The 72,089-nt window shown below is 32.2% G+C and overlaps 2 protein-coding genes, 2 long non-coding RNA genes and 1 pseudogene across 4 annotated transcripts in view; 1 reads left to right on the forward strand and 4 right to left on the reverse strand.

Moving 5' to 3' along the window:
• Nucleotides 1–12,151: 12,151 nt before the first annotated feature.
• LOC142628309 (TMV resistance protein N-like) lies at nt 12,152–25,063 on the reverse strand. The gene is made up of 13 exons (XM_075802410.1): nt 24,462–25,063; nt 19,888–21,016; nt 19,463–19,729; nt 18,592–19,341; nt 18,402–18,506; nt 17,973–18,224; nt 17,087–17,809; nt 16,023–16,974; nt 15,052–15,247; nt 14,803–14,898; nt 14,496–14,597; nt 13,581–13,811; nt 12,152–12,906 (listed from the first exon to the last, which is right to left on the reverse strand). The coding sequence occupies exons 1-8, from the start codon at nt 24,956–24,958 to the stop codon at nt 16,258–16,260; spliced, it is 4,440 nt and encodes a 1,479-aa protein (XP_075658525.1). The 5' UTR covers nt 24,959–25,063; the 3' UTR covers nt 12,152–12,906; nt 13,581–13,811; nt 14,496–14,597; nt 14,803–14,898; nt 15,052–15,247; nt 16,023–16,257.
• LOC142628314 (uncharacterized) lies at nt 22,184–24,326 on the forward strand. Its single transcript, XR_012843016.1, has 2 exons — nt 22,184–23,903; nt 24,107–24,326. It is a non-coding gene; the product is annotated as an uncharacterized LOC142628314 (long non-coding RNA).
• A 12,989-nt stretch (nt 25,064–38,052) lies between the features above and the next one.
• Nucleotides 38,053–38,491, reverse strand: LOC142626674 (uncharacterized). The gene is made up of 2 exons (XR_012842591.1): nt 38,241–38,491; nt 38,053–38,126 (listed from the first exon to the last, which is right to left on the reverse strand). It is a non-coding gene; the product is annotated as an uncharacterized LOC142626674 (long non-coding RNA).
• A 14,184-nt stretch (nt 38,492–52,675) lies between these two features.
• Nucleotides 52,676–59,331, reverse strand: LOC142628310 (TMV resistance protein N-like; annotated as a pseudogene).
• A 5,637-nt stretch (nt 59,332–64,968) lies between these two features.
• LOC142628312 (disease resistance protein RUN1-like) overlaps nt 64,969–72,089 on the reverse strand; it is a 10,742-nt gene continuing 3,621 nt past the window's right edge. Inside the window, exons 2-6 of the mRNA XM_075802411.1 lie at nt 67,832–68,936; nt 67,381–67,656; nt 66,551–67,273; nt 65,408–66,440; nt 64,969–65,100 (exon numbers count right to left, since the gene is read on the reverse strand). Coding sequence (XP_075658526.1) covers nt 65,892–66,440; nt 66,551–67,273; nt 67,381–67,656; nt 67,832–68,936 — 2,653 coding nt within the window. The 3' untranslated portion in view covers nt 64,969–65,100; nt 65,408–65,891. The remainder of the gene's footprint in view (nt 65,101–65,407; nt 66,441–66,550; nt 67,274–67,380; nt 67,657–67,831; nt 68,937–72,089) is intronic.

The raw sequence follows: 72,089 nt of genomic DNA on the forward strand, positions 1-72,089 counted from the left end.
ACCAAATTGATTGCAAGTTAAAAATAACTAGGACCAAATTGACTGTTACTAAAATGTAAGGACCAAATTGACTTTAACCCCAAAATGTAAGGACTAAAATGGTGTTTTCGCCAAAAAAAAAATTTTAACTCCTATAAACCTTCCCATAAAAAAAAAATCGTAAAAACCCTATATAGTATCTACTTTTAAAATATTAAAAAGAAAAGAAAAAAAAAAAAAGAACTGAAGCAATGTTGCGGTAACCGATTAATAGATGCATGTGAGAGATTTGGGATTCAATCCTCGCCTACACAAAAAACTGATGGGTGTCTTGATTTGATAATAAATAACTATTATTGGGAGTGTATGTCATATGTTGAAACTATGTAAAAAAAAAAGTTAAAAAAAAAAAGTTATTGTGAGTTATTTTTATATTTTGTTCTGTGTTTTGTTTTCCATCTCTATTTTATGGTAAAAGACTCTGAGAAACTTTGGCAATTCTGAGTCTAAGATTAGTTATCATGGGATGTGATATTCTAGGCAAAGATGACATCTTTCAATCCGTTAGGAATTGAAACGAGGTGGTTTGTGTTTCCTTTCACAATTTTATTTGGTGTGAGTTTGTCATAAGCTTTTTAAAGTAACATTACCTTTTCAATTACAAGTACATTAACCCATTTTCAACAAAGAAAAAGACAAATATAATGATTCCAAATAGACACTATACATAGCATTTAGGTGGGCTTGGTGGAATTTGTTCAATGGTTTACTTGATTTTGTTTAGAATTAATGAATTCAGTAAATTTCTTTCCAGTGGGTGCATAGTATCTGGATTAGTTTAGTTGAATTTTTCTTTTCCTTTAATTATTTGTCAATTTTTCTTAGTTTATTTAGAAATTTAATATTACTTGAATTTTGCAAATATAAGTGCAAAGCAAGGAAGAATTTGAAATAATCTCATACTGTGATGATATAATAGAAGGCTTAGTATATATTAAGTAGGGAATAATAGAATTTCAAAATGATGTAGACTTGTTTTAGAATGGTTTATAATAAACTTTCAACATGTCTTGGTATGATATTTGATGATTTAGAAGAGAAATGTGTATATGTTATAATGTATATGCATATGATTTAGTAGGGGTGATAGTTCATGTTGAAGGGTATTTTACTATATGGGTGAATGTTCAATAAGTGTGTAAAACACCTATGAATGTTTAGACCTCCAATTTACAAATTACCAACATAAGCTTATTATCAAACAATGTATGTGCGGAATATGAAAATAAGCTGAATCAGAATTGGTAAAATAATCTAAACCATGATTAATCACAACCACAACAGCAATTAAAAGGTAAAGATTAAGGGAATAGAGATGCAAACATAAGAACAACACAGTGATGTGTTATCGAAGAGGAAACCGAAGTCCTCGGCATAAAATCTCTCCGCTGCCCTCCAAGCGGTCAATAATCCACTAGAGAATGAAGTTGGGATACATGAATAGCAGAAGACCCTCCAAGCTTAATCTACCCAGTGTACCTAAGCCCTCCAAGCTCCTACTCCAACGTGGTTACGCCGAACCTTTGTCTTCTCTAGCTTACCAGAGTTCGCTATAGCCCAGAGTTCGCTTAATGGAGTGTGTTTGGAATGCGAAGAGTCAGTTTTAGCCAAACAGGGCATTCTGACGACTCAGGCTCGCGATTGGAACAAGTCGCGAGCTAACTGCTTGGCCAGCTGGAGATTTTGTCCTGTAGTGCGATAGCTAGCGTGACCCTTCAGCTCCCCCTGCATGCTTCACACGCGTGCTTGTTTGGCGACTCTCCAGTCGTGAGCTAGCCATGAGGTCCAGTCGCGAGTCTCGGCTTATGTACACACTCTTGAGCTTTTCTTCACACTCTCTCACACACTACCCTTACATGATTCCCACCTAAATACAAAGGTTTCTAAATGCTGAATTACAAGCAAATTGGCACGGAATAAAGCCAACAAAATTATTGAACAAATTCAATCTTACAATCTCCTCCTTTGGCTATTTCGTGACAAAACCCTAAAACAAACTCTAGACTTAACATGTGAGTTGAGAATAGTTGAACAAAACTTACTCACACCTAACTCTAGAATCTGTGAAACTCTTGAATCATACGGACAAGTATTTCCTAAAAACAATAACACAATAAGATCATTATAAGCAGAAGACTTGAAATGCATATGGAGCAAGCACAATGAGATCAAGCAATAATGGATAGCAACAGTAAAGCATAGCATGACCAAAAACAAGCAATCACTATAAATAGTGACTACAATGATCATTCTCACAAGGAATGAACATCCAGACATGCAAGCAAATAAGCTTAATGCAAAGTATCATTTGCATGTTCAACACTCAACCAATACAACAATACAATGTAATTGCATAAAGGATATAAAATCCAACAAAGGCACAAGAGGGATATACTAAAAGAAATGCATAACATTAACTAAAAGTATTGAGCTACAAAGCTAAGGTACAAAAATAAAGTACTGTTTTAAATAGCTAAGCATTATCATGAAGTATGAGCAAAGCAAAAACATAGTTAATATAACACAAAGCTCTTTCTCTCTTTCTCCCCCTATCATATCACTCCCCCTATCATGAATCATAGGAGCTGTGATGAACTTGGAACATATATACTTGTAACTTGTAACACTTGCACAAAACACATTAGACCCTCAAGGTAAAGCAAGTAATAAAAAGACAAGAATAATGTAACAAGTAAATTGCGATCAAGTAAACATGATGTAAAACATGTGAGCAACTTGATCATACACCAAAAAAGTCATATAGAAATGACTACAATGATCACATAGCAAAATAAATGATCATCCGAACATACATTCAATGAAGCACAATAGCATAAGGATGTATGCATGTTCAACACACAAACACGATGCAATGAGAACAACAAAGCATAGATACTAAACATAACTTAAAGCACCATAAAGCAATCAAGAAAACAAACATAAAGAAACATAATCAAAACAAAGTTTTCTTATTAACACAATGCCTTCTCCCCTTGATATATGCATCTCCCTTATGGAAATCTCTCCCCCTACAAATGTGCATGGAAATAGAATTTCTCCCCCTAAGAATGTGCACAAATGTCATATAAAAATGACAAAACTCTCCGGTATACTCTCTAGAGTATACTCTCCCTCTTTTTGTCACGAATAGACAAAGGGTTAAAGAGAAACGAGAGCAAGAGATGAAGGAATGAACAAGGATAAAGATGCATGAGGGTGCGAGATGAATGAGAAAATGAAGTTCAAACTTAAAACAAAGCAAAAGGTAAACATGAAATGCTAGGATGAAGAAATAAGGTATAGACCAATGCATGACAGGAGTAGCAAAAGTGTGTGCAAGAGGTGGCTATGTGCAATGCATGACCAAAGCATGAAAGATGAACATATGGGGCAAGGTGTTTTAAGTATACAACCATTGAACCAAACATGTTCCTAATGAGGAAACATGAGAAACCCTAACGTTTGGTACTCATGAGAGTCCAAACAAGCGAGAAAATGCCTAAGAGGCATTTTATCAGACACCTAGCGTGCACACTATGAACTACAATGTGAAACAATGCATGAACAACATGAAATCCACCCTTAATACATGTTCTTTTTGCCACAAGGGGCTAACAACCAAAGAAAATCATCAAAAAAAACCAATCCCGTACAAAAATTTGACCCAAGAAAAAAGTTTTCCCAACCCCTATGATGAAAATCCCAACCAAGAGCACAAACTCTCCAAAACATAATCTAAGGATCTAAAACAATGAAAAGAGTTTAAAATTACCTTAAAGATGTTAATGTAATGAAAAACCATTCAAATTGATTGAGTTTTGATGTAAAAATATTGAAAGAGGGGTTTTAGAGAGAATGAGAGAGGTTTAAAACAAGTTTCCCACGAAAAGCTCTTTAAAAAATTGTTTCTAGGCGTTTCGTGACTGGCGAGTCGCAAGCTGAGTCGCGAGTGAGTCACAAACCATTCTGTGTAAACTCGCTACTGGATCTCGCGACTGGGCGAGTCGCTAAAACGAGTAGCCAAAACTCGCTACTCGTGAGAGTAGCTACAATGAGTAGTCAAAAATTTTGACACTTGTTTTTCAAAATAGAACATGTTTAAACAGTAAAAAACAAAGAAAGCACTAAACATGAACACAAAGAGTGATAAAAATCACTTCCAAAAACATATAAAATGATCAAAAATCTTTTTGGTTTAATCCATATATAGTTGAGCACACACACATCACATTTAAACAAGTACAATCAAACAAATAAATAAGACATTCATTGAACATTAGGCATGAGTGTCGTGTGTGTGTATCAAACGTGGAATAGTCCTTAGTCTAGAGTGAAGTTTTAATAATCAATTCAATCAAGTCATACACAACTAGTACTAAGTCAAGTGGTCTATCTCATTTATAGAAATGAACATATATGACCTCCTACAAGAAAATGATTACATATTTTTGAAAATTTTCATTTGATTTCTTTACAAATCATAACATTTGATCATTTTTTATCTTTACATCTCTTTTTGAGATCGAAGCCTAAAATTTTTGATATTTTAATTTGATGAGCAAGCCTTTAACTTTTTGGGCATCATACATTTTCATAAAAGTCGCTTTCCCTTTATCCTAGTCAAATACTAGTATGTGCGACGGTTTTTGCAGCTCATTATCTTTTTTTATTTTGAGATTTACATTTGTTGAGCTCTTTAAGCAAAAAATAAAAGAGTGAGAAAAGATATAGGCACAAGTCTATACATGTATCAAAACTAATATGACTATTGACTAACCATTCATGATATGCTTGAAGATCGATTTACGACAATTACACATAGATGTCAAGATTTTTTCCACAAAGATAGATATGCATACATAACAAGCTAAGCTCTTAAATGCACTATGCCATTAGTACGAAGGTACTAGGCCAAACTCACATGAGATATGTGCTCAAACATATACGATCAAACTTTTTGAATTTTTCACTTTTTATGTGGTTTTGGATTTTTTACTCACACAAAACTAAAACATAAAAGTAAGATAAAAAATAAAATAAAAAACAATGCATGTAAAGAAATGCAAGATGCACAAAATGCATGAAGATATGACATTCAATGCAGAAAGGGTCCTACAAAAATCGAAAGAATTAGATCAAGGACTAAAAGAGCATATGCTCAACCATGGGAACCCTTTCTCATCTAAACGGAACGATTGTTTGGAATGAGTGTCTCAAGAAAAGTGAGACGAGGGTTGGAAGAATGAGAACCGAAGATGCACATAGTCAAGGAGTTAAGAGCATTAAACACTTTCTTTAACAGCATGTTATTGTCACTCAAATCCGGTTTAGCTTTCATAGCACAACTTCCAAAAAGCTCAAGTTTCTCTTTTCTTTTGATTCTTTTAAGAGTATGAAACTTAGGGTAATGAGGTCTTAGATAACCAAAAGCACCACAATGGTGACAAACAATGTGTTTAGGTTCACTCGGCTTTTTGGGAAGGGATATAGTCATATGATTTTGTTCTCTCTTCAACTTACAACATTGAGGTCTTATATGACCAATCACACCACAAATTTAAATCCATTCAAAACTTTAGTTTGAGACCTAAATTGAAGTTTTGACTTAATAGCCTTTCTCTCCACCTTTTGATTTCTTTTATGTGGAGGAATGTACACCGATTTGTCGTTTGAGGTAGAACACACAATAGACACAAAATCGGGTACCACAACATGATTGCAACAAATATTTTCATCGTTTTTAGAAATAGGTTCAGCAATCAAACACTTGGCATGCATCTTAAGAGATTCATTTTCACATTTTAGCTCATCAACAAGTTTGTTAGACAAAACAAGTTTAGCATCCAAGTCCATATTCAAACATTCAAACTCTTTCAACTTTTCAAGAGAATTTTCAGCAAGTTTTTTATATTTTTCAACCAATTTGTTGGATTCATTGAGCTTAGCAATCAAATCATTATTTTCACAAAATAACTTGCTCAAATCCTTATTAAACTTCTTAGCCTTTTTCTTCAAGAGTTTGATATTAGGAATATCAATAACATCCAAAGATTCATGTAATATAGCATCACAATCATGAGGATTATCGCTCATAAAGGCATTTTCACAAATACGTGGCATGTTACATTCATTAACATCCAAAATATGCATAGAGACATACAAAACACTATCCATGGCAAACAACACAAGGGGTCAAGGATCACACTTAGGTATTTAAACCACAACAAGTGTACCTGTTTTGATACCAATTGAATATTCAATAAGTGTGTAAAACACCTATGAATATTTAGACCCCCAATTTACAAATTACCAACACAAGCTTATTATCAAATAATGTATAAGTGGAATATGAAAACAAGTTGAATCAGAATTGGTAAAACAATCTAAACCATGATTAATCACAACTATAACAGCAATTAAAAGGTAAAGATTAAGGGAAGAGATATGCAAACACAAAAACAACACAGCGATGTGTTATTGAAAAGGAAACCGAAGTCCTCGGCGTAAAACCTCTCCACCACCCTCCAAGCAGTCAATAATCCACTAGAGAATGAAGTTGTGATACATGAACAGCAGAAGACCCTCCAAGCCTAATCTACCCATTGTACCTAAGCCCTCCAAGCTCCTACTCCAACGAGGTTTCACTGAACCTTTGTCTTCTCTAGCTTACCGGATTCCGCTATAGCTCATAGCATCAACCAATATCAATTGGTCCCTTCCTAACTGCTTCACAAACACCAGATAACTTTCTCACAAATATGAGTATGGTGAGAAAAGGATTTAGGTAAATGTACCTCTCAAGGATGTAACAATGGAGAGGGTGAGAGTAGAGGAATTTGGAGAATCAAAGGATGAAGATTGTGGATGAGTCAATCTTGTTTTTCTCTAAGGTTTCTCTCTCAAAATTATCCTTGGAAGCTCTCTACATTTCATGGGTATAAGGGTATTTATACTGGAGTGTGTTTGGAATGTGAAGAGTTAGTTTTAGCCAAACAGGGCATTCTGGCGACTCGAGCTTGCGATTGGAAAGAGTCGCGAGTTTGAGTCACGAGCTAACTGCTTGGCCAGCTGGAGATTTTGTCTTGTAGTGCGACAGCTAGCGTGACCCTTCAGTTCCCCCTACATACTTCACACGTGTGCCTGTTTGGCGACTCTTCAGTCGCGAGTCTTAGCTTGTGTGCACACTCTTGAGCTTTTCTTCACACTCTCTCACACACTACCCTTACATGATTCCCACCTAAATACAAAGGTTTCTAAATGCTGAATTACGAGCAAATTGGCACGGAATAAAGCCAACAAAATGATTGAACAAATTCAATCTTACAATGGGTCAAACACTAACTCGACCTATTAACAATTGTGCATCCGTGGTTTATTCTTTGGGGGTAAGTGGCTCCCATGGGCCTTGGATTTGTGAGGTTCCACATCATTAAATAAATAAATAAAAACATTTGAAAGCCCTTTAACTCTAACACAACCAATTTATTAAGTGGATTGACATAGCACAGACATGGTCCATTTCAATCTTTTTAATAAATATGTTGTATAGGGTTGACATGATTCATGAATAGAACCTATTCACTGATTTAAAGAATATGACTACATTGATTAATATATTTTTGTGTTTTGTAAACACATATATATTATAATAATAATTGTAAACAAATAAATTCTACACAACTTCTAATTTCAGACAACATCAATTAAAATACTAATATCATACTGTAAGGACTGGAAAAGGGGCCCAAGCCCAATTAACTTAATAATTCCTAGCTCTTCAAGCCCAATACATTAAATTTGTAAGAGAATGGGCTTATGAGTCAATTGCAATGCTAAGATGGCTACAAGCTATAGAAAAACAATACTAACAGGATTAACGTAAACGAAAGAGACCAAGATTCAACAAAACTCTATCCTTGGGCAAATCCGAGGATGGGTTTCTTACAACAGTGAAGACTAATATTTTTACAATCTCATACAGTTTTTCTCTCTTTTTCTCTTGTACAACGTTCATCCCCTTTTTAGAGGGATTTTCTTTTTATATATCCATTTACATTGCATCTTAGCCCTTCATTTATACGTCCCAGGGGAGCCATTTGAATGCTTGTCCCATCAAGACCCTTCTGGAGGTGGTTGAGAGAGAGATGTGAGTTGTGTAGCTACTGTTCAGGTGTCTTCATAAATGCGGTTAGTTCAGTTGGCATAGAGCATTAAATGTGGAAGTGGTAGTCACCTAGCCAGATGTTTCCCCCTTTCGTTGCTCACACGACTCTGCTATCTCCCTTAGAGCTTTACTTTCCGGTGTAGGGAGTCAAATATAGGACTTCCAAGGTGCTTCTACCTCTCGTGGTCCTCGATCAACGAGTTAGTTAACCTTTTCTCCTCAAACCTCTTACTCTCGGCTTTAGTCCGGTCCTGAATGCCCCTGATCTCTTCCTTTCTCAGTCTTGGCACACATGCCAAACCTTGGCTAACACGTGTGTGGGCCTTTGATCGTCCTCGGACAATACCCATAGCCTTAATATGTCCTCGGATCATTTGCTCCCACACATACAATCTAAAAGTTCTTATTTCATTCCAATAAAGTTTTACTTAAAGTTAGAAACGCATAATCTACGAAAGATATAATGAAAAAAGTTTTCTTGTTTTTGAATAAAATAGTCGAAAGCTTTAGATTTTCAAAGAATAATTTTATCAATAAAACTGATGATACAGTTGATTAATGGCGTGTCCTCGTCCACAAATACCTGCAAATTAAGAGGAGTGAAAGAGACCAAAAAACTACCACTGGTTTGCCAACGAGGGATGAAAGGGATTGCTTAGGAGATTTTTGTAAGGTTAAAGTTCATACCTTTCATTGATTTTTCCGTCATTGTAGCTTGAACTTAAAATTTGAGTTGTATCTAGTTTTGGAGATTAGGACGAGAACTGGGGACCTTGGTGGGGATAGGTACTTAGAATTAAATATGTTTCACTATGAGGAATTAGTAGACTTCGAGATTTTCTCGCTCAAGAGAGAGAGCTTGGCCTAAAGATCCTCATGCATTTGATGAGCTGCCATGTTTTCTCAATTATGCCCATTCTTGCCACACATCATAATTTCACCCATCAATGGCCATTCAAACTCTTTTTGAATTAAACAATTTTATATTTGAAATTAATTTTTTATAAATAAAATAACGTTTGTTTATGTGAGTTAAACAGATTCGCGTCTAAATGAGTTTACTCACCTTGCACAAATAATGAACCGGTCATTTCATGCTGGTTGCAAGTCATCAAATTCTTTTCATTAAATAATTTTGTATTTAATTTTATAAATAAAAATGGCATTTATTTGTATGGGTTAAATAGAGTCATGTCAAAATGGGCTAACTCATCCTGGCACAAATAATGAACCGAGTCATTAATATTTCGCATAGGTTGCAAGTCAACACAAAATTAACTTATTTATTAATAATTGTAAATTGACTCAACCTACATTGATATGAACTCGTTTACACTAACAACTTACCCACAAAAAAGTGTGCATCTTTGACTGCCACTTTATATATTAGCATTTGAATTGTGAAAAGAACATATATCACTTATAGAAGATTTCTATTTGAGAGAAATGTTTCGTCATAAAAGATATCAAAAGAAAATAAGAGTAGGTTTACAACCTGAAAAAATAAGAATTGGATGCATAGCAGTGTTAGATTTAATGAAAGCTAGAAAAAATGGATTGTAAGCAAGTTTGTGGCTAGTCACAATTATGAACTTCTTACTTCAATTTAGTACGTGTATACTTTGTGGACAGAGAGATAACCCATGCCCAAAAGAATTCTATAGATACACTTAATGAGTCAAGTGTGCCTCCAAAAAAGATAATGCCAATATTGAGTAAAGAATCTAGTGGTGACCATAATAATAGTTGTGCTGTAGTTGATGTTCCAAATTAGTTAGGTAATAATGCACCAAAATAATAAAATAATATATTTGTAGAGATAAAAAGATTAAAAAATAATAATTGTAGAAATCTTAAAAAAAAAAAAAAGATAATACTTGAAATAATTGTTACTTTTTATATATTATACTCTATTACATAATATTTATATATTTCCAGGCATTGTGTAGATTTGCGACCAGTTTAAGATGATATTCAAAACACTAAACCCTCTTTAACATTTGGTTTCAAATATCATAAATTCATAATACTATAATTAATTTACAACTCCAGCAAATCGATCAAATGAAGCAAATACACCGAAAACACACCAACCCAAATTCGCAACATTGTTTTTCCAAGAAAAATTGCCATTAAATATGAAATAAATAATTCTGCGTTTACAATATCCATAAAATATGAAAAATATACATCATGATCATAAAATACAAAACACATGTGGATTATTAGTTGTAGTTTTTTTTTTTTAATGGAAAATTATTAGTTATATGTACCTTTGATTCTCCAAAATTTAACCTTCAGGAAATCCTATCAGTAGATTCCCATTTCACGGTATCACCAATGTATCTCCCTTTTGCATACATATATCAATCAAAATAATCACCGCATTAAGCATTTTTAGTTGTCCTAATCCAGTCATACAACTACCTTCGGCCCATTGCTAATTTTTGCCTAAGGATTAATAACATAAAATTGAATGTACGAGGGGTCTATTTGCAACTGATTCAGATCCCAAGAGGTCTTTATGTAATTTAACCTTAGGTTTTACTTTTTGACTTTAGTAGTTTTATTTTATTTTTTTCTCAATATCTGGTAAAACTTCTGTGCTTGTGGTGATTTGATTTGTAAGATATGTAACGATTAATTAGATTTGTTGCATCTAGTCCACACCAAAATTGTTATTACACATATCTTAAAACCTTCTTTGGTATAAGGGCTGCCCTTGAATATGGGATAACTGGATAAGGATTGATATAGGAATAAATAAGCCAACCAATATCACTGCAGAAAAGCTTGCCAAGAGTACTATAAACCAGAGACGCTAACTGGTGTTGTGTGTGGGTAGGAAAGCAATGGAATGATCGAATTGTGAGTATGACACTCTCATGTGCAGGTTAAGAAGACAATTAGGCCAACACAATTTGAAGAACTCCACTCACAATTTTTTTTTTTTTTTTTTTGAAAAGAACATTACTCACAATTGATTCTTGTAGAAATTGAACAATATGAAATGTAACACATATTTTGTTTCTGGTTTATTTATAAGTGAACCTGAATATAGAATTTCATAGTACCTCCCAGTGCAAGATCATAAGAAAGTTATAATGATGTTTAAAGTTCTGGTTTCAGATTGCAAGCATGCTCTTTTACCACTTTTTCTGTAGCTTGTTCTCTTTTGGGATTTTTCTGGTGGAATTTGGAAAACTCTGTTAATGAAGGGCCAAATGCGTCAAGATAAAACAAAGAAACTAGTGTTTCACTTATGGACCCTCAATGTTATTCATAGTACCTAAACAAATTACACTTGAGGGTACTGATCACAAGACCCCCAATGTTATTCAATGCCAATAAGTTGACCGAGCACTTACCAACAATTCCTCCAATTACATATATATATTGACATGTACACCTTTTTTACCAGTTCTTCCTAATAGGCAATTAGCTATGTTGATTATTATCAACTTTCAAACAGGGTGTATTTGCCTATAAACATTTAAAAGAATGTCATGCAGACAATTGGTGTATTACACAGAACTAAACAATTTCTGTTGCAGTCAAGCCAACCAAATTCAGAAGAGGAAAAAAAACAGAACAACCCTGAAGAGGTTTTGCTATGGAAGCACTTTTCCAAACAGAGGCATAGGTAAACAACTGATTCAGAGAAAAAAAACCCAATTCATATTCAAGTATTTGATTTTCATGATGACAAAAAAATATTGTCACACCCAACTCTCAATTGGCATGATATTGTACACTTTGGGTTGCTCCTTGCAGTTTTTAAGGCCTCATATCAGTTTGAGTTCAAGACATTCCTATAAAGCGTAGGACCTCACCCTACCTAGGCAACGTGGAATTCAGTCATGATTTGGTTCTCCCTCACCTCACCCCACATAAGAGGTCTTTCGGCTTTTTGGGTTCCCACAAAAGTTCTATCAAGTTTTAATCATGTATAACAATAAGCTTATACCTCTTTTAAAATAGATAAAGCTTTTCAACTTTTGATAACCATTTACAACTATAGCATGTTCTACAAGTAAATTGCAGTCAAAGAATGTGTTAGAATAGAGAATTGGTGGCTCCTATCTTCGTGGGTTGAAGTTTATAAGCATAAGCCCAAATCCACCTAAAAGAGTGCATTAACTAGAACGGACATACAATTAATTTTTTTTTTTTTTTAAATTATTTTCCTATTGATACTACAAAAAGGGCTGGTGCAATGAAGAACACTAGCCTCAGTTAATACCTGATATGAACAGAACAAAACACTTGCATCCCCTGCTTCAGCAAGTCAGAAGTGTCTTCCACTATCAATTTCAATCTTCAAGGAAGCCTTCTCTTCTTTGTGCAGATATCCTCCAATATACAACTTGCAATCAAGACAACTATGTGAGAGTGCCCTTCAGGCTAAGCTGTCAAAAACAATTTTTGGTTGCCAAACGTCTTAGCAGTCTTTTTTACTTGATGTATTGCAGCTGAAGCAACCAGCAAACAGTTCTTCATGTGATTTGGCTACAAAAGCTGTCACCTCACCCCCCCCCCCCCTCTCTTTCTCTGCCTCTCCCCAACTTGGAAGAAGCTTGCCAAAACCCTTTAGCAGTGATCATCAACTGCAACTATCAGGAGCTGTGCACATTCTAACAGGCCTCTCTGGTCCTCGATCCTGAGGTTGCTAAGCCTGAGTTATTTCAAAAGCACTTGAGTACCTGCAAAACAGAGACTTAGATGGCATTTGGGCAGATGACAAAGAACTTTCTATCTTTTTTTACAATTTATTAGTAGAGAGTGGTTAAGTAAATCACTCTTTAGATAGTGCATTAAAAATTAAGGTCAATAACTTTTTCCCTTCTAGGGTTATACCAACTAGCAAGCTTCCCCAACTCCTCAATATTCACATATGTTTGACTATACATGATCTATCCTCAACTACTCCTTGATGGCTCTCTGAACTTTTTGAGAACACGCTGGGGCCTACAAAGTTGCATACTTTTTTGTTTTTTTCTCTAATAAGATATTCAAACTCCCAAGATGGATATTGCATATTCTCTATTATCATCAATGCGCTTAATGTTGATCTCCACTTTTATCTCCAAATAACTTGATCCACCATTCAACTTTCATTACCATAAATCAATCCCAAATTCACAAATCTGAGATCCTATCTTTGTATGCCATTGCATGTGAATGCTCATGCAAATTGTCATTTTTAAATGAAAGCTACTCAAAATTATCCTGTTCAATGCTCAATGATAAATATGAATTATGCTCTACAACCTATGTTACCCACTAACATTTTATTTATTTCATGAAGAAAGTGTTAACATCATTTCATCAAGGGGAAAAAAATCCTAGCAACATTACTAATGAGAAAACTGGTCACCTGGATATAAGTTCCAAATATCATCATCAGCTGTCACTGTTTGGCAAATTTCATCACTAGCAAAGCCATTCTGAAGGGGGAGATCCTTTATTTCCTTGTAATCTGTCATCAAGCTTAAATTATGATCTTCTAGTACATCTTTGCCACCCAAAATGCCAAAAATTTCTACTGCACAGTGCAATCATCCAGGTCAAAGCTTGAGCATTGCATGTAGGACCGATCTTCTTCCTTCTGCACAATTGCTATAACTCAAGGTTAATATAATCCATGAGAATCACTACTAGCAAAGAATTGGTCATCCTTTTCTCCTATAACTTCAAAAATAACTCCCATTACATGCAAGAAACTATTCTAAAGGGAACCAGAGAAAAATTGGAACAATTATTTTGTTTCATATTGTTTAACAACATCAATCTCAAACATTACTTGAAATGGGGAGATTTCATTGTTTTTATATAACACTTTCAGGAAAACTAAATGCAGATTGCATTATCATGAAATTAAAACATAGGACAACAATACTTAGTCAAAGTTTTACATTAACTTATGCTAGTGTAGTTTTCCCATGGCCTTCATCTATACTTATGCAGATTGTCATAAAATATCGGTGAAGTCATAAATTTAATGTACAAATCCTTTCTACCTATAGGCAGTATTGTGTGTGTGTGTGTGTGTGTGAGAGAGAGAGAGAGAGAGAGAGAACATCAGTCCCAGCTCATAGCCTCAGTGTCTAGTGAGTGACTGCCTTTCATCACTATTGTCATTTTCGTATATCAAAAGCAAATATTTGTAATTTGGGAGAGTTATATTATGGTATGTTTATTCATAATATCTTAATTTAAAACTTATGAGTTATATGAAAATTTTCACCGTACAAAGAATTCTAAAACAGATTAAATTTGGGGAAAATCTCACCAAATGTTGCAACCTGTTATAAGCTTGTGAAAAGAAAATCTCACCAACACCATTACATGCAACCGACATCTTGACCCACTTGGTTATACCCTCCAACAGTAGCTGGATTTCCATAAATCAAGCAGAAATAAGCAAAATTATCAGTCCTAAGACATCAGACTTAGGATAGTAATGACGGACATGATATAACTAAAACAATGCTAATCTTGTAGGTTAATGAACAACACAATAAATAAGAATATATAAACAGGAAATAATATTATTTGAATTATTGGGGAAGCTCTTAATGCTGAAACAAGAAATATACCAATCATCAAATTGGGGTCTTTATTGTTGAAATCTGCATTGCATGAAGAAATTCTGCATCTTCATTAGAAACCCCTTCAACATATATAACAACAATCTGTAACAACTTGGAACAAATCAATTTCTATGAGACCAAGCATCAGGATGCACTTGGATTTTTTTTATATATAAGCAGCATAATAGAAAAAAAAAATTATCTAAAGATACAAGAGTGGATAATTGGCAATTCATCTAGGTATAAGAATCCTACACATAATCTCAATGGTTACCAAGATAACCCACTCTATTGAAGAACCTTTAGGTCATTATATTGCCTTCTCAAATGTGTGTATCTATGCCTTAGAGCATCTTTGTCATGAAGAGACCAATGTCCCATTGAACAGCTTGACCATTTCAGTCCAAGCCTCAGCAACAAGTCCATGACCTACTTTATTCCCTCCAATTGCCTGGTTTCATGACAAATCAATGAGGTAATTTTCCATTATCGATGCAGAACTTATTCTCAGACATTCACTATTGGGAATGATAAATGATTGGGTCCCAATAAAATCTTAATTATGGAGATAACTATTCATTCATCAAAACATTTCAGAGTGCTTTTTACTTGAATGCATTTAACTTGCTGGGACAAGGCTATTCATTAAACACCTAATTGGTAATTAGTTTTTATCCATTAAAAGCAGATGATACTTATCAATAATACTGCCCTCTTAGCTAGTTAATAAAACAACCAATTAAAAAAATTACAATCACTTCCATAAACTGGCAAAAAGGAAAAATGATCATCAAGGCTAGTCCAATCAATCAAGTATTTGCAAAGCCAAATACCTTGTGCTCATTTCTCTACAACACTTTTCTTTTACCTTTTTGTGTTATTGGGCTGGGGGTTTAAAAGTGTTAATTTCTCCCATAATAAAGACATATTTGCAAAACAGGTCTTATTATTAGGTACCAGTTAGGTCATAATTGGCTTAGCTTACAATAACTATAAACATATTACTAATTCTTGTGCAAAGTAGATCACTATTGACTGCCCATTAGTAAATAGATCTTGGAGATGCTAAAAGGTCATTTTTCTTCAATATATATATATTAAATTCTTGTGGGAAAAGAGTCCATCTATGTTTGAATTCACTCACAATAAGAGATGGCTGAATATTTCAATGTAATAACAAACACGAAAGATCAAGTGGAAAACAGTTTCATTGAAAATAACAGTACCTTGCCATGTTTCTTCGAAATTTGATCAAGTGATTCTCATTTTCTTGGACTGTGGATATGGACTGAAGTCAGAATCATCATTTATAGGAGAGGAACCCAAATCAAACCCATTACCAACGATTGAGTCAAATCCAAAAGAAAACTCAGACCCATTTGTGACATCCATTGGAAGCCCTGAATTAGATGGCACAGAAACCAAGGATGACCTGCCACCATTTGTATCACTTGAGACAATCTAACTTTCCAAATTGCTCGAATGCACTGAAGCTCGTCCTGCTGAATGCACGGAGCCCAGCTCCTTCAGACACCGGCAACAGGTTTGTGCTCCACCCAAACATGTGCAGCTCCTTGCTTCATAGTTGTCCATTGAAAGTCCCAAAGCTTCTCCGTTTTGAGGTTGAGGACAATTGCATTCTACATGGACTCCTATGGCTTTAATGTTGGGAGCCATTTCCCAGTATGTTAAACGACGTTTAATTTCACAGAAGAGCTCAACATGATTCTGATCACCTAGATTCAAGTCCTGAAATAGTTTCCGCAATGAGCTCTGAGGCTTACAGTAAAAAAACAGATGCCCATACTTTGGATGGTCAAAGATCATTGAGTTTTTGAACGACTGTTTATTACCATTGATGGAAATGTCAACATGAATAAGAAAATTGTCATAGAAATCCTCAGTAGAAGCCTCCTCGCATTGAAAAGCAATACAGAGAGCAATTGTTGGAAATTCGGGACCAATCGAGAATGATATTAAATTTCCAACACGTTGATGGTTAAACCAATTTGGAATTTCATTCTCATCTCCTGGTACTAGAATGCGATATTCACTATCTCTATCACTAGAAATGTGATATTTACTATCACTATCACTAGAGTGTGGAGCCTTTAACTCGTGGCTTGTCACACCTAAACAGGGTGGTAGATTTGGTGGAAGACCTATGATTTCTCGCAACTGCATTCAATTAGCGAATTCAACAAATTACATCTCAGCAAATCAAGTCAAATAGTATTTGTGAAGGTAACAAAATTGTTTCTTAATAACTTTGAGAGAGAGAAAGAGATACCTGATGAAAGAGTGATTGTGAATCAAGCGAGTGGCAATCTGATACATCTACATATCTTAAACTTTGCGGAAGCCTTGGAATTTCCTGAAGCGCATCGCAACTATAAATACGAAGCCGATGTAATCTCTCAAATCTGCTTATGCTTTCTGGGAGGCTAACAATATTTTTGCAGAACCCAATTTCTAACACTTCCAATGTGCGGGGGCAACAACAATTGAAAATGAAATCTATTTCTGAGCGATTCGTAAGGCAATAAAGAAATAGATTTCTCAATCTTGGGAAACCATAAATGGAAAAGCCTTTTGGAAATATGATATTGCCCTCAAGAATGAGTGTCTCTAGATGTTGTAAATTATAGATGCTACGTGGACGATGAATTACCTCTGTATTCCACAGTTGTAACTCTCTTATACCTTTCATTTCGTGCAAGATATTAGGGAACTTGTTAAGTCTCCTGCAACCGAATATTCCAAAATATCTAAGAGATTTCATCTTGAGACAGCTCGGAAGAGCTTGAAGTTTATCGCGATGCGAAACGTCCAACACTACAAGCTTATCAAGACGCCCCACGGAGTCATCAACCTCAACTAGGTTTTCACAACAACTAATATATAATACCTGTATGTTTGGGGCCATTGATAAGTCAGGTATTTTCCTAATCAATTTACAAGAACTGAATTCCACAACTCTCACGGATTTAAATGAGTTCACATATCTCACGGACTGTAGAAGAAGAAAAAAAGTTCGGAATTTAGAATATGGATTAATCTTTAAAGAAGGTTTTTTATTTTATTTTTTGGAGAAATCTGTAAAGAAATATATATTAAAAAATAAAAACTTTAAAAATGTATAATAATTTATAAATAAATACTACTAATGACCTTACCAGATTAAGATACATGTTGAGCACAACCAGTTTTTTAGGACAAAAGTCGGATGGCCGCCAAGGAAATGGATATTTATCCCAATCTAGCTGTGTAAATCCATTGGGAAGAAATTCAAGGTGTCCATGGGATTTAACATTGCCAATAATCAATGTAAGATTTTCCATCTCTAGAAAAAAAATTTCCTTTGCTTGCACATTTGTTGGTTTTGATTCAGGCGACAACAATATTATGCATTGAATTTCATCTGCTCCCTAGTTGAAGAAATGGATAATTGAATCACCAAAAAAATATAACAATTATTAAATTTTAAACAAAAATCATATTAAGGATATTGAATTTTCTTTCACATTGAAAGGGAAAAAAGAAGAAGAGGAAAGTGATTACATCTTTCATGTGAAGAATAGGAAGAAGTTAATCGAAAGACATACCATATTTTCAATTACTATTTCAAGAGCTTGCTCATAACACCATAGTTTACTATGTTCTCCATCCTCTTTTAGTGCTTCTTGTTGAACAATGTCCCTATCCATCTGCTGTAGTAAATCATACATAGAAAAATAATTATCTTGAAAGAAAGAAAGATTGTGAATCCAATGAGAGGCAATTTGATGCACCTACATATATTATACTTTGTGGAAGCCTTGGAATTTCCTGATGTTTATCGTATCCTCTAATACAAAACATGTGTCTGCTTAAGCTTTCTGGGAAGGTAACAACTTTGCTCTTGTAGAACTCTTCCAATGGAAGGGGGCAACAATAACTCAAAATAAAATCTTTTTCTGAGCGCATTTTAAAGAATTTAAGATGTAGTTGTTCCAAGCTTGGAAAAACATAATTGGAATAGCCACCAAGAGAATTGCACAGTGGCTGTCTATCAATCTCCACATCCTTTGGAAATATAGAATTGCCCGGAAGACTGAGTCTCTCTATAAGTTGTAAACTATGGATGCTACCTGGAGGATATTGGGGAACTACTAAAGCCGTTCTGAAAAATAACTCCTTAAGGCCAGTCAAATTCCCAAATGATAAAGGCAACTCAATAAGTTTAGGCAGTTGTAAGATTTCTACACCTTTCATTTCATGCAAGATTTCGGGGAATCTATTAAGGCTTGAGCAGCCTAAAAGATTAAAAATTCTAAGAGATTTCATCATGAGACAGCTTGGAAGAGTTCGAAGCCTAAAGCAAAATGCAAGATCCCAGACTTCAAGCTTATCAAGACACCCTACAGAGTCATCAATCTCAACTAAATTTTTACACAATCTAAGCTTCAGTTGCTTTATGTTTGGGGTCATTGATAAGTCTGGTATTTTCGTAATCAATTCACACTCACTAAAGTCCACATATGTCATGGATTCGAATGCACAAATCTGTAGGAAAAAAAAATTCGAAATTTAGAATATGGTTTAACCATTAAAGAAATTTATATGAAAAATAAAAACTTTACAAAAATAATAATAACAATTTATAAATAAAGACTAATGACCATACCAACTTGAATGGATTCTCTAATCGGTAGCCAGGAACGTTGAGCACAACTAACTTTTTAGGAGAAAATTCGTATGGCCACGAAGAAAATGGATATTCACGCCAATCAAAAAAAATTAAACTATTGGGAAGATATTCAAGGAGTGCATCGCAACAACGAATCATAAGCAACTTAAGATTTTTCATCTTAGAAAATTGTGCCTTTAATAGCATCTCTTTTGGTTCCAATTCAGGTGACTGCAATATTATGCTTCGAATTTTATCTGACCCCTAGTTGAACAAAAGGGTTAGTGAATCACCAAAAAATATTACAGTTATTTAATTTTAAACAAAAACCATATTGAGAATAAAAAAAGAAAGGAAAAAAAAAAAGTAATACATCTTTCGTGTGAAGTAATGGAAGAAGTGAATCAAAATGACATACATACCATATTTTTAGTTACTACGTCAAAAGTTTCCTCATAACACCATAGTCTACTACGTTCTTCGGGTTTTGGTGCTTCTTGTCGAACAATGTCCATACCCATTTGTTGTACTAAGTCATGCATCAACAAATAATTATCTTGATCAATAGTCAGGAGACACTTATCAATAAGTTTTCGAATACCAGATATTGGGTTTAAACCACAAGCTCCCAGTACATCCTTAATCATATCATAATTCATCATGTCAATTTTCTTGAAGAAACATGCAATATCAAGGAAAATAATCTTTTCATTATTGTTCAATCCTCCGTAACTTCTTTCCAATACTTTTTGAATACCTTCATGAGGATTTTTTTCATAATAATCTAAATCATCTTTCCATTCACATATAGTTTTTCCACACAAATCAACACCCATTACTTTTAGAGCTAGTGGAAGGCCTTTGGCATAATGTATAACTCGATTCTCAAGTTCCAAATAATCTTCGCACAGTATGTTTCTTGGTAAGGCATGCTTACGAAAGAGTTCAATAGCTTCACATTCGTCTAATTCCTTAACCTCATAGCCATAATAGTCATAGGTTGAAACACCATTTTTAAGATTAACTAGTAACTGTTTATTTCTTGTTGTCATAATGATTCGACTTCCAAGAGCAAACCAATCGCATTTTCCAAGCAAATTTTTTATATGGTCTGCATCATCAACATCATCAAGAACGATAAAAACCCTCTTTGAGTTTAGAATTTCATTTATCATGCAAGTTCCTTCAGATACATTATTCACCGTCAAATTCCGATTCCCTGAGATATCATAAAGTGTCTTTTGTAAACGGATTATGCCTTCATGTGTTGCTGACCTCTCTCTAACACTCTCTAGAAATTTTTTTGCTTCGAATTGATATGAAATCTCGTTATAAATAGTTCTTGCCATTGTAGTTTTGCCTACTCCACCAAGACCATACATTGCTACCATATGAACATCATCATTTGATTCAATATGTAAACGTTTTATCAAGGCTTCTACGCGAGACTTTATTCCAACCTCATATTCAGTAGCAAGTAATGGCATCTGATTTAATTTAGACTTGAAGGTATCTTTAACAATTTCTTGGATAAGATCATATTCAGAGAGGCTGCCACTCAAAGCATTTAACACACGTAATGAGTTTGACTATAAACAAGAAACAAGAACGTAAACTAAATGCAAGATCTTTAATTTTTACATTAAAATCGAACTATTGCTAAATAAAGTACGCAACATGTAACATTAGATTGAAGAAAAATTATTTTGTCACTCTTTTTGGGGTAGCAAATTAACTTTTGGCACGAAGTTGCATGGAGAGTCCTATACTCCTATTAGATGTGGATATAATCTTATACCATGGGTGTGTTTCAGCTTCCTGTGAAATTGTGTGATGAATTGAATGCTCTATGTGCTAAATTTTGGTGGGGACAAGTGGGGAATGAAAGGAAGATCCATTGGAAGAGTTGGACCTCTCTCTCTCAACCAAAAAATGAAGGTGGGATGGGATTTAGAGATTTGAGATTATTTAACCTTACAATGCTAGGAAAACAAGGGTGGAGATTGATACATGGGAAGGATTCTCTCCTTTATAAATGTTTTAAAGCCCGGTATTTCCCGCAGTGCCAATTTCTAGATGCAACTGTTCCTCCTAATAGCCCTTTTGTATGGAGGAGTTTAATGGCTGCCATGCCAATTTTAAAAAGTGGTTGTTGTTGCAAGGTGGGTAGTAGTGATGATATTTGGATTAGGAAGGACAAATGGATCCCCAATTATCCTTCTAATATGGTGCTGCACCCGATGGCTGAAGAATTAGAGGAACGTATGGTGTCTGATCTCATTGACTCGGATTTACATTGTTGGAGGCGTGATTTTATTATGGAAGCATTTCAGATGAGTGATGCAGATGCTATATGTAAAATACCATTAAGCCGAAGAAGAGCTATGGATTCAATGGTTTGGCTGCATTCAAAAAATGGGATATATTCAGTTCGGTCAGAATATCATTTGGCTAGGACGGTGATGACAGCTGGGTCTTGGGCCGAGAGTTCAAGTAGAGCAGCGGGACAGCAGCTATGGAAGGTTTTGTGGGCCTTGAAGATTCCTAGCAAAATAAAGGTATTTGGTTGGAGAGCTTGCCATGAAATTTTGCTGGCTAGAGTGAACCTTGCAAAGCGAAATATCTTAGAAGATGTAATGTGTCATTGCTGCAAAAGATTTGCTGAGACTGCATTACATGCCGTGTGAGATAGCGGAGCTGCACAAGATGTTTGGGCTGGGAGTATTACTTCACTGCAAAAATGGTCCACGAGTTGCCATGACTTCAGATGTTTATCTGAAGCCTTGATGGAGAGATTACCGACGAGGGAACTGGAAATTTTTTTGGTGCAGCCATGGATGATATGGAACCAAAGGAATGTTGTGATACATGGGGGACAATTGAGGGAACCAGGTGGGCTAAACAAGAGGGCTGAAGAATTTCTTGATGAGTATAGGAAAGCACAGGTGGTTCTTGCTCCTTCGAATGAGATTTTTGGTAGCTGTGTTTGACGTGCTCCACCAGCAGAGGAGTTCAAATTAAATTTTGATACTGCTGTTTTTTCAGACCGACATTGCTCGGGTTTTGGTGCTATTATCAGAAACTCTTTAGGTGAGGTTATGGCGGGTATGTCAGTTAAGGGTCCTTACGTGAATAGCAGTGAAGAGGCTGAGCTTTTGGCTTGTCGACGAGCTGTGGAATTCTCAAGGGAAGTTGGGTTTTCTCGATTGATTATTGAAGGAGATTGCCTAAATTTGATGAAGGCTCTAACTGTTTCTATAGAGAACAGCTCACTGCTTGGCCACATCTATGAAGACATCATGTCCAATCTTAAAGGAATGCAAGTCCTATCCATTAATTGGGTAAAGAGAGGGGAAACATGGTGGCTCATACATTAGCAAAACATGCTAGAAATTTAATTGATGATTTGTATTGGATTGAAAATACACCACCACTTTGTATTATGATACTTTACATATCAATGAATGTTTAATTGGTTCGCCTTCCAAAAAAAAAAAAACTTATTTGGGATCCCAACTACTGTAAAAAATCCATAAAGCTTTTTAAAAAAAAAAAATTCATTAGTAATAGACATTAGTCATCCTAACTATTTTTTAACATTTTTATAAATTGTTAATATTATTTTGTTACTTGTTTTCTTCTATCCCTACTATTAATATCATATTTTTATTTATTAATAACAACTCATTAATAAAAAAAAAAATTGCATTACTGAATTTTTTTTTTTTTGAGAAACACATTACTCAATTTTTATTAATAATATATAAGTGAAATTTCTAATTTATAATGGCTAAGATAACTCCGCTTTCGTCTGTTTCGCTTACACATTTTACAATATTTATTTTGAAGTAAAATGTGGTCAAGTGTAAAAGTCAAGCCAAAAACATGTAAAAAAAATTTACGGTTAGAGCAAGCGTAAAATATTTTAGAGCTTCATTCACACAACTCTCCCCTCTCCCATGAACCAAACCATCGAGCCACTCGTCACCGGGCACTGATCCACTCATTGCCAGCTCCACCACCACCATCATCAACTCCACTCAATGGTTATTGGTTTGACCTTCCTAAGTTTTTGTTTTGTTTTGGTTTCTTTTTTCAGTTATCCTCCATCACTGGCTCCACCTCCTCTGTTATTTCTTAGATCTGTTTTTTTTTTTTTTTAATTGCCGCGTGGGTTTTACCGATCTGGGTATTTTGAATGGTTCGTGGGTCGTCGTGGTGGCTGGGTTTGTGGGTTACCGTGGACGGCTGGTATCGTTTATGGGTTGTGGTGGGTGGCTATGATGGTTTGTGGGTCATGGTGGTTGCTGGGTTCATGGGTTGCAGTGGGTGGTTGGCAGGCTAGCTACTCTCTCTCTCCAATCTGTGGATTTGAGTGGTCAATGGCAATGGATTGGTGTTTGCCGATTTGGTTGTATTTGCTTGGATTTGATACGGAGTCCAAATCTTCGATCCCACTTTTTCTGCTCCGTACTTCACCAATAAAAACTTGCCACGTATTCACCTAATTAATTAAATACTACTATTAATTAATAACGGTAGCATTTAATAAGTCAATAATGATAATATTTAATTAATTAAGTGAATACGTAGTAAGTTTTTATTGACGAAGTACAGGGTAGAACAGAAAAAATGAAACAGAAGATTAAGAAATTTTTTTTCATTTTGCTTTCTAAAATGATTTCTTGGCATTTTCAGGTAGGCAACTAAAAACTGCAAGTTCAAATTATTTTACATATGAAACAATTTACAGAAACAAATGGGGCGTAATATTAACCCATAGGTAATTAACTAGCGTAGTATGAGATAAGACAAGAAAAGAGTACTTTCATAATTTAGTAAAATTCAAAGTAAAAAAAAATGTATAGTAACAGATATAGTTATAATTTGATAATAAAATTTAATGGTCATCACAAACCATTAAAACTCTTAAAAGAACAACTAACCAGAGTAGTCCTCCCTCAAAAAAAAAAACCCAGAGTAATCAAATATATACCTGCCATTGACCTTGAAGTCCCAACCAGAATAACCTGCTGCTTCATATAGAGCATCCCTCCACCTTTGTACCTTATTTTTGTATCTTTTTTCATGCTTAGTGAGTGCTTCTTCAAACTTTCCTTTTTGGGAACGAACATGTGATGGCTCCACCAGGTAAAAAACTGGTTTTACTAACTGGTTATTTTTGTTCTTACACTCAACAATCTTAACAAGTTCATCTAAACACCAAGTGGAAGATGCATAGTTTTCAGAAAATATGACTATTGACATGGTTGAGTTCTCAATGGTGTTGATAAGCTCATCAGAAATTTTGTCCCCCTTTTTGAGATCATTATCAATGAAGGTGTCAATACCTTGCTGGCATAAAGCAGGATACAAATGACTTGTAAAACCACGACGGGTGTCTTCACCTCTGAAACTCAAGAAGACATTAAATTTCTTAAGTTGATGAGTGAGAAGGGAAGATGAGGCTCCTTTGCTGGTCACAAGTACCATTGGAATTTATGATCGGCGGACGGATGAGAAGATCTGGAAGGAGGAGAAGGAAAGCTCCCAAAGATGAATTAGTAAGAGGGTAAGTGAATGAGTGGAAGCAAGAAGAGACTTTAATGAGAAGGGAAGATGAGGCTCCTTTGCTGGTCACTTAATAAATTATATTTAAATAGAAAAATCACACTAAGAGTCATTTTGAAGTAAAATTATATAAATTTTACATATAATTTTATTATACATAAATTGATGAGACCGACGTAACATTCACTTTCACATTAATAATAAAAGGATTTTGTTAATATATGCCTTTAAGATACACAATAATTAATTATTTTTAAAAATATTTTCAATGAAATTAAAAAAATTTAAAATTTTTTTTTAATTCTCAAGAAAATATTTTTAAAAATAAATAATTTAAAGGCACATATTAACCAGACTCATAATAAAAAGCATAAGCGTGCGACAAATGGAACCTGGGTGAGTGATTAATGCAAGCAAGAGGAGACTTTGACGTAGTCTTGCTTTTTGTGTGGCCAGTACACTTTTTATTTTTATTTTTATTTTTATTTTTTTTGAGAATAACTTTTTGAACTTTTCAAAGTCACACTTTTACTTTGCAATATCACGGAACTTTCTGTGTGAAATCCAAAATAACTCTTTGAAGTGAACATTATTACAGCCGTACATACCTTTTTTTTCTTTTTTGGTAGAAACAACCGTACCTGTCACTGCGATCACATTTCACATTGCAAAATCTATTCCTCACGCGTAAAATGGGCCCTCATATAAAATTTGACCTTATTGTGAATTCATTTTCTGAGAACAGTAAACAGTTAATTGGATTCAGTCAGTTGAATTTTTTTTTTTTTTGTTTGAGAAACTAGTCGCTTGAAGTTGAGTTAGTAACTTCTACACACTTCCCATATAATAAATGAAAATATTAAAGTTATAATCTACTTTTATAATAAATGAAAATATTAAAGTTATTATATATTTTACTATAAAGTATAAACTAATGTAAGTAGACATGGTAAAACGAGTCATAATTTTCTGACTCGATCCTACTCAAAAAATATTTGATCCAAACTCGATTTTTTTGATCCAAAGCAAAAACGAGTTAACGCATAACTCAACCCATGTTTTTTGCGGGTCAACCCAACTCTACCCAAACTATTTTTTAAAACTTTATTTTTTATTAAAAAAATTAAGAAATATTTGTTTAATTGTTTGTTGTGAACTTTAAAAAAACAATTGAGACATTTACATAACTACATGCAAATTAATTGAAAGATGAATGGTTAAGCATTCTGTAATGAGTAAAACTTTTTAAATATCAAATAGCAAAGTACATACCAAGATAATCTAGTTACAATAGAGCTAAAAACATAAATTTAAAATTATAGACATGTGTGAAAATGGTGAAACCAAAGTATCAAATAGCATAAATTATGAATGCTTAAACCTATTTTTTTAACAATTTATGTCCAAAATAAACGATTTTTCAAAATAAATTTTGCTATTTCCTAAAGTGTGTGTTGCTTAACAGTGACATGATATTCATAAAAGAGACCGTGTATAAATAAGTAAACAATCAAACTTTAATATATATATATATATATATATATATATATATATATATATATATATATATATATATAAAGAGTGCTAACCACAATTGATAATAAATTATAAAATTAAATTTCAAGATTGTAAATTTCTTATATTTTTTATTCTTTTTCAAAAGAGTTATCCAATAAGTCATTTGTAATTTTGTTTTATATTTTGGAATATTGATATTATGTAGAAATAAAATTTGTGTATTTGTTTTACTTCTTTTTTAGTTATTTTGTTTTAGATAGCAATAATAGGATTTGTATAATTTTAAAATTATTGAATAAGTATTAATAAGTTTAACTAATTTCATTCTTGATATAAGTGGTGAACTCAAAGTAATGCATTTTATATCAAGTAATTTGTTGCATAACTTTTCAAATGGCAAATACATGTTATTTTCTTTATTAAAAAAAAAAAGGTAAACTACGTATTTCGTCCCTATCCTATACACCATATGTCAATTTGATCCCTAACCTTTTAATTGTGTCAATTTGGTCCCTAACCTTTCTTTACCGTGTCAATTTAATCCTTACAGTTATTTTTTGGATGAAAATTAATGACATGTCTAATGGCCAAAATAAAAAATTAGCTTCTATTGATGTGATAATAAACTAAAATTTTATTTTGGCTATTTGCTATGTAAACAATTTTCATCTAATATATAATGGCAAAGACCAAATTGACACGACATTAAAAGGTTAAGGACCAAATTGACACAATTGAAAGGTTAAGGACAAATTGAAATATGGTGTAAAGGCTAGGGACTAAATATGTAGTTTACCAAAAAAAAAAAATCATGTGAAAAATACGGGTCAACTTGACTCGACCCGACCCGCAACCCAATTAACTTGAACCCGTTTTTAACCCGCTTAAAATGACTTGTTTTCGACCCGCAACCCGATTGACCTGATCTGAACCCGACTAACCCGCCCGTTTTTCATGTCTAGTGATAATGAATGTGATTGATGAATTCTTAAAATATAATAAATGAGCCCTAAAGCTAAAACCATAAATTCAACATTTTTGTTAAAATGGGCCTTGAATCCAACCTTGACCCTGACACAAATTAAGGGTAGATCAAAGTAATAAATGTACTATAAATAATATAAATATATATATATATATATATATATATATATATATATATATATAAAGAGTAATATTTGTCAATTTTTCTTAAAAAGTCGTACTATACAGGACTGAGATCAGGTCGGGTCAAGTTGGTTTCATGGCCACCCATTGCCTGACCCGATAAAAATCGAGTCTGCCAGAGAAGAACCTGACCCATCCCAAAATTTCAGGTCTTGGGTGGGGTCGGTTTATTGGGTATCGAGTCAGGTTTCTCTCTCTCCTTTTTTTTTTTTTTTAAATTTTAAATGTAGTGGTGCGGTCGGGTTAAGATTCTTCCACTTGATTCTACATTTGAACAGACAAAATTGACAATATCCAAAAATAAGACAAATTTGCAAAGCACTAGTTCAATGGATATGTATGTTTCAATTCATATACTTTTAAGAATGCAAATGTGTTTTTCTAAGAAATTATGAGACTATTTTGGAGGTCACAAGCTATAGATTATGCAAGGCTGAATCACAGCATGGTTTCCTTCTTCAATTTACTATTATTAGATTAATTTAATTTTTGTGACACATAATGAATGGCCAAATTTAAAATAGGATTCAAATTTGAAATCAAGATTTAATTGAGGAAGACAAGACTCGAAAGGTAAATTTAATTTTCAAAAGGTTTGCATTAGGAAAATTCAAAAGGTGGTTATGATTGGCAAATAATTTATGAAACATTCTAAGTTAAGAAGAAAAAATATATTGGAAATAAAGACAAAGTTTAACTACAAAATTGGTTGTAGTCTAAGACTACAACCTTATTCAATAAAATAAATATTACTACATATTTTGAAAAACTAACCTTTAAATTGCATGTTCTTTACGCTCTTAATACACATGTCAAATTTTGTGTCAATTAAATATTTTTTACAATATGATCTATAAGCTCAGATTTTATGCATAATTTTAAACTACAAAAACTTGCAATTTAAATAATTTATTGATGACATAGCTATTAATCTTTAATTTTCTAGAAATTTTGCAAGTATGGAAAATATAAGAAGAAGATGTGATCTAATGATGGATTTGTTAAAATTTACCTTTAATAAAAAAATATTGAATAAGGTTGTATACTTAGGCTACAACCAATTCTATAGCTAAATTTTATCTTGTGAATAATTATTTTAGAACACTATATTCGGAATATAACATCATAAATTTTTTCTTCTTAACTATATATGTCCATAAATGAGAAATATTACTCCTTAACTTGCTCCTATCTTTTTTACCCTTCTTTGACTGGTTACAATGCTTTACACATTGAAGCAAATATCATATATCCTTAAACACATTAATTTCTTTCCATTTAAACAAATTTATTTAGTTTCATTTCCTATTTGTGATAAAGGAAATTTTCGTTTTAATGCATTTTCAACATAATTTATGGCTTTGGTTTCTAATCTCTACTATAGTTAATTAATAGTTTTTTAAATTTCACTTATTTCTATTTCAAATTATTCTCTCTCTCTCTCTCTCTCTCTCTCTCTCTCTCTCTCTCTCTCTCTCTCTCTCTCTCTCTCTCTCTCTCTCTCTGGGATAGAAAAGATAGAATATTATTATTGAGTAAAATCCAAAAAAATACAATGTTAAAGAAATAGTAAGAGTATGAGAAGCTTTCACCAAGGCTTAGAAAGCTTCCAAAAGCCAGCACAAGTAAGCATGGCAGCAAAATGAAAATAGTATATTGTTCTCTTTTTAATTGTTCACATAAGAATTTTATGAGCTTTATGTTCGAAGTTGAAAATCCCAAAATGAAGTCAACCAACCATGGCTGTGAATTTACAGATCAGAGTAAGTAAGGGGTTTTTTTAAAATATTTATCAGTCAGGTTGGGTTGACCCGACCCTAACCCAAGATCCGAAATAAACCCAGTATTTGACCTGAGCCCAACTTGAGCATCCATCAAACCCGCCCAAGATCTTTCAGGTCGGGTGGGTCGGGTCTATGCTCAGCCACTAATATATGCTTATGAAAAATTATCTTATGAGTCAATTTTATGAATTCCACGTTATGTATGGATTCCACATGAGTTTCACATGTTAATAGAGGAATCTCATGAGATGCCAAGATGTCTTCTTGACTTAGATATCCATCTTCCACACAATCCTACAAATCAAAGTTCAAAGAGAGGCCCACACATTTTTAGTCTTTCATCAATCCCTAATGAATATATCAAAGCTTTTATTTATTTATTTTTCTTTGTTTTCCTATGTATTTCCTCTCTCGTCCTTCTCATTTTCCTTGAGATTTTCCAATATCGATTCTGGGTGTTATTATTATTAAACTACATGCCGCACTCATTACTTCCTATGTGATCCGTGTCATTTACATAGAAATCAGCATTTGTTCCGCATACTACGAATGTGTTTGGATTCAAGGCTGCGTTTTGCGTTTTGCGTTTCAAGCTTTTTTTTTTTTTTTTTTTTTTTTCAAGCCGCAGATGTTGACCAGTCGTCCGTGAACAGTGCATCCGTGCACTGTTCACGGACCCACAAATTTCACTTTCAGCTACTTTTTCATTAAAAATGGGTCCCGCGATACTATTCACACATTTTAAAATTATTTTGTTACAGTGTTTTCAGTTTTCAGTTTTCAGTTTTCAGCAATAAGTTCTATCCAAACGGACTCTACATCTACAAGTCCATGAATACTTATTTATAGTTTGGTTAAGTCTGACACATCACATATGTCACACTTATATTGGATAATTAGTTAGAAACTAATTTCTGTTTCATAATTCAGTTATTACTGTTCATTGTGCAACACCATTTATTTCTGCCTTTCTGGTATATAAACTCTTCGTCTTTACAATATCCCTAATTCCGTAATTTACCACTAGCCTCATCACACGCGCGTCGCACGTGCGAAAAAGCTTTTTTTAGCCAAAAAGAAAAAGCTATGTATTTTTATTTTATATATATAATCTTTATATGAGAATCTAATTTATAAATGGATAAAACAATTTGAAAATTAACAGGAGAGTAGTTCTATTTTTTAGGCAATGTTTTAGTGGAAGTTAGAGTTGCATTTTTACCGAATTGTCCTTTAGTTTTGTCTCTACTTAAACATAAGGTTATATGAGCATTTTTGAACTAAAAAAATGAAGAATCCAAACAGGGGAAGCCCCTTAAATAATAGTATAGATAAGGAGAACACAGCCATAACTTTCGCTCTCATTTTATTTCATCCACTTCAATTTCTCTCTCATCCCCAACTTAGTATCACTCAATTTTTCAGCTATATACTGTTGCTTCCCATCGGACCTCTCTCTCTCTTTTTTGATTGAGCAAAGTGCCATGACAATTTTGGGCCTTATGTCCACACTTTCTTTGGGATTTCTTTAACATTTTTATTTTTATTGATATCTATATGCAGTTAAAAAAAGCAAAAAGAATTAAACTTTGATCCATTTTTCTTGTATATAAAATTGTATGCTTCGCAATCATTCCATTCAGTTATGTGAAAAAATGAATTTTTTTTTGCATCATTAAATAATCACTTTATCTATTTTATATAATCAATTTTATAATACATTATTCATTTGTTCTTCATTTTAAGATTCATGATGTTAAAATAAATAATTTTTTTTCTTTCTCACATAGAAATTTTTATTTTTTTTATTGCCTTTCTCACAGACAAATCACAAATCAACCCATCACAATAGTTCACTTTCTATGTTTGCATTTCAAAAGTGGGGCCGCTCACCACTTCGATAACGAAGTTAATTTTTTTTTTTTTTAAAGTCGATATTTCAAAACATAATCTGTTGAGAAATAGTATATCAAAGTCTATGCAAACATGAGGAGACTTTTCTAATTAATGTAGTCTTGCTTTTGGCGTGACATGTAACTTTTTAAACTTTTTAGGTATCATACTTATACTGTAATTTTTTTTTTTTGAAGAAACTTATACTGTAATTTTACATTGCAATATCATGGAAGTTTCCGTGTTAAAAGTTGTACCTTATAGTCAATTCAATATTCATGTATTGAGAACAGTAAATAGCAAACAGCTAGCTTCTTATCAGTATTATTTTTTTAAAAAAAATTAGAAACTTCTTCTCGGTGAGTTTTTTTTTTTTTTTTTTGAACTAGAAAGTTTTATTAAAAACAGAGAAAATTACAAAGGAGAAAACAAAAGAGCCTCCTCCTTAAGAAAATCGCTCAGACACGAGGGAAGGGGCAACTGAAGGTGAGTTGTAACATTTTTTTTTTATTTTTATATTTAGATAGTTACAATAATCAAACTTTAGAATCTCAAACACTTTGTGCATAAAAAATGTCAATTAAATTATAAAACTTTTGGCACTACTTATGAAAAAGTGAGTTGTAATTACTGATAAAACTTTTTAAAAAGATAGTATATTATTGTGTGCCCTTAGAACATACATTAGTAAAATTCTTTTATTATTGGTAGAGATTTATGTGTGTCTAACAAATGCCCTTTGAACATTGTTTAATAATTCATTTAAAGAAAGTTTTTAGAGAAAAAGAAAGAAAACAATTAATGTTTTGACAACTTTTTTCATTTTTCATAAAAATAATATCAAAACTTTCTTAAAATAGATCGTTAACTAATACTCTAAGGGTAATCATTAGTATGACTATATATATATATATATGGGATACAAAATTAATTTTCTATATATATATATATGGGATACAAAATTAATTTTCTACTGTTTATTCTTCCAAAATCCAATAAACTGAAATGCCCAACAAGAATTTGAACTTTATCTACAAAATACCCTCTTTCACGCAATTCTACAGAGTTCAGTGAGAGGTGTACGCGTTTTCTTGAAAGTATTCATCTTAATGGTCGGTCTGACTATAGGCTTGTAGCCACGACATTGGCCTCTGTGGCCAGTTTGTATCTTTTGTTCTGCTTGTTCTGTTTTTATATTTTCAAGCCTATTTAACCCAAAAAAAAAAAAAGAAGAAAAGAAAGTAGTCATCTTTATTAGTCTTCACCATTCCCTAGAAAACAACTTTTTCTTTTTCCTACCAATTTCTTCTCTTGTTCTTTCCCTTTCCTTCGATTCCCCAAAAATAATTCTGCTACTTTAAACAATTTTTTATACATTTTTTAAAATTTTAAACAATTTACCTTTTTTTTTCACTCACATATATATCAAAAATACTCAAACAATATTTATCAAATTAACCAATCAAACAGGCTCTAAAATTTCTACTGTATTTCAACTCAATTGGGCCTACCACAACAAAAAGTAAGTAACAGATCAAAGCCATTGAGATCGAGCAGATCTGTGATCATGTCTGTACATATGTTCTTTCCTCAAAGCTCCAATGCCAAAATATAACCAAAAATATATATATATATATATAACAAAATAAATGTCAAGATTAATTTTTTTTTTGTAATTGCTGACATGTAATAGATCAAAGTAATAAATGCAAATAAAAAATTATGTTATGACAATACACGTGACTCCCAGTTGAGAGAGCTCCGTGTCTCGACTCTGATGAGAAAGATGCCTTGCGAATCCACCCTCCACCGCTCCACGCACTCATCTTCAAAAGTCCAAAAAGAAGCCCACGCGTTTTCCTGAAAGCAGTCATCTTTATTAACTATATAATAACTTTTTCTTTTTCCTATATATTAACTTTTTCTTTTTCCACGCGTCTTTCATCATTCCCTATATATTAACTTTTTCTTTTTCCTACCCATTTCCTCTTTCCTTTGATTCCCCAAAAGCAATTCTGCTACAGGCGCATTATTTATAAATTCTTTTTCCTTCCACTACTATTATCACTTGAATGCACGTTAAGGAAAGTTTGAAATCAACTTATTTGGATGAAATTGAAGCTTTCTTATTAAAAGTATTATAATTAAAAGTAAAATTTAGTTCAAATAGTACAGTAGGACTCATGAATAGTATTAAAAAGTATAGTGAGCTTATAAATAGTAACAAAAATAAGTTGAATAGTAAAATAAATTAACTTTTTAAGCTAGAGCCAAACGCACACTAATTATAAATTGTCATTTCAACAATTGTGAGCAATTATAATTTCTACCGTCTTTCAACTCAATTGGCTTACTATAACAAAAAAGAAGTAAGGCTGTAAATGAATAAAGTTATTTATAAAGAGCTCGAACTTGGTTTGGTTAAAAACTTATTTATATTTGTTTGTTTAAAAAAACAATTTCTATTCAAATCTTAAGTATATGTTCGATTATTAAACAAACAAAATTCAAACATAATAATGTGTTCATGAGCAAACATGTAAATATAAGGGCTTAATTTAACTACATATAATGTTATATTTTTACATTCTATACTAGTCCAAAAATATATTTATATAGACTTTAAATTGAATTGTATAATTTTGTCAATAGGTTCATATAATATAAACTATTATTTGTTAACTTATTAATAATATAAATGGTCCATTCATAGCAAAAATTCATAGAATTATGAAGAGATAAAACATTTTAATCATGGTTTCATAATATATGAGAAAAAGAATAAATTAATCAAGTAATTCGTGAACAAGTTTGAACTTACTCAACAAAAAATGAGTCAAGTTTGAACATATAATCTTTTTTAGTGATATCTCGAGCTCGGCTTGTGTTCAAAAAATTAATTTGAATGAACAAGCTTGAATTTTAAACACTTGACTCATCTACAATCTTAAAAGGAAAAAGAGAATGTGTGAAAAAACTTTTGGCAAATTTGGTGTCTATTAATTTAATGTATACCAATATGCTAGCTAAAAGAAAAAGTAAACTTTGATTTTTTTTTTCCTTGTAAACAAAATTTTACTGTAAGTTTAGTCACAAAATATTTCACACTAAATTTCACAAATATCAAAATAATAAGTTATTAATAATGAATAATAAAATAGCATGAGTAATGAACTCATATAAGAATTAATAATAAATATTCCACTAACTGAACAGTTCTAAAAAGGGAATGTGTGAAAACTGTATAGTCTGTACTGAATCTAATGATTGTACATGGATACGCCAGCTAAAAAGAGCAAAAGATTAAACTTTTTTTTTTTTTTTAAGAAAACAAAAGATTAAACTTTGATCCTCTTTTTCTTGTAGATAAAGTTTTATAATAAGTTTATATCGCAATATATTTCCTAATAAATCTCACAACTTTGAAATAATAAGTTAATAACGGATAATAAGTTTTATAATAAGTTTATATCGCAATATATTTCCTAATAAATCTCACAACTATTCGAAAATTTATTGTGAAAATTGTTTTGGTAACATTACACAAAATTTTAGGCTTACTAACATGGACACAAATAAGTTCACTTACTGTCATACATGCGTTGAAAGATATAAGCATGTACATGAAATGCCATTTTAAAGCTTCAATCTTTTTTTCTTTTTTTTTGGGAAAAATATCAGTAGAGAATGTATTATTTCATCAACAATCAACACTCTGCCTATATCATAAATTTTTTTGTTTCATCTAACATCTTGTCTCTATGTGCAACTGCATCAGGATTTTCCTGCAAAATGTCATTTTTAAATGAAAGCTGCTCAAGATTATACAATTTTTCCTATAGATTTTACTGTGGACAGGTAATTACTTACATTAGTCTTTCACGATTAATGCTATGCTTGGTTTGAAGGAAAGGAAGGGACTAGAAAAGATTAAGGAGATGGAAAGTAGAAAAAACAAAGGGAAAAAAATTATTATTTTAGGTGCGTTTGGACCTAGAGAGAAAGAAAAATAATAAAATAATTACTTTAGTATTTTATCTTTATAAATTATAAGTTTTTTTTAGGAAGATTATAAATTATAAGTTAATAATTAATTATGAGAATATAAAGTAGTTTCACAAAATATTAATAAAATTTCAAGTGCATAAGAGTAATTTTGTGGATTTGGAAGGAAAGTAAAAAAATATAAAATTGGTGTGGCCCAAAAAAACTATTTATTATCTTCACATTTTCTTTCTGTCATCTCTTTCCTTATAACCAAAAAAAGGAAAATGAATTCTTTCCCCTCCATTTTATCTCATTCCCCCTAACTAACATACTATTTTCTCTCAACTATTTATGATTGATCATCTTAGAATTATGGAAAGAAAAAATTCATAGACACAAAAATTGTGGCCCAGATTCTCACTTTCGTTGAGATTCACAAAATCAATTTTGCTAAAAAGGGAATAAGTGAAAAGTTTGTTCAAAGATTTGGTCCCTATTGTCTATAGATTTATTTTATATCAATATGTCAGCCAAAAAGAAAAGAATAAACTTTGATTTTTTTTTCCTTTTAAATAAAATTTTAGAAAAAATCTTATTACACACTTTCTATTGCACATTCTATATACACTGTCTTTTAAAATCGTGTTTTCAAAACACATTTTCAGTTACAATTATAATAAAACACTATTTTTAATTAAAACTATGAATTTTAGTAATTTTTTTTTAAAAAAAGATGAATTTTAGTAATGTGGTTATGTGTGTAAGGTAAGCATGTATAATTAATTAAAATTTTATACTTCCTCATTGACATGGACACAGATAAGTCTATTCTTTGTCATATATGCACACAACATATGAGATGCAATGCTAAAGCTTCAATCTATCTTTGTTTTGGAAAAACTATCGATTGAGAATGCATTTCATTACCAATCAACGCAATCAAAATACTTTGGCGAACTCTGCCTATGTCATAAACTTTGTATCCTATATTTTTTCAAAGCATGTTCCAGGCAGAAAAAAATGTGGTCTGTGATAGATTATGAGTCTGTTTGGATACTATTTATCGTTGAAAATACTGTAGTAAAATAATTTTTAAATGTGTGAATAATGCAGTAGAACCCAGTTTTAAAATTATTTTTGCTAAAAAAAAGTACTTGCGGGTCTCATGAACAATGTATGGGACCCACTAAAATCGTTGAAAATGTGCACAATGTCAATTACCATCACCATGCGCCCAGCAAAAACAAGTTGAGTTATTTTCTCTTATTTATTTATTTTTAAAAATTTTAACAAGGAAATTATATAGGAAATTGCATTGAAAAATGTCTTTACATTGATGGCCAACTAATGACCAATTTAATTGTTTCTCAAAAACCAAATGACGAATTTAACCATTACTTATATGTATTAATATTTAACAAAATAAATCAAGCACATTCAAATCAATTAAACTCACGTTAACACGTGATATATGAACCAAAATAATAATTTCTTTCATCATCTAGCCTAATCAACTTCATCTAAGTCAATATTCTTATCATGTCCATAATCTTGTAAAATTATTTCTTCATTGACATATTCTTCATTGTCATCAAAATTTACAATATCTTTTCTTGTTTTTTTAATCTAATAATTTTTTTTCTTTATATTTTATCTTGGCATTCTAGCTTCTTAGACTTATAACAATAATAGCAAAATAAAATATAATTATATTTTCATTTAAATCATTATTCATAGTATAGAAAAGAAATTTACAAATATAAAAGCGAAGTGTCAAGTGTGTAGTCCAAATTTTGTTGGAGAAAGAAAAGAGGGGGAAAAAGACTCATGGACATGTTATTCTATTGGACTCAAATAAGTATCCCACTAATTTCGTGTTAAAAAAAGTTTTAACAACTTGTTTGAATCAAATAAAACCATGAATTTGAACCAAAAAAAAAAAAAAAACTCATTTTAAACCTATATGTCTATATATCATAAGATACATACAATTCAACGATACATTACAATTCTTAAGATACACAACTATGTATCGTACAATTCATGAGCACTTAAGATACGCCCTTACAATACATAAATTTTTGTATACAATACGATATGTATCGTAAACTTTACTGAAACATCCTAGTTCCCATGATTAGAGTTTTCCCTATTATAATCATACGATGCTAACAACTATGACCATAAATAATTCAAGAACATCACTTTTTATAGAAATATTCACATTCTCTCTCACATGTTTCAACCCACCACTTCCAAAAGAAAATATTCCAATGTGCTAAAAAAGTCCCTTAATTTTTCTTTTCCTGAATATCCGTTAAAAGTCTTATATAAACAAAGACAATTATTATGGCCCATCCCTTTATGGAGAAACAATTACAACATTAATATATAAACGAGATTAAATATATGGTGTAAAATTCAAGTTTTACATCTTCTAATACCAATATGCCACATAATCATATCACATATTAAAAAATTCTAACATGCCACGTCATCGTATCACATATTAAAAAATAGTCATGGCTATTCCCAACCAATTCTAATGCACATCTAAAAATCCAAACCCAAGTGGGAAAAATATCGATTGAGAATGTATTTTTCATCAACATTCAAGGCAATCAACCATAAATCCAGCAACAATCAACCATCACCATGCGCAGGACCTCCCAGCAAAAGCAAATTCAATTCTTTTTTTCTTTTTTTTTTCTCCAATTTCAATAAGGAAATCATACAGGAAACTGCATTGAAAAATGCCTTTACATTAATATAGGATCTTATTTACATTGGAAAAACTCCCCAATAAAAAAAGTACCAAAATTATATCTGACATTAACAAGAAAAATAGATGCTACCGTTGAAGCTTTTTCAATAACCACTTCCTCCGTGCTGTCACATCCATGGCCACGAACATCATGGCCTTTTTCAATGAGGTTTCCGTTTGAAATCTAAAATGAATCTTGGAACTTTCTAGGCACCATACCAGCCGTTGTGGTCAAACAAAATGGTAATTTCTCCAATAGTATAAGAGATGATATAGGAGAGAGATAGAGGGGATGAGTGAGGAGGAGAAAAGGAAAACGATTGACGGGAATTGGGATGGGCTGCTGAATGAGAGAGGATGAGGCTTTTAAATAAAATCCAAACCACGTCGTTTTGATAATAGAAATTAAAAATGGGAAAAAGTTGTGATAATAGAATAGAAATTAAAAATGAAAAAAAATCGTTCACCTGGGACACGAATGGGAAAAACACGTGTGGCAGGTTTGTTAAGCACTAAAGGCAACATCCATTTACAATATGTGTTTTAACTATAACAATGTATATAGCTTGGTTTGGTTCGGTATAATTATCAGTCAAACCGATCAATTTCGGTTTTTTTTTTTTTTATCTATCAAAAAATAATTTCGGTTTTTTTATATATAGTTTTTTTTTCAATAATTTCTAATCAATGAATCATCTGATTTTTAAAATATTTTTTGGACTTTTAGAAGTTTTAATATCTGAATTTTTGTAAGCCATTGCACGTTCAAGCAATGATTTTTTCATTAAATTGTAACACAGATTGATGTCATACATAAACAAATCATGAAATGGTGTAGTTTATTAATCAATTTAAGATTTTATAAAATTATTTTAGCATATCTTACAAATAGGTAGGTTTCTATGCATAGCACGAGTTAGCAACTAATTAAAAATATAGTACTAAACACGTTTTTTGTATTACAAGTACTTTAAGTATGTGTTTTTCGCACACTTTTTAAACATTGGTCCTTTATTCTTGTGCATAAAATATTAAATTTTTATGCTTCCCAACGTTCACACCAATAAGTCCACTTTGTCATATATGCGTGCGTTGAAAGATATAAGCGTGCAACACCCGAAATCATGGTGAAGAGACTTTGATTTAGATGTAGTCTTGCTTTCGATGTGGCCAATGAAACTTTTTGAACTTTCAAGTCACACTTTCACATTGCAATATCATGGAAGTTCTGAGTGAAACCCAAAATAATTCTTTAAACTTATGTACAACCATGCCTGTCGTTGCGGTCTAGCTTTTCACATTGCAAAATCATAGAATCTTCGCAGGAAACCCACCAAAATAATCTAAGTCTGAGTGTGACTTTGGGTTAGGATTAAAAATTAAAATTATTTCACTATTCAGCTTATTTTTACTACTATTCATGACTCCATTACACTTTTTGACACTATTTATGGGCCCCACCGTATTACTTCAACTAACTTTTACCTTTATTTACAGTACTTTCAGTAATAATTTTTTAGTTTCAGCAAAATAAGCGGTATCCAAACACACCCTGAATTTTACAACTTTTATAAGCAAAACTCTCCCAAGCAAAATAATCTCAGAACTTACCAAACAAGAAAAACAATTCATTTTCTGAGAACAACAAATAGTAAATAGCTCCGCACTTGTCCAATCAATACAACTGGCGATGATGCCACTTAAACAACGTAATAGATGTTGTTTTAATTTTTTTTCATGAATAAAGATAAACCATAAGAAAAATATTTAAATTACTATAAATCTTAGTGTAACCTACAAACTAATGTGATACTGAATGTGGTTAATGAATTTTAAAATATAATATATAAAAGTCATTTTCTTTTGGTGATTAGGGACAAGAATTTATAAAAATTACCTAATAAAATCACATAAAAATGACATGTGTCATAAGTCACGTAAAGACATGTGATAACATAAAATGAAAAAAGTCACGTGACAACGTAAAAAAAATGACTTACATGAAAGGTTATTATAAAACGAAAAATGAATTAAATTAAAATTTGAAATTGAAATTCAAAATTAATAATTAGCTCTCAATAAATGATGAGAGAAAATTCCAAATCAAATTATATTGAGTTTCCTATAAATAGAGGCTTCTCGTATGAGAAAATTAACAAAAAGAACTTAAAATGAAAATCCTATTGATATTTTGCTAAAATAGAGAGTCATCTCTAACTCCAAAAAATGTACTCTTGTTCACCCAAAATCAAGGCTAATTCCTACTTCTTCAAATCAAAGTAGGAATTTCCCTTCAAGTTCCTTTTGATTTAGTTCAGGATTAGGCCAACATCAAATCAAATACATCAAATTACACATCTAACTTGGACATATCAAAGCACGATTCAAGATCAAGCTTCATAGCCCTTGGGATCTTTAAGCATTGTGGAGATCAAATCATAGAAATTCATTATCTTCTTTTATTGTAAAGAATCAAATAGAGAATTGTACCCACTTTCATTCAAATCAATATAATACGATCATTTGTTGCACTATTTTGTGATCGTGTAATTTATCTCTTACGAAATTTTGTGAACATGGCCAAAAACCCAACTTTGACTTTGACCCTAAAACGAATGGTCGGTCCAAGTAATAGAGGTAGACATAGCAAATACTATAGAGTTGGCAGGTCTTTCTCCTAACCTCTCCTCCATTGGGTAGCTAGCAGAGCAAATGTGGTTGTCCATACTTTGGCCAAGAGGTTTATTGAAAATGGATTTCTAGGTTATCTATATATATATATATATATATATATATATATATATATATATGTATGTATGTATTAAACCAAAACCTCAGAAACTCTCACAATATTAAAAAAAAAACTTAAAAATAATTCATAATTTAATTTTCTTTGACTCATGTTAGAATTTTTATTAAAAAGAAAGACTCACCTCAGGTTTCAAAAAAAAAAAAAAAGGAAGAAAGAAAGAAAGACTCATGTAAAAAATAAAAATAAAATAAAATAAAAACTTTAGGATTAAGAAAGAGAGGGAGAGACTCCTGTTAGAACTCTCTTTTCCCTCCTCAAAATCCTAGCAATTATCATCTCAAAACCATAAACTTAACTTCACTTTAGAATTATAAAATAAAATAAAAAAAGTCATGCAAAAAAAAAAACGTTAGGATTGAGAAAAAAAAAGAAGAATTGAAAACGAATCATAACCTTAATCAATAACCAATTAACATTATCAACATCATTAGTTATTGAAGAACAAAAAGGGTTTCACATATTAGAGGGGGATGGCAGAGCCTGTAGGTAAACCTAAAACTCAAAAACGAATTGAAATCAAATATTTGCCATGAGTCTCTTTCCTTTTATCATTTTATTTAAATAAAATTATTTTTGTTTAGTCCAAACTTAACAAGGAATGAAACTATATCTCTCTAACAAGTTCAATTTAAACTTAAACTCATTATTATAATTTTTTTAAACAAAATTATTTTTGTTTAATTCAAACTTAATAAGGAGTGAAACTCTATCTCTTTAACAAGTCTAACTTAAATTCAAGCTCAAACGTTAATAATTTATTTCCAAATATGTGAGATTAATCATGGATACTATAAAAGCAATGCAAACCCGAATCTATTTTTTTTAAAGCCGAGTAGAGGTATGAGCTCTTCTTATGTTATTTTCGTCTCCTCTTCTTTGTTAAAAAAAAAAAAAAATTATTTTGGTAGTTTTTCATGTATTTTTTAAAAAGTAATTTTTGTACATGAACCACTAAACTCTCTTTAGTCATTTTCTACAAGATAAAAAAGCTTGCAATAATTAAAATTATTCTTTTGAATGTAACCCATCTTTTTCTTATATTTCTCTATTTTTTAGTCTTATATATATATATATATATATATATATATATATATATATATATATATTTCAATAATTTCTAAGCAATGAATCATCTAATTCTTTAATTTTTTTGGACTTTTAGAAGTTTTAATATCTGAATTTTTGTAAGCCATTGCACGTTCAAGCAATGACTTCTTCATTAAATTGTAACACAATTTGACGTCATACAAAAGCAAATCATGCAATGGTGTAATTTTTTAATCAATTTAAGATTTTATAAAATTATTTTAATCTACCTCATAAATAGGTATGTGCATAGGATGAGTTAACAACTAGTTAAAAATATAGTACTAAACACATTTTTTTTATTATAAGTACTTTAAATACGTATTTTAGCACACTATTTAAACATTGATCCTTTATTCTTGTGCATAAAATATTAAAATTTTATGCTTCCTGACGTTCACACCAATAAGTCCACTTTGTCATATATGCGTGCATTGAAAGATATAAGCGTGCAGCACCTGAAATCAAGGTGAGGAGACTTTGATTTAGATGTAGTCTAGCTTTCAATGTGGCCAGTGAAACTTTTTGAACTTTCAAGTCACACTTTCACATTGCAATATTATTGAAATTTCTAAGTGAAACCCAAAATAACTCTTTAAACTTATGTACAAGTTACAACCATACCTGTTGCTGTGGTCTAGCTTTCCACAATGCAAAATCATAGAAGCTTTGCAGGAAACCAACCTAAATAATCTCTGAGTCTGAGCTTTACAACTTTTATAAGCAAAACTCCCCCAAGCAAAATGATCTTAGAACTTACCAAACAAGAAAAAGAATTCATTTTCTGAGAATAATAAATAGTAAATGGCTATGTACTTGGCCAATCAATATAACTGATGATGATGCCACTTAAACAATGTAATAGCGGTTGTTTTAATTTTTTTTTTTCATGAATAAAGATAAACCATAAGAAAAATATTTAAATTACTATAAATTTTAGTGTACCTACAAACTAATGTGATACTAAATGTGGTTAATGAATTTTAAAATATAATATATTAATGTCATTTTTTTTTTGGTAATTAGGCACAAGAATTTATAAAAATTACGTAACAAAATCGCATAAAAATGACATGTGCCATAACTCACGTAAAGACATGTGATAACATAAAATTAAAAGAGTCATGTGACAACGTAGAAAAAAGGACTTACATGGAAGGTTATTATAAAATGAAAAACTGAATTAAATTAAAATTTGAATTTGAAATTCAAAATTAATAATTAATAATTAGCTCTCAAGAAATGATGAGAGAAAATTCCAAATCAAATTATATTGAGTTTTCTGTAAATAGAGGCTTCTCATATGAGAAAATTAACAAAAAGAACTAAAAATGAAAATCCTATTGATATTTTGCTAAAAAAGAGAGTCATCTCTAACTCCAAAAAATGTACTCTTGTTCACTCAAAATCAAGGCTAATTCCTACTTCTTCAAATCAAAGTAGGAATTTCCCTTCAAGTTCCTTTTGATTTAGTTCAGGATTAGGCCAACATCAAATCAAATACATCAAATTACACATCTAACTTGGACATATCAAAGCACGATTCAAGATCAAGCTTCATAGCCCTTTGGATCTTAAAGCATTGTGGAGATCAAATCAAAGAAATTCATTATCTTCTTTTATTGTAAAGAATCAAATAGAGAATTGTACCCACTTTCTTTCAAATCAATATAATAGGATCAATTGTTGCACTATTTTGTGATCATGTAATTTATCTCTTACGAAATTTTGTGAACATGGCCAAAAACCCAACTTTGACTTTGACCCTAAAACAAATGGTAGGTTAAAGTAATAGAGGTAGACCTAGCAAATACTATAGAATTGGTAGGTCTTTCTCCTAACCTTTCCCTCCATTGGGTAGCTAGCGGAGCAAATGTGGCTGTCCATACTTTGGCCAAGAGGTTTATTGAAAATAGATTTTTGGGTTATCTATATATATGTATAAAACCGAAGCTTCTAAAATTCTTACAATTTTTCACATCAACACAATTTTTTTATTATATATAATATTAAAAAAAAACTTAAAAATAATTCATAATTTACTTTTCTTTGACTCATGTTAGAAGTAAAAAAAAAAAAAAAGACTTACTTTAGGTTTCAAAAAAAAAAAAATAAGAAAGAAAGAAAGACTCACGTAAAAAAAATAAAAAAATAAAAACTAACTTTAGGATTAAGAAAGAGAGGGAGAGAGTCCTGTTAGAACTCTCTTTTCCCTCCTCAAAACCCTAGCAATTATCATTTCAAAACCTTATACTTAACTTCACTTTAGGATTAAAAAAGAAAAAATAAAAAAAGAGTCATGTAAAAAAAAAAAACACGTTAGGATTGTGGAAAAAAAAGAATTGAAAATGAATCATAACCTTAATCAATAACAAACTAACATTATCAGCATCATTAGTTATTGAAGAGCAAAAAGGGTTTCGCATATTAGAGGAGGGTGGCAGAGCCTGTAGGTGAACCTCAAACTCAAAAAAGAATTGAAAGCTAATATTTTCCATGAGTCTCTTTCTTTTTATCATTTTATTTAAATAAAATTATTTTTGTTTAGTCCAAACTTAACAAGAAGTGAAACTATATCTCTCTAACAAGTCCAATTTAAACTCAAACTCATTATTATCATTTTTTAAAAAAAATTTATTTTTGTTTAATTCAAACTTAATAAGTAGTGAAACTTTATCTCTTTAACAAGTCCAACTTAAATTCAACCTCAAACGTTGATAATTTATCTCCAAATATGCGAGGTTATTCATGGACACTATAAAAGCAATGCGAACCCTAATATTTTTTTTTTTAATGCCGCGTAGAGGTATGAACTATTCTTATGTTATTTTATTCTACTCTACTTTGTTAAAAAAAAAAATTATTTTATAGTTTTTCATGTATTTTTTAAAATGTAATTTTTGTACATGAACCACTAAACTCTCTTTAGTCATTTTCTACAAGATAAAAAAGCTTGCAATAATTGAAATTATTCTTCTGAATGTAACCCATCTTTCTCTTATGTTTCTCTATTGTTTAGTCATATATATATATATATATATATATATATATATATATATATATATTTCAATAGTTTCTAAGTAATGAATAATCTGATTTTTTAATATTTTTTGAACTTTTAAAAGTTTTAATATCTAAATTTTTGTAAGCCATAGCACGTTTAAGCAATGGCTTCTTCATCAAATTGTAACACAGTTTGACGTCATACAAAAGCAAATCATGAAATGATGTAGTTTTTTTAATAAATTTAAGATTTTATAAAATTATTTTAATCTACCTCACAAATAGGTAGGTTCGTGTGCATAACACGAGTTAACGACTAGTTAAAAATATAGTACTAAACACATTTTTTGTATTATTAGTACTTTAAATACGTGTTTTTAGCACACTTTTTAAACATTGATCCTTTATTCTTGTGTATAAAATATTAAAATTTTATGCTTCCCTGTTCACACCAATAAGTCCACTTTGTCATATATGCGTGCGTTGAATGGTATAAGCGTGCAGCACCCAGAATTAGGGCGAGGAGACTTTGATTTAGATGTAGTCTTGCTTTCGATGTGGCCAGTGAAACTTTTTGAACTTTCAAGTCACACTTTCACATTGCAATATCATGGAAGTTTCTGAGTGAAACCCAAAATAGTTCTTTAAACTTATGTACAAGTTACAACCATGCCTGTCGCTGTGGTTTAGCTTTTCATAGTGCAAAATCATAGAAGCTTTGCAGGAAACCAACCCAAATAATCTCTAAGTCTAAGCTTTACAACTTTTATAAGTAATAATACTCCCCCATTTCTCAGAACTTACCAAACAAGAAAAAGAAATCATTTTCTGAGAACAATAAATAGTAAATAGCTTTGTACTTGGCCAATCAATATAATTGATGACGATGTCACTTAAACAACATAATAGATGTTGTTTTAATTTCTTTTTCATGAATAAAGATAAACCATAAGAAAAATATTTAAATTACTATAAATTTTAGTGTAACCTACAAACTAATGTAATACTGAATGTGGTTAATGAATTTTAAAATATAATATATAAATGTTTTTTTTTGGTGATTTGGGACTAGAATTTATAAAAATTAAATAATAAAATCACATAAAAATGGCATGTGTCATATGTCACATCAAGCCATGTGACAACATCAAATGATAAGAGACATGTGACAACGTAGAAAAAAGAACTTACATGGTCGGTTATTATTAAATGGGAAATTGAATTAAATTAAAATTTGAATTTAAAATTCAAAATTAATAATTAACTCTCAATAAATGATGAAAGAAAATTCCAAATCAAATTATATTTAGTTTCCTATAAATAAGGCTTCTCGTATAAGAAAATTAACAAAAAGAACTTAAAATGAAAATCCTATTGATATTTTGCTAAAATAGAGAGTCATCTCTAACTCCAAAAATGCGCTCTTATTCTCTCAAAATCAAGGCTAATTCCTATTTCTTCAAATCAAAGTAGGAATTTACCTTCAAGTTCCTTTTGATTATTGCATTTTAGCCTATAATCAATGTAGTAGTTTGGTTGTATTTCTATTACAAGGTATAACAATTTCTTGAAATGAAGAATAACTATTATCTACCAAAATTGTTGTGATTGTTGTTCTATAACCTTTTAACCCTAATTTCTATAAATAAATAAAAAACCTACACATAAATAATAGCTACAAAAATTCCAAAATGCTCAGTGCTATTGCATCTCTGCTCTTCTATGTAGGTACTCTCTCTCTCAAACAATAATGATTTTTTCAATCCTTCAGATAGGGAGATTAGATTTTGATTTGGTATTACCTATTACTTGCTGGGCGGCTGGGCCAACTACTTTGGTATTAATTAACTTCTAACATGCAAAATAATTTTTTTAATTTTTTCATTATAAAAATGTCATATCATTAAAAAAAATGTCATGTCAGTATTTCGTTAGATGCATAACATAAGTAATACTAATACCACTCATTTTTAAAATTTGAGAGACCAGTAATGGTCATTTGCAACTTTTTAAAAAAGAAAAAAGAAAAAAAAGAAACGATAGTAGACTTTATTCATTCAATATCACGTTGTACAATAGGGAAGAGAAATGAGGGGTATTCTTCTAACTAGCCAATAGCCTCCTCATTCTCTTTTGCAGTATTAGCAAGAGCTAGAGTAGCACGATTACATCTTAAAGGAACGGAAACAAAGGACATACTAACAAATTGTTCACAGAAAAGTTTAATATCCTCCAAAATCCAAGCCACTTCAAGGGAACAGATTCTATTAGAGTTAAGGAAGTCCACCAATTCAGAAAAATTGCTTTCAAAAATGACGTTGGAAAAGCAAGTGTTTTGACAAAACACAAGGGCCTTACGCATGACAGTAGCTGCTGTCCAAAGAGAATGAAGTTCCTTCCTGGTTCACTCACATAATGCTGCCATAACTTCCCCCTTTGAATTCCGGATGAGAAAGCCCACACCAACAGATGACTTGGACCAAGACTGAGGCAAAGCAAGGTTTAATTTGAATATTGAATCTGAAGAAGGAGGAGACCATTTACTAGCACATCGAAGCTCGAGACCACAGACCATCTAGACAAGGAGATTTGTTTCCAAAAATGAGTTTGTTGCAATAGTTCCATATCATCCAAAAAGCCACACACAAAATTTCAAATTCACTTGCAACTCAAGGAACCAATTATGCTCACAGTGTAAATCTCAAGCACCAACCATGTAGTTTTGACTATAAATTTTAGGGAAAATTACAATTTACACACCTATAGTTTGACCGAAACTTAAGTTACCTACCTTTGGTTTGAAATTTGACATTTTATCCACTTGAAATTAGTTCAGTTAAAATTTTGTAACATATCTCTATTTAAAATAAGGCTAAATATATAAGTTTGCTCCACTTTTATGTCTCACTCCTTCAAAAACACAAAAAACATAAAAATACAAGATAAAATAAAATAAAAACGGATCCATCGGAATACTTTTGTCATGAAATTTCAAATCATAGGTAGACAATTTAAATTTTGGTCAAACCTCAAGTAAATAAAGTATCAAATTTCAAACCACAGGTAAATAACTTAAATTTCGACCAAACCACAAGTGAATAAGTTGTAATTAGACCTAAATTTAGGCATTTTTTTTTAGAGAAAATTTAAATGTTTGAAATATATTATTTTTCTTATTTGATCATATTATTTGATTTTTTATAAAATTTTATTGTGATTGATGGTTGAGAGTATTTTGGATCATTTAAAAATTAATGCCAATGGATTCTTATTCTCTTAATAATGAGTTGATAATTAGCATTATCGGACATGTGATGCGATGCGTGCTTATAGGCTTTTTTATTCTTATTTTTATTTTTTCAATGTCAAAATTTTCCATATATTGCAAATGGAGGTTTATGCATTTGTCATTGTCATAGTTAGGGTGCTATCGTCTTTTTCAAGAAAAAATATTGGTGAAATTTATACGTTTAGAAATCAATGCAATAATCAATTCAAAGGTGAGAACTCCTGTTCAATTTTTCTTTAAAGTTAAGTAATAAATGAAAGTTTTAGATGGACCTTACTTTGAACCAGTTCTGCATATTATATTATCTTCTGTCTTTTTGTTTCTTATAAGATAATTGATAATTTGTTCAACCCAATGCCTCACTAACAGAAGAAACGAAAGAGTTTATAATAGAGCTGCTCCATTTCATTGAATGAGTAACTAAGATGAGAGAGTACGGTCAATAGGTTACAGTTACACCTCTGTTATAGTGAAACAGAGTCAGAAGAGGTAAAAAATCTGTAACAGAACTCAACGTCTACTAACAGAATCTTGACACGTAATCAGGCTTAATTATAACAGACAAAAAATAAAAATTAAACTCGTTTCTTCTTCACGTGACTTCGGCGTGTATCACTTAAGTAAAGCGGCACCGTTTTGCACTTGTTCCTTTTATGAAACTTGAGGATCTCTGGCATAAAACGATGGCGTTTTGTTGCCGCCTTCTTGGTTGTGATCAGCATCAGAGTTGAGAATGCTCGATGATCTATCTTCAACAAAGTTAATGCTTATTCACTTCGTGTCATCTCACTCAGTACTACAGACCCATCAAGCTGAATATCAAGAAGACAAATGAAGTGTCTGTTTGACAAATATTATTTTTGCCAACTTTTTTTTTACTATTTAGTTTATTTTTGCTACTATACATAGATCTTACTGCACTTTTTGGTATTATTTATAGGTCTCACTATACTATTTCAGATACTTTTACCTTTATCTATAATATTTTCAGTAAAAAAATTTTAATTTTAACAAAATAAGTAGCCTCAAACATACCGAAGTCACCATTGCCATAGGCATTTGGATGAATATTGGTTTTTTTTTTTATCACCCAAAATGCACGTCTAATAAGTCAAACATTGGTCATTGTTGGCTAACTTGCTTTTTTTGGGAGAAGAATAGGTTTCTGCCCTTATTTTTAAAAATCTAGCATAATGTCCATATTTTGAAACTATTAAATACCATGTTCTTATTTTGAAACTCGACTTTAATAAAATTGAGTTCTATACATATTTTGCCACTCAATTTTTTTTTGAAAATTAAGTGAAACTTGACATTAGCAATGTCGAGTTTCACTTAAAAATTTACATATAACTCGATTTTGTTAAAACCGAGTTTGAAAAACAGAGACATTTTGCTATATAGTTTCAAAACATGGACATTATGCTAGATTCTTTAAAAAATAAGGGCGAAAACTCATTTTCGCCCTTGGGGCTTTTGCAATGGCCATATCAGCAACAAATATGCCCATAACAAACTCAACACATGCTATGAGCCTATAAACACTACAATCATCTACTTAATTTTTAAGGGGCCAAGGTGAAGAACTGCAAGAGAAGCTATCCAAGATTACATTAGATTGAAGAGGGAAATAAGTGCATGAAAGGAGGACAAACAATGGGATGATCAAATGGCTATAAAAGGTCAATATTGTAGGTGCAGGTTGTGGAATTGTGAGCTTTAAAAGAAACGAGACATGATGCTCCCATACTTCTAACATAAATTGAAGAAAGCTACTAAAATTTGATTCTTCTTAAAACAAAACAATCTGAACACAGACATTGAGTTTCATGGTATGTCCCAGTGGAAGGAGATTAGAAGAGAAATAATAATTTTTTTTTTGAGAAGCGAGAAATAATAATATAATGATGTATATAGGGTCTGATGTAAATCCCTCCCATGACAGGCACGGTCTTCTCTCTTCAACAGTCCCTCAATCAAAGCCACTGCATTCTTAAAAACCTAATCACTCATACCAAAAATAGAATTAACACAACTTAACAAAGTTTTAACAATCAAAGAAATTAGAATTGGTAATTTATATAGTGTATCTGGCTCTCTATATCTCTTTTGATCCTTCGACAATTTGAAAATGTAGGGAGAATAAATAGGTAACTTTTATACTCTTGGGTTGAAGTTTATAAGCAATAGCATAATCCCCATCCACCTAAAAAAGGGACTTTTAACTGGTAATGACAGAATTTTTTGCATTTTTAGATTTTTATTATTTTTTTATTTTTTTTATACAATCAAAAGGAAGGGTTGGTTCAAGTTTCTATTACAAGGCCAGGAGATATTCATATGTGATTTAGAAGCCAATTTAGCTAAAGCCCTAACCTCAGTTAGTGCCCTTGTTATGAATAGCAAAAAACACTGCCATCCCCTGCTTCCGTGAGTCAGAAGTGATTTTATTTTATTTTTTTATTCATCAAAGAAGCCTTCTCTTCTTTGTGTAGATATATCCTCCAATGTGACTTGCAATAAACAGGACAAGGAGAGAGAATTCTTTAAGAGAAGCTGTGAAAAGAGATTTTATTATCTTATTTATTTTCAACCCGAAACATATAGCATTCTTTTTGTACAGAATGTATTGCAGGCTGAAGCAAACATAAAACAGTTTTGACATTTTTCCTCCAACTTAGAAGAATCTTTCAAAAACCCTTCAGCAATGATCAGCAACTGCCAATTATCAGGAGCTGTGCACACCCAAACAGGCCTCTCTGTCTTTAAACTTAAGATTGCAAAGCCTGAATTGTTACTAAAGTACCTGCTAAGGATTTCCTCAATAATGCTAAGGACGCCAGTTGGGCATCTGTTCCCAAGAACTGAGAATGTCACAGTGTAGAGTGGAGACATAAGCTGAAGTCTTATCTCGCCCCATAACCGAATCTGTAAAACAAATATGAAGGAATTTAACAAATTTCACACCCCTACACAAAACATAAAACAAAAACAAAAGAGAGCGTCCAGACTTCAAATCCAAAACAACACACATGTATCTCAAGTTCCAGTAACACTTCCTAAGAATCCCATATTACTGGCTACCATTGTGTTCTGATTCCTAATACAGAAATCATTACTAACTAAATAGTATTGCAGTCTTTATTCCAAAATTCAGAAATAGTTTCCACTGAATCAGAATCAGAGCAGATTAACAATGTTCCACATGATCCAGTGCACCGGGCCTACTTCTAATATTCCAAGTGAAAATTCTCTTGTTAACATTTATTCTATCTACTTAGTCAAGCTTGGCATATCTAGGAGCAAGGAAATATCGAAGTACACCTTTCAAAATCACCTTACAGCTGCATTCTTTCTTCAGACCCTAAATCTCAAAAATTAAGAAAAATATTTTCACTATAGAACTGCCTATTCTTGAACCCCTGTAATGAATAAGCCTTCGATTTATGTTGCTCACCAGGTACTTTAACGATGTTTTACCTCAAATAATATATTGAACAACATCACATTGTTTTCATGATCCTCGTATACAGAGAGAGCCAAAAATTGAACTCTCTTTCATGCTTTGGCTCCAAAGAATCACATATGCCCTTGTTCATATTTTCTTTGGTCAAAGAAGAACCTTCTTTTTATCCCCTGCATAGCATCAACTACCTAGTCAACTTGATGTTCTAATATCTCTACTACTCAACATCCAGCATTTGATAGTTTTAATTTTACAATAATTCAGAGGTTTTAAAAGCCTTATTATGGAACTGCCTTCAAGAAAATAACATTCACCTATATACCAAAACAAAAAGGCAGATATACATAGAAATACATACATGTATGCATGTGTGTGTGTGTGTGTGTGTGTAAAAGAGTGAGAGGGTATCAGGCTATCGAGTTTGTAATGATTGAATATATTTAGCAAGATCTCATTTAACATAGACTCCATCTCCAAACTTTTTCCCACTCCAATAGCTGGGTTACCAAGTAAAGTAATGTAATTATGTAACTCCCACCTAATTCCTCAAAACCAGTTTCCAAAGGACATATGATTACTAAATTAAGCTCATTCTCATAGAAAATAAACCAGCAGAACACATAGAGCACAAGATATATACATAAAGTTTAAAAGCATTCAAACAGAAACAAACATCACATCTCAAATATACCATTCCAAGAGCTCGACAGGACCCAAACCAGTCTTCACTTCCTCCAAATTTCCTGAAACCTCTCCAATCCAGCAGTCTTGTTCAGCCAAACCTCTCTCCACCTCACCTTCCCCTGATGAAACTCACCTCAGTACCCCTCTTCCATCATAATGACAATCCACACTCCACACTAAAACAGAGGAAAAAATTGTTAATTCAAAGTCTAAAAAGTTGTAATTGAAAGAAAAGGCCTAGGAATGAGCTCTAAGGCAAACAACTTATGCAGACAGTGAATAAAGAACGTGTTCCACCAGCAAACAGCTGACCCAAAGTTAGAATAATTTTGAAAAAATTTTTTACCGTTAAAAGAGAATGAACTCTGCATGTTCTTTGCAATTGTATTAATACCCCTCACATAAACCTGTTCATTTAGAGAGAGAGAGAAGTGACAAAGACACCCAAAAATTCAAATGAAATAATGCAACTAAAGAAAATTATTTGAAAAAAAAAGTCATAAGAGTACTTTACCTAGGCATATTTCTTTATTTTTTTTAATTTATCAAGATCTCCTCGTTTTCTTTGATCTTGTTCTGTTTTGGGCAGAGTGACTTATTTTTGGTATTTCTGGTTCACCAATTGGAATATCTCTAATCCAAATGTCCGAATTGCTGGACTGCACTGAAGTTAATCCCTCCAAATATGTAGAGCCCAACTCTTTTGAACACAAGCCATGCTCTTGAGCTCCATACAAACATTTGCAGCTCTTTGCTACTAAGAGCCTCTTTCTCTTGCTGCTGTTGCTGTTATGGACTTTTCTTGCTTTTAGTAGTTGTCGACGAGAAGTACTCTGGATTGGGCACTGGGTATGGTACAGTCTGCGTAGGATAAAACTGGGACCTCGGTTAAGAAATGGTCTGAGTCGTTGGTGCATAATCCTCTTTGAAATTTGACGGTTTTGTGGTTGCACCAGTTCATAGTTTTCACTGATGATAATGGAATTCTGTGGCTGACAAATGCATTCCACATGGATGCCCATCCTTGCAATGATAGGAGCATTTTCTCCGCCAGTTTTACTAGTCCAATTAGAGATTTTACATGAAACTTCAACAAGATTCTGATCACCTTGAAGCAAGTCTCGAAATTCCTGCTGCAATTGGCTATGAGGTAAACCATACATCCACAGATGACCATACTCCAAATTATCAAAGAGTCTTTGCCTGAGCAATCGCTTATGACCATTGATGAAAATGTCAACAACACAAATATAACTGTATGTATCTGTATCCCTCATCCCATCTAGACAAAAAGCTAGACACAGGGCAAATGTTGGAAATTCTGGACCAATCCAGAATGATATGGAGCCATTGACACTTTGATGGTTGAACTTCTTCGGAATCTCATTTCCTGGTAATATAATCTGATATTCGCATCTAGTGTCATCTTCAACATAATTTTGTGACACATTTATAGGGTCGTAGAAGTCAGTTTGAAGGATAGAAAACTCAGTGGGGGAGAGCCTAGTAGATGATTGTGAATCCAGTAATATGTCACCTTTCACACCTAAACATGTCATAATTTTTGGAAGCCTTAACATTCTTCCAAACTGCATGCAATTAGGATATTCAAGAAATTGGCATTTAGCAAATCTAGTGAAGTATTGGAAAGGTAACAAAAAACATTTTGTATAAGAGAGAGACATACCTGAAGCAATAATTTTTGTATTGAATGTGAATCTAACGAGAAGCAGTTTGATGCATCTACTTCTCTTATACTTTTTGGAAGCTTTGGAATTTCCTCAACAAACATACAATCCCTAATTTCAAGCCAATGTAACGAACTGAATCTATTAATACTTTCTGGGAGGCTAATATCTTTGCTCCATATGGATAAACGTTTCAGCGAGAGTGGGCAACAAGAAGTCAATATGAAATCTATTTCTTCACAATTTTTAGAACAACAAAGAAATAGGAAATTCAAGCTCCGAAACCCATAATTGGAAAATCTACCATAGCTCAGTGCTTGTCTACTTATCTCCACGTCCTTCAGAAATTCGATGCCACCAAAAAGATAGAGTAGGCGAAGATGCTGCATTTTATAGATGCTACTTGGAAGATGAATGGAGGAAAAATTGGAACTTAGGTATAATTGCTCGAGCCCAATGAGATTCCCAAATGATGGTGGCAACTATCTAATAGCAGTGTCAAACAAATCTAGAACCTTTAAACCATCCATTTCTTGCGGAATATTGGGAAACTTCTCAAGCCTTATGCAACCAAAAAGGCGAAAATATTTCAAAGATTTCATCATGAGGGAGCTTGGAAGAATTTGAAGTTCACTACAATCTGTGAGGTCCCACTTTTCAAGCTTATCAAGACGTCCAACCGACTCATGAACTTCGACTAAATTTCTACATTCACGAAGATCCAATTTCTTTATGTTTGGGGTGGTGATCGATAAGTCAGGCAATTTTCTAATGTAATGACAGTGACTGACATTCATATATGCCAAGTTTTTCAGCTGTGTCCATGGGGAAAAAAAGCCAAATCAAAATTTGGCCAAAACAGAATTTTCTTTATTGAGAACAAACTTTAAAATAGGAGTAAAACTTATATTCTTTTTCCACTTTGTACCTTAATTTCCCCAACTAATTAAATTCAATTATGTGGTCGTACGTATCAATGAATTATAAGCTTGAATTTTAACTTCTTTAGAAAAAATAGCATTGTTTTTGTTGCATTGGTTAATACAAAAATGTGGATGAATTCAATTGTAGAATCTAAGGTACAACACCAAAAGATAATACCTCAAGAAAAAGTTATCAGTTTTGCCTTTAAGATATAGTTTATTAAAGTAATAAGCTATAATAAATCAAAATTATTATACCTCTAGAAGCTTGTCCAATATAATGTGACTTTGTGGCACGTTGAATGCAATGAGTCTGTGAGGACAAAAAGTGGATGGCAGGGAAGAGAAAGGAAATCTGGGCCAATCAATCAACCGTAATCCATTGGGAAGATATTCAAGGTCTCCACAAAAATGTACATTATCAACTATAAGGAATTTGAGATTTTTCATCCGTTGAAGACATTTAGCTTCTAATTTCATCTTTGTTGGTCCTGGCGAGCATAACATTATGCCTCGAATTTTTTCTGACCCCAAGTTGGAAAAAAAGCAATGAGTGAATTACATTATACAAAAAATAAAAATAAAAATCATCTACCCAACAAAAAAAAAAGGGAGAAGGTGAAGGGAATTAACTTATACCATATTTTCAGTTACTACTTCAAGAACATCCTCATAACACCTTAGCCTACTACGTATTCCAAGCATTTGCGGAGATTCTTGTCGAACAATTTCCCTACCCATTTGTTGTACCAAGTCATGCATAGACAATGCATTACATTCACTTAAAGTAATGAGTGACTTATCAACAAGTTTCTGAATACCAATAAGTGGGTATAAATTGCAAGCATTTAGTATATCTACAACATAATTCTTGTCAAGTCCCTTGAAAAAACATGCAATATCAAGGAAAATATCCTTTTCATTTTCATCCAATCCTTCATAACTTATTTGGAGTATTTTATGAATATCTTTGTTAGGAATCCTTTCATACTTAGATAATGCACTTTTCCATTCTTTCGTAGTTCTTCCATACAATTCAGCACCCATTATTTCTAGAGCTAATGGAAGGCCTTTGGCATAATGAATAGCTTGGTATGCAAGTTCCAAATAATCTTCTTTAGGTTTGTTTCCATGGCAAGCATGCATACTAAAGAGTTCAAGAGCTTCGTCATTATCTAATTCCTTTACCTCATAGGTTGAACAACCTTTTTCAAGAGTAGCTAGCAAGTGTTTGTCTCTTGTTGTGATAATGATTCTACTTCCAAAGGCAAACCAATCACATCCTCCTAGCAAATTTTCTACCTGAACCCATTTATCCACATCATCGATAACTAAAAGAATCCTCTTACAAGAAAGTCTTTCCTTTATCACATTGATTCCTCGAAATTTGTTTCCCACCTTCAAATTTTTATCCCTTAAGATCTCAAAAAGAAGTGTCTCTTGTAGTTCAATTACCCTAGCATTTGTCCCTGACTTTTCTTTAACATTCTCTAGATAGCTAAATCCTTCAAAACGATCACAAATTCTATTAAAAATAGATTTTGCAATTGTTGTCTTACCTATTCCACCAGGGCCATAAATCCCTATCATGTGAATATCATTCGACTCAATATCTGAAAGTATGGTCTTTACACGATAATTTACTCCAACCGGGTATTGAGCAACAAATAATGGTGTGCGATTTAATTTAGAATTTGAGATCTCCTCAACAATTCCTTGAATAAATTTGAACTCACTGCACCTATCATTCAGAGAGCATATATGCATGCGATGAGTTTGACTCTAAAATAAAAATTAGAAGGGGTAAAATGGTGAGGCCCACACTTGAATTTATTGTTTGGCTAATATTTTCTAAATACAGTTTTCAAAAAACTGTATCCTATTTTCCTAGTTTAAAACAGGATTTTGAAAACGACTAAAAGGGTGTTTTTAGGATATAGAAAATGTTTTTAATGACATAGTTGTAAATAAATTGAAAACAATAGACCCCATATAACTCTTTTATCTCTTAAATTAAGAAGTTTATCTTTATCCCAAAAAGAATTCTCACCCTTTAAATTTAAAACTTATCATTTTAAAAAAAAAAAAAATACATAATGAGATCTACAAAAAAAAAAATTAAAAAAAAGTAATCTACATATTTTACAAATTACTTTTTGTAATTTTTTTTTAAATCTCAAAAATAGAATTGGCCTCCCAAACAATTATTTTTTTGTTTTTAGTATTTTAAAAATTGTTCTTAAAAGTAAAAACCAGTAAAATATAAAATTATTATCTAAAAACTATTTTCAAGTTCAATTTTGTGAAAATTGTTTTTATATTGTTTTGAAAACAAAAACAAAATCCTCCTAGCAATCAGCCCTTTGTGTATAAAAATTAGTTAAGTATTTTTTAGCACAAAAAAAAAGTTTTTAATTTTTTAGATACATAGTTGTTTAAATTTTTGATAAATTTGTTTAAAGGTAATTCAATAACTTCAAAATTTAAATAATAAAAAATAAATAAATAAAAAAGACAAGACATCTAACGATGTTCCCCTAAATTTTTCTAATCAGGGCAAACAATTTAGCAATAAAATTCAGAAATCAGCGGTCATCACAAAGCCATTAAAACTAAGAAATCAGCACAAGAATGGTCACTGAATACATACCCATACTGGTAATGCCAACCAGATATATTGCCAGCTTCAGTTAGAGCTTCTCTCCACCTTTGAACATCGTTGTTATCCTTGACTTTTTCATGTTCAGCCAGTGCTTCCCCGAATTTTCCCTTTTGGTTACGAACTTCTGATGGATCCACATTGTAGAAAACCGGCCGCACCAACTGATCATTCTTCTCACAGTCAACAATCTTAGCAAGTTCATTCAAACACCAAGCGGAGGATGCATAATTTTCAGAGAAAACGACAATTGAAAGCGTTGAACTCTCTATGGTTTTGAGAAGTTGGGCAGAAATTTGTTCTCCTCTTGAGAGATTATCATCGATGAAGGTGCGAATACCCAGCCGAACCAGAGCGTTATACAAGTGGCTTATGAAACCAAGGCGGGTATCTTCACCTCTAAGGGTGCGTTTGTTTCGACAGTAAAGCAATTCCGGAAAATGTTTTCAAGAAAAGAAAATATTTTCCGGAAAGGAAAATATTTTTAGGTGTTTGGTGGCATTTTAAAAAATACTTTGGAAAATATTTTCAGGTGTTTGGTTGTGATCTTGAAAATATTATAGAAAATACATTTTTTACTTGATGCTCACATTTTCTCAACTTCCAATCAAATATTTATCATCATTTCTCAGTAAAATCACAAAAGAAACAAAACCCAAAAAAAAAAAATCCTAAAATCCGAGAGAGAAGCGGCGCGATCGCGAAGGAGGAGGCGCGATCAAGGATCGCGAAGGCAGCGCGATCAAGGATCCTGGGGTGCGACGGCGCAATCGCGAGGGCTGGGGTGCGTCGGCGCGATCGCGATGCTGGGGTGCGCTATCGCGATCGGTGCTGGGGTGCGACTGCGCAAGATCGCAGTGCCAGGGTGCAACGGCGTGATCTCGCGGTGGGTCATGGCGCGATCTCGCGCTGGGTCATGGCGCGATCTCGCGCCGTTGGTGGGCTGGTAAAGTGGGTCGGAGGTGTGTGGGTGTGGGTTTGTCCAGTGGGCCGGAGCTGTGTGGGGATCGGAGATGTGTGGGTGAGGTTTCGTCCAGTGGGCCGGAGCTGTGGGAGAGTGGCGGCGCTCGTCGGACGGTGGGTGAAGCTCGGACCGGCTTGAGGCAGGGAGTGGAGCTTGACTGGAGCTTGACTTGAGGCAGCGAGAAGGCGAGAGGGAAAATAGGACTGAAACGGTTTGAAGGTAAAATACAAATGGAAAAGAATTTCCGGGTCAGAGGCCTAAGTTTTACAGTCAACTGTTCTTATTTTCCGTTTGACCATATTTTCAGCACCTGCCAAACACCCGAAAATGCGGAAAACCATTTCCTGAAACCGTTTACCGTCGAAACAAACGCAGCCTAAAACTCAAGAAGACGTCAAAGTTCATGGGTCGGGGGGTGAAAGAGGAAGATGAGACTTCATTGCCGGTCACAAGAGACATGGGAGATATAGGAATTGATGGTTGGGATGACCTGAAAGGAGGAGGAGAAACTGAGAAAGAAAGAAATGGGATTTGGAATTGGAAGAGACGACTGGCGAGAGGAGTTGTCAGTTTGCAAAGAAAAGGAACGTCTGGACGCGTGTTTAAGCTGTCTAAGCATACTATTCATGACTTTATTCTATAATCAATTCTCAAATCACATATAATAATGTTAGCTTGGAAAAAAAGGGTGTAAAATAAATACCCAAGTTAAAAATGTTTTTGTTTTTCAAAAAAAAATTAAAAATGTTTCTTTTGCTAAAAAAAAAAGTTCAACATGTTTTAAAATATTGGCTTATCTCCCTTATTGTGGAACCTCTTGGAAATTTGGGAACAATACGAGAGAATGTATATTTTTTGATAAATATTAATCAACGCTATAAGTCCATTTGTTAATAAACCAATTTTAGAAACATTTTTATGTAAAAAATAATAATAATTGACTGCTTTTTATATTTTTTATCAAATTAATATTAAAATTTTCTTGGAATGATTCTTTAACAAATGACATTCTAGAAATTTATTCATATTAGCAAATCAATAAAGTGCTCATCCAAACGTATCTATGTTTGTCAAACATACATGGCTACATGGTGATGATGATGAAGCCATCTGCTGTAATACTAATACCTTCAATTTTTTTTAATTTTCAAATAATATTTGAAAACTAAAATAACAAAATGATAATTTGTTCAACTCAAAGCCCCACTAACAGAAGAAGTGTCATTACTCTTTAATCTTGTAACGTTTCTTCTATCTAACTAGTCAAGCATGGCATATCCGGGTACACTTTCCAAAAGCGCCTTACAGCTGAATTCTTTCTTCAAATCCTAGTCCTCCAAAATCGAGGAAAAAAATATTTGCTATAATACAGATGCTTCTTAATCCCTTCTTAAGAATTAGCTTTCAATTTATATGGCACACCGGGTACCTTAACTATATTTTAGCTCAGTTATTGCATTGAACAACATTGCATATCTTCCATGACCCTCATGTACAAAGACCCAAAATTTCAACACTATGTTCCATGCTTTGGTTCCAAAGAACCACATATGCCCTTGTTCATGTTCTCCTAGGTCAAAGAAGACCTTTTTTCCCCACTGCATTAGCATCAACTATATACTGAATAGGATGTTCTAATTGCTCTACGACTCCAAAATTCTCCATTTGATAGGTCCAAATTTTACAATAATTCAGAGGTTCTAAAATCCTTTTTATGGAACTGCATTCAAGAAAGAGAGTATCAGATTGTTTCCAATCTTTATATTTCAAGTAGCCTCTCTAATGCTAATTCCTTCACTTCCTCCAAATTCACTGAAATCTTGCAGTCTTGTTCACTAGAGTAACAGCATCAATAGCGGGAGAGAGATTGAGTTGGTTATTTAGTTAGGTAGTTACAATGGAGAAGTGGTTTTGAGTGGTATTGATAAGGAGAGAGATGGGAGGGGCAGAGAGAAATGGATATTGGGTGAAGAGGCACTGAGGCAGGAGTAGTAGGAGGGATCTGATAGAGGATTAGGGAAAAAGAAGAGAGGTAGGGTGGGGCATTGAGGAGTATGGAGAGGAGAGAGAGAGGGGAAGTGCAGTGGTTTTGAGGGAGTGGGGAAGAGAGAAGGGAAGACCATGCCAAGGGAATGTGGACATTCTTGGAAAGTCCACATTTTATATATGGTGTGCAAGTATGTGGACACTGATAGATGTGAAGTAATAAGCAGTTTATTTATTTTTTGATACAGCCAAAAGGAAGGGTTGGTACAAGTTTATTACAAGACCAAGATATACAATTTAGAAGGAAATTTAGCTATAGAACCCTAACCTCAGTTAGTACCCTGTTATGAGCAGCAAAAATACACATGGAACTCAAAACTCAGAAATACACTTTGGCAAGTCAGAACTCAGAAGCATCTTCCACCATCACTTTTATTCATCATGGAAGCTTTTTCTTCTTCGTGCAGATATTGCAATCAAGAGGGTAAGGAGGGGGAATTCTTTTAGCATAGCTGTGAAAAAATTTTTTTTTTTTTAAATGCAAAACATCCAGCAGTCTTCTTTGCCTAATGTATCACAGCTGAAGAAACTAGGAAACAGTTTTTGAAATTTTTCCTCCAACTTGGAGAAGTATTCCAAATGGTGATCACCAATTGCCAATTATCAGGAGCTGTGCACACCAAGACAGACCCCTCTGGTGTTTGATCTTTGGTGTTTGATCTTAAGCTTGCAATGCCTGAGCTGTTGCAAAAGCACTGGAGTACCTGCAAAATAGAGGCTTAGAGAGCATTAGGAAAGATTGCATAGAGCTATCTTTTTCACAATTTATAAAATTTGGTTGTTTAAATAAATCACTATTAAGAAAGTGTATTAGAAAGAAAGGTCAGTAACTTTTTGCCTTCTAGGTCTATACCAATTAGTAACCATCCAAACTTCCCCTGACTACTCAGTACTCGTGTGTTTTGACTACATATGGATTCTCCTCAATTGCTTCTTTTATCTCTTCCTTGATGACTCTCTGACCTTTTTAACGGCATGATGAGGTTTAAGAAGTCACAGATTTTCATTTCTTCTCTGATGAGATATTTTGAATACCCAAGTTGGACATTGCATATCCTCAATTATCATTAATCCCCATCAGAAAGGCATTATTGTCGTTCTCCATTTTTATGTTCAAAAAACTTGATCTACCATTCCAACTTTCATTACCATAAATCAAGCATAGATCACAAAAAACAATTTAGGAACATTTAGCAAAGTCATCAAAAAAATCCATATATGATTGCATAAATACTAACAAACATATCCCGCATTTGTGAATATGATTTCACAACAGTCCTTCATTCTTAGTGCCACCTGAATAACAAATGCACCAGAATATAGTACATACCTCTAATTATCTCCTCACGCCCTAATAAGCCTCCCCATTTTTTTTCCCCATTTTTATGGTAAGTCATGTTCTAGCAAATAAGCCTCGCTGAATTCTGACACATTTTGATGATACACAAATACCATTATGTTGAGAACTACACGAAACCCACAAATAACTTAACTCAAACATGGATGCCACTTAATCTGCATACAATTAATCAGTGGTCATTACAATCGAAATTTAGTGTCCTATAATTAAAATAGGTATAGACTCACATCGAACTACAAGGAATAATAAAATTAAGTGATTCACATTTTGATAAAGAACAAGATTTATTTAAAACTTCCAGCAGTGAAGCCATTCTGAATGGGGAGATCCTTTATTTCCGTGTAATCTTCATTAAGCTTAAATTTTGATCTTCTAGCACGTCTTTGCCACTCATAATGCCAAATCTTCTACTGCATGATGCAACCATCCAGGACAAAGCTTGAGCATTGCATGTAGGACCAATCTTATTCCTTCTGTGCAATTGCTCTAACTCAAGGTTAATATAATAACAGTCCATGAGAATCACTACTACCAAATATTGGTCATCCTCTTCACCTACAACTTCAAAATAACCCTATTACAAGCAAGAATTTATTCTAAAGGGCACCAAAGCAAAATTGGAACAATTATATTGTTTCATATGGTTAAACAAAATCAATCTCCAACATTACTTGAAATGGAGAGATTTCAAAGTTTTTATACGACACTTTCAGGACTAAACGCAGTAATTGCATTATTGTGAAATTAAAACTTATGACAACACTAATTAGTCAAAGTTTTTACATTAACTTATGCTAGTGTAGTTTTCGCATGGCCTTCATCTATAATTATGCAGATGGTCATAAATTATCTATCAAGTCATAAATTGAATGTTCCAATCCTTTCAACCTATAGGTAGTATTGAGAGAGAGAGAGAGAGATCATCAATCCCAGCTCATAGTCATCAATGTCCAGTGAGTGAATTTAGTAATTTTGCCTTTCATTGGTGTTGCCATTTCCATATATCAAAAACAAATATTTAAAATTTGAGAGAGTTCTATTATGGTATGTTTATTCATGAGATCTTAATTTGAAACTTATGAGAGTTGCATGAAATTTTACACATTCAGAAGAATTTTAAAAAAGAGTAAATATGGGGAAAATCTCACCAAATGCTGCAGCCTGTTATAGGCTTGTGAAAAGAAAATCTCACTGGCACCATTACATGCAACCAATATCTTGAACCACTTGGTTATACCCTCCAACAGAAGCTGGATTTCCATTAATCAAGTAGGAATAAGCATAATTGTCAGTTCTATGACATCAGACTTTGGATAGTAACGACAGAAAATGACACGATGCAACTGAAAGAACGATGATATAGTAAGTTAAGGAACAACACAATGAAATATGAATATATAAGCAGGCAATAAAATTCTGTGAATTATTTGGGAAGCTCTCAATTCTGAAACAAGAAATATACCAATCATCAAATTGGGGTCTTCATTGTTGAAATCTGCATTGCATGAAAATATTCTACATCTTCATTAGAAACCCCTTCAACATATATAATAGCAATTTGTAAAAACTCAGAACAGACCAACCTTGGTATAAGAATCCTAGACATAATCTCAGTGGTTACCATTTCTCCTGTTTCATCCCAACATAACCCACTCTATTGAAGAACCTTTATGTCATTATATTGCCTTATCAAATGTTTGTATCTATGCCTGAGAGCATCCTGACCATTTCAGTCCATGCTTCGGCAATGAGTCCATGACCTACTTTATTCCCTCCAAGTACCTGTTTTCATGACAAATCAATGAGGTAATGATCCATTGTTGATGTCGAGCTCATTCTCAGACATTCACTATCGGGAATGATAAATCTATTCGGTCCCAATAATCTTATTTAAGGAGAAAACTATTCATTCATCAAAACATTTCAAAGTTCTCTTTACTTGAATGCACTTAACTTGTTGGGACAAGGCTATTCATTGTAACACCTAACTGGTGATTAGCTTTTATTCTTTAAAAGCAGCTGATACTTCTTGAAGTACACATTACTACATGCTAAAAGATAACCAATATAATTTAAATCAGTCATACTGCCTTTAGATCTTATCTAGTTAATAGAGCAACAAATTAAAAAAAAAATTAAAATTACTTCCAGAAACAATCAAAAAGGAAAAAAATACCATCAAGACCAGTCCAATCAATCATGAATTTGCAAAGCTAAATACCCTGTACTCATTTCTCTATAACACTTTTCTTTTACCTTTATTTTTTGTGTTATTGGGCCGGGGGATCAAAAATGTTAATTTTTCCCATAATAAAGACAAGTTTGCAAAATATGTATTATCATTAGGTACTAGTTATTTCATATTTGGCTTAGGTTACAATAAACTATAAACATATTACTCATCCTTGTGCAAAGCAGAACACGGTTGACTGGCCATTAGTATATAGATTTTGGAGATGCTAAAAGGCCATATTTCTTCAAAATATATTAAACTCTTGTGGGAAAAGAGTCCATCTATGTTTGACATGACTCATAATAAGACATGGGGTGGGGGGGTGTTTGGTTGCTTGACTCTATCTTGTTTGTTTTAAGCATACTTTCTAGAGTAATAATAATAAATAAATAAATCTTTTGCATAACCAAATTTATCACTACCCACAGCAGGATCAATATAAGCATAATACTAATATCAACATTTCAATGCCAATGAGAAATGCAAAATTATGACAAGATATAAAAACACACCTATATTCATTTCTTGAATAACATGGTATCACCAATATCCACCAAAGAAAGGGTCTAGCAATGAGTTTTAAGGCAAACATCTTGAACAGAAACCTTTTTCTTTTTCTCTTTTTTTTTTTTTTTATCACAATGATCCTCCAAGGTGTGCCAATCATTAACATTTTCTATAAATTTCAACAATGCCACTGTCTAGTTCATCATCAATGGTCCTCCAGGGTGTGCCAACCTGTAAGTTTTTAAACAATTAAATCAAATTCCCGAATAAATTTTTTTTTCCTACTTTTCGGGTAGAGAGGAAAAAAAGGGAGATGGCCTGATAGTTAGAGCTCCTGTGCTCCACATACATTGACCATATTGAAGAAAACAAACCCAAATCATATCAAAAACAGAATTGTTGCACCTCAATGAAGGTTAAGCAATCAAAGAAATTATAACCAGGGAGGTATGTTCTGAATATTTCAATGTAATAACAACCGCAAAAGATATCAAACAAAGACATACAAAGGAAAACAGTTTCAATGTAATAACAGTACCTTGCCACGTTTCTTTGAAATTTGATCAAGAGGTTCTCCCTTTCTTTGACTGCGGATACTGATCACTAATGGTTGAGTCAAACTCCAAATCCAAGTCAGACCCATTTTTCACATCCATTGAAAGCCCCGAATCAGAAACCGAGGATGACCCGCCACCATTCATAGCACTTGAGATAATCCGACTTTCCAAATTGCTCGAATGCACTGAAACTGGTCCTGCTGAATATGTGGAGCCAACCTCCTTGGGACACCGACAACGGGTTTGAGCTCCACACAAACATTTGCGGCTCCTTGCTACTAAGGGTCTTTTTTTGTTGCTGATTTTTCTTGCTTTTAGTAATGGTTGAAGAGAAGTACTTGGGGTTGGCCACAGGGTTCTACGGTACTGGGTATTGTACAGTCTACGCAGGATAAAATTTGGACCTTTGAGAAGAGATGGTCTAAGCCGTTGGTGCACATTTCTTCTCTTTGAAATTCGACGGCCTCAGGGTTGGATACAATAGTTGTCATGGAAGATAGTGGATTTTTGAGGTTGAGGACAAATGCATTGTACATGGACTCCTATACATTCAATATTAGGAGATTTTTCGCCAGAAGGAAGAGGAGAGGTTTGACAGAAGATCTCAACGAGATTCTGATCACCAAGATTGAAGCCCTCAAATAGTTCCTGCAATGAGATGCAAGAAAAACACATGTGCTCATAACCCCAACTCTCTACAATCATTATGTTTTTGGTCATTTGTTTACTGCCATTGATGGAAATGATGGCATGACAATAAAAACCGAAATCATTTGGTGGCTCAAAAGCAACACAGAGAGCAATTGTTGGAAATTCCGGACCAATTAAGAATGATATTAAATTTCCATTCCTTTGATGGTTGAAACAACTTGGAATCTCATTGTTGACATATTTGCCAAATGGGAAAGCACTTGCACGGGATATTGTAGTAAATGAGGGAGTACCCATTAACATGTGGCTGGTCACACCTAAACATGGTGGTAGATTTGGCGGAACCCCTATCAATTCTCGAAACTGCATGCAAGTAACGAAATCATCAAATTACATCTTAGCAAATGAAGTCACGTAGTATTTGGAAGGTAGCAAAAACTGTTTCTAAGTAAGTTTAAGTTTAAGAGAGATACCCGATGAAAGATTGATTTTGAACTCCGCAGAAGAGGCCACTTATTTGTTAAAGTTAAACATCTTAAACTTCGTGGAAGCCTAGGAATTTCCCAACTTGGAATATGAAGCCAATGTAATCTCTCACATCTGCTTATGCTTTCTGGGAGGGTAACATCTTCGCGACAGTCGAAGAAGCCTAATCTTTCCAATGTGACGGGGCAACAATAATTCAAAATAAAATCTATTGCTGATTGATTAAAAACTTGAAAAAGAAATAGGTTTTTCAAGCTTGGAAAAACATATTTGGAAAAGCCTCCCAGAGAATTGCACAATGGCTGTCTATCAATCTCCGCATCACTTGGAAATGTGAAGAAATTGCCAATAAGACGGAGTGTCTCTATATGTTGTAAATTATAGATGCTACCTGAAATATGACATGGGTTTCCAAGCCCTGCAATATACAACTCCCTAAGCCCAATCAAATTCCCAAATGACAGATTTTGACAGCTTTGCTTACGACAAAACCGAAATGACCGCGGACTGGTCTGAAGGCTAAGGCAAAGCCCAAAATACCCCACTGCAAGCCTATCAAGACGCCCCACGGAGTTTTCAATCTCAACCAAATTTTCACACCCACTAAGATCCAATTCCTTTATGTTTGGACACATTGATAAGTCAGGTGTTTTCCTAATGAATGGACAATAGCTTAAGTCCACATGTGTCACGAATTCCAATGCACGAATCTGTGAAAGAAAAAAATAATTCGAAATTTAGAAGTATTTATTAAAAAATTAAAAATAAAAACTTTAAAAATATATAATAATTTACAAATAAATACTAATGACAATACCTGCATTAAAGGTTCCACCATTCGGTTACGAGGCATTTGGAGCACAACTAGTTTTTTAGGACAAAAACTCGATGGCAATGAAGAAAAAGGATATGCATCCCAGTCAAGCAATCTTAATCCATTGGGAAGATATTCAAGGCCTCCATGGAAATGTACATTACGAATTATTAGGAATCTCAAATTTTTCATCTTATGAAATATTTGTGCCTCTAATTGCACCATTGTTGATTTTGATTCAGGCGACCGCAACATTATGCCTCGAATTCTATCCGATCCCTAATGGAATAAAAGGGTAAGTAAATCACCAAAAAAGAAATAACAATTATTAAATTTTAAACAAAAATCACATTAAGAATTTTGAATTTTCTTCCACATTAAAAGGGATAAATAAAAAATGTGATTACGACTTTCATGTGGGAAAAATGGAGAAAATGAATCAAAAAAATTTTACCATGTCTTCAGTTAGTACATCAAGAGCCTCCTCATAATTCCATAGTCTGCTACGTTGTCCCGGGTTTCCTTGTGATTCTTGTCGAACAATTTCCCTACCCATTTGTTGTAGCAAGTCATGCATCCACAATGTATTCTCTTCTTTAGTCAAAAGACACTTCTCAATAAGTTTTTTAATACCTAATACTGGGTATAAATCGCAAGTGCCTAGTATCTCTACAACCTTATCATAATTATATCCCTTGAAGAAACATGCAATATCAAGGAAAATATGTTGTTCGGTTTCGCCTAATCCATCATAACTTATTTGTAGTATTTTTTGTATATCTCTACTAGGAATTTTTTCATACTTATTTATTGCGCTTTCCCATTCGAGTTCAGTTCTTCCATACAAATCAGCACCCATTACTACTAGAGCTAGTGGAAGGCCTTTAGCATAGCATATAACTCGGTCCACAAGTTTCAAATAATCTTCATTTGGTTCGTTGCTTCGAAAGGCATGCTTGCTAAAGAGTTCAATAGATTCATTTTCATTTAATTCCTCAACTTGATAGGTTGAGACACCATTTTCAAAAGTGTCTAGCAAGTGTTTTTCTCTTGTTGTCACAATTATTCTACTTCCAGAAGCAAACCAATCACATTTTCCAAGCAATTTTTTTATCTGGTCCAAATTATCCACATCATCAAGAATGATAAGAACCCTCTTTTGGCAAAGAATTTTATTTATCATGTCGGTTCCTCTACATTCATTATGCACCTTCAAACTCCTATCACCTAAAACCTCATAAATAAGTGCCTCTTGTAAGTGGATTATGCCTTTTGTTATTGACTTCTCTCTAATATTCTCTAGAAAAATTTTTACTTCAAAATGATATGAAATTCTATTATAAATAGCTTTTGCAATTGTAGTTTTGCCTACTCCCCCAAGGCCATAAATCCCTACTATGCTAATATCATCATTTGATTCAATATTTGAAGATTTTAGAACATCCTCTACGAGAAAATTTATTCCAACTGGATATTCAGCAACAGATAATGGCATCTGATTGAATATAGACTTTGAGATATCTTCAACAATGTTTTGGACAAGTTCAGATTCATCGTGGCTGCCATTCACAAACCATTTAACACGTGTAAACGAAATAAGAGCGTAAGCTAACTAAAGTAAGCTAAAATCATAACTGAAGTATTCCTAATGATTTGAAAAAATTTATTCACTTTTTGTGTGTAACAAATTAGCTTTTGACACGAAGCTGCATAAAAAGTCTAGTTAGAGGAGGACATACTCAAATTGGAATACCATTCTATATATATACATATGACACAAATTTAAAATTTAGATGAGACACGTGGCGCAAAATTAGACTCTAATTTAAAAAACTAATTAAATTAGAGTCTAACTTTTAAAATTTAGATAAGACACGTGACACAAAGTTAGACTCTAATTTAGAAAAACTAATTAAATTAGAATCTAACTTTGCGCCACGTGTCTCATCTAAATTTTAAATTTGTGTCAAGTGAATTATTAGGTGCAAAAATTAAAAAGTCTAAATTCAATTAGATTCTAAATTGAATTTTAATTGGAGTTCAATTTTGCGCCATGTGTTCCAACTAATTTTTTAATTTTTGTGACAAATGAATTATTAGGTGCAAAATCGCGAAAAATCTAAAAATGCGTAAGTTGTAATTCTTACACCAAGTTTAATTTGAACTTGTGTGTATATACATATATACATACATACATATATATACATACTTAGAGAAAACCAAATCATATTCTACAATTAGAGTACAATTTTGCGCCCAGTATCCTAAATTATTTATTTTTAGAGAGTTTTATTTCTTAATTTTGGAGCCAAATATGAAACCACACCATGAATATTCATCTAAGTGAGTTATTAAATACAAAAACCAAAAAGTCTAAAATTAATGAACGGTTAAAAAAAATTAAAAAAAAGTGCTACACAATATCAAAAATTAAGAATTAATAAACACAATTTTATAAAAATATGAACAATTTACATTTTCTACCTAATTATATTCTTATAAGATTTTTTAAAGAGTTAAGAAAATATAAGAATGACTATATATTAATAATATTTAAATTATATATAGAAAAATTATCCTATGTATCTTAATGTATTTTTTTAAGTATATTCATGCATATGCATGGGGTTACAAGCTAATCTATATATCTATATATAAAATAATAGGTGAAGCAGAGAGAAACTAAAAATTACAATTCCAAATTATAGTTCCAATTTTGCACCATGTGTCCTAAATTATTTATTCTTAAAGAGTTTTATTTCTTAATTTTAGAATCAAATGTAGGACCATATCATAAATATTCATCCCAGTGAGTTATTAAGTACAAAAACCAAAGAGTTTAGAATAAATAAATCGTAAAAAAAATTTAAAAAAAAAGTGCTTCACAATATTTTTTTTTTTTAAAAAAACATGAATAATTTATATTTTATACCTAATAATATCCTTACAAAATTTTTTAAAGAGTTAAAAATAATATAAAAAAGACTATCAATAGTATTTAAATTATATATATGATTTATATTATGCTTCTTATTGTATATCTTTAAGTGTATCCATGTATATACATGGGATTACAAACTAGTCTATATATATAATAATAGGTAAAGCACAGAAAAATCCAATTAAATTTCAAATTGGAATTCAATTAGAGTCTAATTTTACTCTATATGTCTCATCCATTCTAAATTTTAGAATTTTGTGCCAAGTGAGTTAATTTAGTGTAAAAATTGAATTTCAATTAAAGTTTAATTTTGGGCCACATGTCCCATCTAATGTAAATTTTTAAATTTTTGTGCCAAATAAGTTAATTTAGTATAGAAAACGAGGAGTCCAATATAATAAACCATAAAAAACATAATCATATAACTAAAAAAAATTTAAATTTATAAGTCATCTATATATCTATATATATAATAATAGCTAAAACTAAGAGAAACTCAAATTATAATTCAAAATTAGAGTTCCAATTTTGCACCAAGTGTCTTAAATTTTTTATTCTTAAAGAGTTTCATTTCTTAATTTTAGAATCAAATATGAGACCACATCATAAATATTCATACAAGTGAGTTATTAAGTACAAAAACCAAATAGTCTAAACTAAATTAATCTTAAAAAAAAAGTGCTTCACAATAATTCTTAAAAAAAACTTTTACAATTTACATTTTATACCTAATAATATCCTTACAAAATTTTTTAAAGAGTTAACAAAATATAAAAAGGACTATCAATAGTACTTAAATTATATATATGCATCTTATTGTATATCTTTAAGTATTTTCATGATTATGCATGAGATTACAAGCTCGTACATATTAATAGGTAAACCTTAGAGAAAATTGAATTAGAATTTGAAATTATAATCCAATTTTATGCCATATGTCTAAATCTATGTGGGAACTGCACCATAATTATCCACTTAATTTTATGTCATGTGTCTAAATTACAATCACATATACTCAATAAAAATCACATATTTCTCAAAAATAAATAAAATAAATGACTACATAACAAAAATTACTACACGTTCTATCTTATTAAAGATTTAAAAAAAAAATTATTATACGTAGTATTAAATTTAGTTAAGAATTTTAATATGTGACTAATTACGTTTACTTTCAAAAAATAATTTGACTAATTATCTATACTTTATGATAAAAATTGTGTATAATTTTAAATTTATATGTATGCATGCGTTACATGATTTTAAAAAAAAATTAATGAATCTTAAAAAAAAAAAAAAGTGCTTCACAATATTTTTTTTTTTTTTAAAAACATGGACAATTTACAATTTATACCTAATAATATCCTTAGAAAAAATTTTAAGAGTTAACAAAATATAAAAATGACTATCAATAGTATTTAAATTATATATATATATATACGAATTATATTATGCATTTTATTGTATATCTTCAAGTGTTTTCATGCATATGCATGAGGTTACAAGCTAGTACATATTAATAGGTAAAACTTAGAAAAAATTGAATTAGAATTTGAAATTATAATCCAACTTTGTGCCATGTGTCTAAATCTATGTGGGAACTACATCATAATTATCCACTTAAACTTGTGCCACGTTTCTACTTAAGTTTTTAAATCTTTGTGTCAAATGAGTTAATGAGTACAAAATACTAAGAATCTAATATTAATAAACTATAAAATTTAAATTAAAAAAATCACATATACTCAATAAAAATCACCACCTGTTTTAA

Source organism: Castanea sativa, chromosome 3 (assembly GCF_040712315.1).
Source record: "Castanea sativa cultivar Marrone di Chiusa Pesio chromosome 3, ASM4071231v1".
NCBI classification, from domain to species: domain Eukaryota; kingdom Viridiplantae; phylum Streptophyta; class Magnoliopsida; order Fagales; family Fagaceae; genus Castanea; species Castanea sativa.

What these genes read in the sequence shown, in the direction of transcription:
- LOC142628309 (XM_075802410.1), bottom strand. Translation starts at nt 24,958, where the DNA reads ATGGTACTTGTGACCAGCAAAGGAGCCTCATCTTCCCTTCTCACTCAT. An exon ending in GACTTCAAGGTCAATGGCAG is followed by an intron (nt 21,017 to 24,461) that starts GTATATATTTGA and finishes TTTGAGTGGCAG; the next exon opens with CCTCTCTGAATATGATCTTA. An exon ending in CACAATCACTCTTTCATCAG is followed by an intron (nt 16,975 to 17,086) that starts GTATCTCTTTCT and finishes AATTGAATGCAG; the next exon opens with TTGCGAGAAATCATAGGTCT.